The sequence below is a fragment of the Oryctolagus cuniculus genome, chromosome 10 (assembly GCF_964237555.1).
Source record: "Oryctolagus cuniculus chromosome 10, mOryCun1.1, whole genome shotgun sequence".
Lineage (NCBI taxonomy): Eukaryota > Metazoa > Chordata > Mammalia > Lagomorpha > Leporidae > Oryctolagus > Oryctolagus cuniculus.
The window spans coordinates 53,352,068-53,424,156 of record NC_091441.1 but is presented as its reverse complement, the minus strand read 5'-3'; the positions used below and the strand labels follow the sequence as shown (position 1 = coordinate 53,424,156).

General features: G+C 42.5%; 2 protein-coding genes across 11 annotated transcripts in view; one reads left to right on the top strand and one right to left on the bottom strand.

The window, feature by feature from the left end:
• Positions 1-24,619, bottom strand: part of OSBPL1A (oxysterol binding protein like 1A) — a 231,010-nt gene extending 206,391 nt beyond the window's left edge. For 7 of the 10 annotated variants that reach the window (XM_051851325.2, XM_070050375.1, XM_070050384.1 and 4 more), the window contains exons 1-4: positions 24,481-24,619; positions 8,866-8,988; positions 2,386-2,471; positions 869-943 (exon numbers count right to left, since the gene is read on the bottom strand). In XM_051851325.2, coding sequence (XP_051707285.2) covers positions 869-943; positions 2,386-2,471; positions 8,866-8,986 — 282 coding nt within the window. In that variant the 5' untranslated portion in view covers positions 8,987-8,988; positions 24,481-24,619. Of the gene's footprint in view, positions 1-868; positions 1,011-2,385; positions 2,472-8,865; positions 8,989-24,480 lie in introns of all 10 variants that reach the window. The other 3 variants (XM_070050376.1, XM_070050378.1, XM_070050377.1) reach the window with 2 other exon arrangements.
• A 19,020-nt stretch (positions 24,620-43,639) lies between these two features.
• On the top strand, positions 43,640-71,460 carry IMPACT (impact RWD domain protein). Its single transcript, NM_001082640.1, is given in 11 exon segments — positions 43,640-43,716; positions 44,784-44,912; positions 45,821-45,873; positions 47,686-47,748; positions 52,877-52,962; positions 55,962-56,084; positions 58,436-58,533; positions 61,525-61,598; positions 65,862-65,952; positions 67,262-67,396; positions 68,351-71,460. Coding segments are annotated over 11 exon segments (954 nt in total). The 5' UTR covers positions 43,640-43,680; the 3' UTR covers positions 68,417-71,460.
• Positions 71,461-72,089: the final 629 nt, after the last annotated feature.

The following is a 72,089-nucleotide window of genomic DNA, read 5'->3' as shown; positions in this document are numbered from 1 at the left end:
CAAAAAATAAAATAAATCTTAAAAAAAAAAACCTTAATTATAAAACTACTGTAATAAAGTGGTGTAAGGATAGAGACGCAGATCAATGGGAAAAAAAAAAAAAAACAGAAAATCTAGAAATAAACCCTTACATTTATCATTAACTGATTTTCAACAAAGATGCCTAGGCAATGCAATGCCAAAAGATGTCTTTCCAATAAATGGTGCCTGGATAACAAAACGTGGTGGATCTGTTCACTGGAATATCATTCTTTCATAAAGAGGAACAACCAACCAAACATGCCATGGCACATATGAACCTCTACAGCATTATGCTGAACCAAAGAAGCCAGACACAGAAGTCTGTATGATGTCATTTCTAAGAAATGATGCAGAAGGGCAAATGTTTAGAGACAGAAGACAAACCAGTGGTAGTCTGAGGCTGGAGATGGGGGCAGGGAATGAATGTAAACAGGCAGCAGGAAACTTTCCGAGATGAAAGGAATGTTCTCAAACTAGATTGTGATGACGGTTTCACCACTTTGTGAAAGTATTAAGAGTAAGAAGAGCTTCACATAATGTGAATTGCACCTCACTGAAGCCATCTTTAAAAAGGAATAGAAAGTCAGGAGTGCCCCACCGCTGAGGTCCACAAGCACAGATGAGTGACCTCCTACCAGGTGTATGAGAAAGCGGGCGGCTCACGACACTGGTGCTTGACCTCTCAGTCCAGCTCCAAGATGTTGTGCCCTTTTGACCCAAAGTGCTGGCATATACAAGTTTGTAATGGCTTATTCCAGTTGCCAGACAGATGGTTATAACACAGAAAACATTCACAACTGCTCTTCCAAATATTTCATTTGCAAACACTGAACAACAATGTTTTCACCTTTCGTCCCGTAAAGGCAGCTCGATGAAGTGGCGTGTCTCCCATGTCGTTCAACACATTCACTTCTGCACCAGCCTGGCAAACATGAAAATGTTAAGTATCTTCCACATGCCAAAAAATACACAAAGGTGAAAATAATTCCCTAAAAAAATGTTAAATATTTCAGAAATTAAAATGATTAACATTGCTTGGTTGTCAATGAAAATAAATCAACTCAAAGTGAAAGTTAATATTTGGTTTCCTGAAAAGTAAAAATGTACCTGATAGGATAAAAAGCTTCTTTAAAAAATCTATACACTTGTGCTTCTTCTTTAGATGCAATCCCATGGGAGGAAAAAAAACAAAATGTGTCTGAATGAAATAATACCCTGTTTCCTTCTCAAGCAATTTAACATGCTTTCGGGTTTAATAATAATAATAAAAAAAAGCCATCACACATAAATATATAGATGAGCTGTAAAATAAGCCCAGTTTCAGAAATATCAGAGGTAGGTGTTTAGCAAAAGCACTTAGTCACTGCTTGACATGCACATATCCCGTTATCAGAATGCCTGGTCTGAATCAGTTACTCTGCTTCTAATTCAGCTTCCTGCTAATGTGCATCCTGGGAGGCAGAAGATGATGGCTCAAGTATGTGGTTCCCTGCCATTCACACAGGAGACCCAAATAATATTCTAAGTTCCTGACTTCAGCCTGACCCAACCCTCACTATTATAGGTATCTTGGAAGTGAACTAGTGATGGAAGATTTCTTCTGTCTCTGTTTCTCCCTTTGCCTTCCAAATAAAAGGAAAATAAATAAAAAGAAACATCAATATGAAAATTTATTCATCAGAATTGAGAAATATAAGCTCAATTCTTATTAAGTACAATGTGTACTATGAAATTCTGACATTTTTCAATTTATAAATGCATTTTTTCAACTATCATGCTCAAAAACTGAAAATAGTATCTTCATTAATATGCACATTTTTGCAATTTTAAAGTCAATAATATAAAATTCATGATTAAAGATTGACAATTTAATTAAACTAGAACAATTAAGTATCTTTAGTAATGAGCTTTTTTTGTTTTAATGATTTATTTATTTTACTTGAAAGGCAGAGTTAAAGAGAGAGGGGAGAGAAAGAGAGAAGATAAACACAGAGTGCCCAACCTTCCATCTGCTGGTTAACTTCCCAATGGCCAGGGCTGTGCCAGGCTGAAGCCAGGAGTTTCTTCCGGGTCTCCCACTTGGATGGTAGGGGGCCAAGCACTTGGGCCATCTTCCACTGCTTTCCCAATTGCACTATCAGGGAGCTGGATCAGAAGTAGAGCAGCCAGAATTCAAACTGGCACCTATATGTGGTGCCAGGGTTGTAGGAAGCAGCTTAACCCACTACACTACAACACTGGACCCCAATACATTGCTTTAAATAAACCATTATGACTCAGTGATTTTTCTTAGGCGTGCATTTTACAATGTCCACACTAATGGTATTTATTAGAGTAGTTAAAAAAAAAAAGTTATAAAAAGACCTTCAACAAGTCCTGGACCACTTGTCTATGTCCAAAATAGCATGCCAGATGAAGAGGTGTCCAGCCCAAATTAGACTTACTTCTTCCTAAAAATGGAAAAAGATAAGGTAGTTTTAGATAATATTTAGGTAATTTTACAATAAGTTGAATTTCTCCTTAACAGACAACTTTCATTCCTGGGCGATGGCTCTCCTTCCCTCACACCACACTGCTGAACAAAGAGACATGACAACACGAGATGTGTAAGGAGCATAATGGGTCAGAACCCACAAGACCCAGCTCTGCTGCCACCTTTCTAACTCAATGTCCTCATCCCTGGAGGATAGAGGGGGACATGATGAGGCTCTAGTAGGCTGTCAGCCCTAAGGTTCTAAGCCTGTGACCACCTTGCCATTAGCTAGCAAAAACGTGGTTCTTTTGGTATAATGGCTCATGAGAACAACTCTCTGAAAAGCTGCACCACAAAAGAAATCACTAAAGAGTATTCTCTGAAGTGTTTGGTAATTTGTTAGCTCTGCATCTAATGACTGAATAGAGTCTTTGGCGTCAGATAAAATCCCAGCTATTAAGGATATTGGGTTACCAGAGTGATAGAGAGTCAACTAGATAACCAGAATCAAAGTTAAAAGTTAAAAGCAATGAAATCAGATCCTAGCAGTAGGCATGAGGAGAGGTATAAAACAACTGAGTGCTACAAAAACTAACCTACATCATTTAATTCAATTAAAAAAGAGGGCATCATAGCTTTAGAGCCGAGACAGCTCCAAAAGCTTGCCAAGAAACAAATCAGGTTGGAGAGAACACAGCCTACTCCAATTCCCAAAGCCCACACCCTGGAGGTCCATCACAGCCTAGGAGCATGCTGTCCCAGGCACTGTGAGGGAGAGGCTCTTGGCTTAGTGGCTCAAGTGGACAGTAGTACTTTATCCAACCCACCTGTCACCCTCAGCTCCTGGATTTCAGGTTCCAAACCAACAAAAATCCCAGCCCAGCTACCAGTTTGTACATACCCACAACAGGCCTCTTACCGCCCCTGTTCTCACCACAAGTGACTGTGGCTGCCACAGTTCCTGCATGTCATCTACCCAAACTCCTACATCTGCTTCCCCTTAAGTGAGTGCTGTCTAGAACCTCTAATTACATAGTAAGAGCCTCTGTCTGTTTCACTGAACATATCTTTTGTCTTCCGTTCTTTAATGAAACCTAATTCTTTAGATAATGGACCTTCTTGGGGAACAGCATTGTGGCATAGCAGGCAAAGCTACTGCCTGTGACTCTGGCATCCCATATGGGCACCAGTTCATGTCCTGGTATTCCACCTCCCATCTACCTCCCTGCTAATGCCCTGGGAAAAGCAGCTAGAGATGGCCCAAGTGTGTGGATCACTGCTATCCATTTGGGACACCAAGATGAAGTTACTGGCTTTGACCTGGCCCAGCCCTAGCTGTTGCAGCCATTTGGAGAGTGAACCAGTGGATGGAAGACCTCTCTGTCTCTCCCTCTCTCTGTGTTCTCCCTCTCTCTGTGTAACTCTGCTTTTCAAATTAAAAAATGAATCTTAAGATAATGGTTCCTCCTTGTTCCTCAGTTGTAGACACTATTGTCACATCCCCACTGTACCTCACTGAGCAGAGGTATGTGAATCTGACAAAACCTGCTGCTGTCCTTGGTCAATGACATCTCCACTCACATCCTAACCCCTCCTTTGAGCCATAGCTCCTTCCAATGCCTGCTCCGCTGCCATCTGCCAGCCTCCCAATGACTCATCCCTCGTCAAATAACTTTGGGCAACACAGACTCTCCCCATAGCAAATCTTGCCACTATTCCAGGGAGATTGACTACTAAATCAATTATCTGCTATCTCAGTTTCTCAGCCTCCCTGCTTTTTCACCAACTGTGCCCATGTTCAATATCAGAGCAAGAGTGCCGTCAGGAAGATAGATGCACCAGACCCTGCACCAGACCCCCAACATTCCAGCTTTTCAGGCAGCAATAGCCTGACCTGTTGTCTAACTTGATCAGCCCCTCAGCTCCTTAATCACCACCACACATGTAAATACTTCCCATCTTCACTGCCTTCAGTTAATCCAGGGCACATTTCTTCATGCCTCACGTCAACCTATCTTTATCAACATCCCCAATGTTCTTACTCCACTACTTTTATCAGAGCAGCCTAAAAAAATCACCAAAGCCTGGTAACACAACAGCTCACTTCTTAACCACACCTAGGTTGCTAACTTATGGAGAAGAGCCAAATGGAACCCTGCTGACTTTAGCACCATCAAGTTACAATGCCACACCTCAGCCAGAGAGTGCTACCACCTCACTCTATCACTGCCCAGCATAATCCACAGCTCTCCCTAGCTGCCACAGTCTTGCTCTCTCCTGTCACTGTTACTTCCTCCCAAGTATCATCTGGAAGCTCTGTTTTCTGACTGCTTCATTATCAGTAACCACAAAACTGTTCTTTTCAGGTCCTCTCCCATTGCTTTGTTTGCATGCTGACTACTTTAAAAACTGTCTCCAAAATACCTCTGTTTGGATGACACAGGGTACCACATGTTCACAAGGTATGGAGCTGAACTCATCCTGCACATTACACACATACACACACGCACACACAAAAACTACCCACACCTCCATGTGTGTTGTGTGTGTTCATTACTGATTGTCCTGCTATTCACCTATTTCTATTTTTTTTTTTTTGAAGATTTACTTATTTATTTGAAAGTCAGAGTTACACACAGAGAGGAGAGGCAGAGAGGCAGAGGTTGGAGGGGAAGAGGTCTTCCATTCGATGATTCACACTTCAATCGGCTGCAACGGCCGGAGCTGCGCCAATCTGAAGCCAGGAGCCAGGAGCCTCCTCTGGGTCTCCCACATGGGTGCAGGGGTCCAAGGACCTGGGCCATCTTCTACTGCTTTCCCAGGCCATGCAGAGAGCTGGATCGGAAGTGAAGCAGCTGGGTCTCACACCAGTGCCCATATGGGATGCTGGTGCTTCAGGACAGGGTGTTAACCCACTGCACCACAGCGCCGGCCCCACACCCTATCTCTCATACCACACAGCTTCACCTTTGCCACTTTCTCCTTTTGAGTCCCACTCCAAGTGAGTTCTATTGATTCTAGCACCAAATACTAATTACATCTACTTTTCCCCACTCCCATTGCTTCCAAAACCATCTAACCCATAATAGTCCAACTTATACCAACTTCTGAACTGTTTCATAACATTTCATGTTTCGAAATGGAAATCTGGATCAAGAAATTAAAATTCTCAAAATCCTAAATTACTTTTATAGTACTTCAAACACCTTTTACTCTACTTTATCCTTTCAGGTATCTTTAAAAAAAAAAAAAAGATTTATTGAGTAATTTGAAAGTCAGAGTTATACAGAGAGAGAAGAGGCAGAGAAAGAGAGAGGGAGGGAGGTCTTCCATCCGACAGGTCACTCCCCAATTGACCACAACGGCCACAGCTGCGCCAATCCAAAGCCAGGAGCCTCCTCTGAGTCTCCCATGTGGGTGCAGGGGCCCAAGGACCTGAGCCATCTTCCACTGCTTTCCCAGGCCATAGCAGAGAGCTGGATTGGAAATGGAGCAGCTGTGACTCAGCCGATATGGGAGCCAACGCCACTGGCCCCAGCCCAGGTATTTTTTTTAAAAAACTGTGTTCCATGACTCTGGCTCCTGACTCCAGCTCCGTGCTCGCCACACCAACAAGGAGATGCAGACACCAGAAGGCAGCAGTGATGGTTCAAGTGACTGAGTCTCGGCAACCCACAGGGAGACCTGGACTACTATGTTCCTGGCTCACAGCTTCATCCCAGCCAGTATAAGCTTTTGTGGGAGAGAACCAGCTAATGAGAGCCTGCTGTCTGTGTCACTCACTCTCTAATAAGTAAATTGTGTCCAATGAATAAGAAATGTTAAGTTATAAAAAGAACAGTGCCCTAAACTGATGAAATCTTTACTTAATATATACTGAATCGATCTTCTGTATATAAAGATAATTGAAAATGAATCTTGATGTGAATGGAATGGGAGAGGGTGCGGGAGATGGGAGGGGTGCAAGTGGGAGGGAAATTATTGGGGGGTAGCCAATGTAATCCATAAACTGTACTTTGGAAATTTATATTTACTAAATAAAAAAAAGAACAGTGCCCTAAATTAGAATATTAAAACAATGAAGCCCTCTCTCTGCAACCCCTACCCCGCCACAGTTGTGGCACAGCAGGTTAAGCCACAGCTTGTGATGCCAGCAACCCATACTAGAGTACTGGTTCAAGTCCTGGCTGCTTCACTTCTGATGCAGTTCCCTGCTAATGAACCTGGGAAAGCAACAGATGATGGTCCCAAGTACTAGGGCCCCTGCCATCTGTACAGAATACATGGATGAAGTTCCTCGCTCCTGGCTTCAGCCTGGCACAGGCCTGGCTGTTGTGGCCATTTGGGGGAATGAACCAGTGAATCAAAGATTTCTGTCTCTCCCTGTCATGCTGCCTTTCAAATAAATAAATCTATAAAAAGAAAATAAAAGAAAACAAATACTGGAAAACACTAACAGACATTACTGAGTAATATCTGAATAACTATGGACTTCCCAGTAAAGTAATAATATTCCATAGAATGAGCTATTGAGACTACCAACATAAACACTTACTCTGCTGAAACTCATTATTTCTTGGAACGTCACTCATAAGTATGTTATGCATACATATTTATTTTATTTGCAAGAATGACTCACGTGAGCAAGATAGGACACTAAGCCCATACTTAGAACACAGCAACTGTTGCAAGAACACTTAACAGTACTTGCCATAGTCTCAGGATTTTGAAAGGAAAAAAAAAAAAAAGAAAACCCAGAAATACCAGGAAAGAACCTGCACACATGGAAACAGTGCTCACATCCAGTCTTGCCTACCCCTCACTCTTCCCTTCGGTCAGATACCACATGATGTCTTTCCTCTGCATAAACCCTTCAAATCACCCATAAGACAAAATCTGACAAGTTATGAGGTGAAATTTTGAAAATGCATTAACATGCTTCTCACTTTTACATTTACAAGTAGATGACTTTGCACTAATTAGCTTGAGGCAACTGCGTGGGGGGCATGTAGACAGAAAAGAGTCATGGAGGATTTTCAAATATTTTTGGCATTCAAAATAGACCCCTGAGGTCAACATTAGGAGCTTGTGTCTACGGAAGGATGAGGAGAGACTTTTAAATCCTTTTAACAAACTCAGACTTTACTTGTTTCCAGGCAACTTAGATCAGTTTTTTCCCATACTGCTATATAATACTCCTTCCCCACTGAGGGGGAAGTCATGAAGTTTGCTGGTTTGCTGCTCTAGGATAGGAAGAAAAGGTGACAAAATATGCCTACCTTAAGCCTGCAATTCCTGGAGTAGAGGGATTGTGGGAGAGAAAAAGACAGAAGATCAGCATATGGCTCCTAATCTTAAGCCCAGAAAGTGAGATAAATTGAAAGGACACCGAGAACAGGCAAGATACATCTGGGATACTAGGAAAAAATCCCCTAGCCAGCCTCCCACCCTAGAGCCCACCTGCAAAGTGGATCCTTCACAATCAAGTCCATAGTGCAGTCAGCGGGAAGGATAACTTGGCTAACCAGAGCTGTTCCAGGCTCCCATGTGTCACTGAGTTCCCACACACTACCCTCCCAAGACAGCAACAGGAATGTGGCCAAATGGAGCTTGCAAACCTAGGCCAAGGGCCAGAGGCACCTGTGTCACAGAGGCTCAGGGTGACACCAAGCCAAAAAGAGCTAAGATCAGTCTTTTGAGATAGCCAAGGAACAACATCTGTATCACAGGACAAACCAAGAGAAAAACCAGGGTCAACTTTGAACCTTAGTTTTGCCTTAGCTGCAAATGCTTTTGAAACGCTAAGAAACCAAGGATCAATGACCAAATGAAGGCTTCTTCACAGACTAGAGGTCACCTTTGCCTGCACTGAGCACACCGTAAAGCTCACTTCAAACCTGAATGTCAATTTAGAGGAGATGGGGCCGGCGCCGCGGCTCACTAGGCTAATCCTCTGCCTTGCGGCGCCGGCACACCAGGTTCTAATCCTTGTTGGGGCGCCGGATTCTCTCCCGGTTGCCCCTCTTCCAGGCCAGCTCTCTGCTGTGGCCCGGGAGTGCAGAGGAGGATGGCCCAAGTGCTTGGGCCCTGAACCCCATGGGAGACCAGGATAAGTACCTGGCTCCTGCCATCGGATCAGCGTGGTGCGCCGGCCACAGCGAGTACTGAGGTCCCTGCCACCCACATGGAAGATCTGAATAGAGTTCCAGGTTCCTGGCTTCTTGTAGCCATTTGGGGAGCAAATCAGTGAATGGAAGATCTCTGTCTCTCCCTCTCTTCTGAAACTCTGCCTTTCATATAAATAATTAATCTTTAAGGAAAAAAAACCATCATTTAAAAATGTTATATACATATATATTTTAAAAGCTCACCTTTGCAATTAATGTCAGCAATTGCTGCATTCCTCTCCATGCTTTGCAACAGTTGTCTTACTTCTTCAGTGTTGCCATTTCTGGCATGATGAAGAAGCTGTTGTTCCACTTCGGTATTCATTTCTGGATTAAAAAAATAATAGCATAATTAGCTTTTAGATATTACCTAGATAGTAGATAGAAAGAAGAAAACCATCTTCACTTTACAGCTAACTAGATAAACACATGAACTAACTAAAAGAGGGCCAGAACTCAACCCTAAGACTCCTTAACCTTATTACCAAGGAAGTACTCTAGATCAAGTTTCTTAACTTCTCAAAGCCTAGTTTCCTCATTTACAAAATACAACTAACCTCATGAGCTGCTATAAGACTCTATATGTGGCTGGTGCTGTGGCTCAATAGGTTAATCCTCCACCTAGCAGCGTTGGCAAACCGGGTTCTAGTCCCGGTCGGGGCGCCGGACTCTCTCCCGGTTGCCCCTCTTCCAGGCCAGCTCTCTGCTGTGGCCAGGGAGTGCAGTGGAGGATGGCCCAGGTGCTTGGGCCCTGCACCCCATGGGAGACCAGGATAAGTACCTGGCTCCTGCCATCGGATCAGCACGGTGCACCGGCCACAGCGTGCCAGCCATGGTGGCCATTGGAGGGTGAACCAACAGCAAAAGGAAGACCTTTCTCTCTGTCTCTCTATCTACTCTGCCTGTCAAAAAAAAAAAAAAAAAAAGATTCTGTATGTGAAACACTCACCAAATATGTAAATATTTATCATTGTGTTAATAACTAGACAAGTTAAAACATAGCATTCTCATAGAAATACTTTAAGACTAAAATGTGCATTAATACATTAATACCAAAAAACCTACTCTGAATAGAAAAAAAAATAAATTCTAACTAAGGACTCTAGAGTGACTATACTTAAATAGTTTTCTCTCATATTATCTTACCAAGCCCAAATTAAATAGATAAAGTTTCAAATTCAGGGGCCGGCACCATGGTGTAGCAGGTTAAGCCACTGTCTCCAGTGCCCACAGCTCATATGGGTTTGGGTCTCAGCTGCTCTGCTTCTGATCCAGCTCCCTGCTAATGTTCCCAGGAAAATAGTGGAGGAAGGCCCAAACCTTGGGCCACTGCTCCCACATGGGAGATCTGAAAGAAGCTCCTGGCTTCAGACCAACCCAGTCCTTGTTGCCATTTGGGGAGTGAACCAGCAGATGGAAAATCTCTAACTCTTTCAAATAAATAAATCTTTTTTAAAAAAGGTGCAAATTTAAAGTATTTACATCAAAATGGGCAAATATTTTTTATAGCTTATTTATTTGAAAGGCAGATACAGGGAGGCAGGGAGGCAGGGAGGCAGGGAGGGAGAGAGGGATAGAGGGGGAGAGGGGGAGAGGGGGACAGGGGGACAGGGGGACAGGGGGACAGAGGGAGGTTTCCATCCACTGATTCACTTCCTAAAGGCCACAATGGCTGGAGCTGGGCCAATCCAAAGCCAGGAGCTTCTTCCACATCTCCCATAGGGGTACAGAGGCCCAAACACTTGGGCCAACCTCTACTGCTTTCCCAGGCCATAGCAGAGAGCTAGTTTGAAAGTGGAGCAGCGGGGGCTGGCGTTGCATCTTACTAGGCTAATCCTCTGCCTTGCGGCGCCGGCACACCAGGTTCTAGTCCCGGTTGGGGCGCCGGATTCTCTCCCGGTTGCCCCTCTTCCAGGCCAGCTCTCTGCTGTGGCCCGGGAGTGCAGAGGAGGATGGCCCAGGTGCTTGGGCCCTGAACCCCATGGGAGACCAGAATAAGCACCTGGTTCCTGCCATCGGATCAGCGGCCATTGGAGGGTGAACCAACGGCAAAAAGGAAGACCTTTCTCTCTGTCTCTCTCTCTCACTGTCCACTCTGCCTGTCAAAAAAATTTTTTAAAAATTAAAAAAAAAAAGTGGATCAGCGGGTCTCGAATCGGCGCCCATATGGGATGCTGACACTGCAGGCGGCGGCTTTACCTGCTATATTACAGTGCCAGCCCCAAAATGGGCAAATATTATGAAAAGCAATTATCAGGCAAAATGCAATTTCTTATTAATAGTCAAATGAATGCAATTAAATCAAATGCAAATGGTATCTATTTTGCATACCAAATTAGCAAAAAATGTCTTAAAAAATAAAACCAAATGCTGAAATAGACAGGAAATATTCACTCCTATAAGCTGCTAATATGAATATAAACACATATAATCCATTGCATGTCGCCGGGGACAGGCAACAATCTGGCAATACCAAAATATATACACACCATTTACTTCATCCAGGCAGCTCTACATCCAAGAGTCTATCCTATAGAAACCTCTACACAAGATTATCAGCATGTTCATGAAAATTACATTTGCAATAACAGAAAAGCTAGGAACAACTCCATCAACACTGAACAAGTTAAATACATCTTCTAGAGAGGCCAAGAGAGTTGTCTACAGGTTGGAGAATGGATGGCAGAGTTGAAGGCACAGTTTCAAAAAATTGCAGATCATTTAGAGTAAACTCCAGGATCCCCTGATCAATATTCATTATGCTGGAAAGCTAGACTCTATCTACTCCTTAGGAGGAGGCTTAGCTAGTTATATTCCCTAAAGGAGAATATATTTCACAAAGATACCAGAATATATTCCACAAGCAAATGGCCAAACCAGATAAATTTTTTAAAGATTTTTTTATTTGAAAGTCAGAGTTACACAAAGAGAGAAGAGAGAGGTCTTTCATCTGCTGGTTCACTACCCAATTGACCACAACAGCCAGAGCTGCGCCGATCTGAAGCCAGGAGCTTCTTCTGGTCTCCCACATGGGTGCAGGGGCCCAAGGACTTGGGCCATCTTCCACTGCTTTCCCAGGCCATAGCAGAGAGCTGGATTGGAAATGGAGCAGCTGTGACTCAGCCCATATGGGATGCCAGCTCTGCAGGTGGCGGCTTCACCCGCTACGCCACAGCCCTGGCCCCAAACCAGATGAATCTTAACATTGAAGTTTGTAGTCAATAGAGCTACCTACTTTCCAAGATTCCATTTCCTCCTGCTCTTCAAGGGCCAGTAGCACAGGACAACAAGGCACCTGAATAAAGCCTCTAAAACATGAAAGGCAAATCAAAAACAATGTCAGGCTGGCGACATGGCTCACTAGGCTAATCCTCGGCCTTGCGGCACCGGCACACCAGTTCTAGTCCCGGTCGGGGCGTCGGATTCTGTCCCGGTTGCCCCTCTTCCAGGCCAGCTCTCTGCTGTGGCCAGGGAGTGCAGTGGAGGATGGCCCAAGTCCTTGGGCCCTGCACCCCATGCGAGACCAGGAGAAGCACTTGGCTCCTGCCATAAGATCAGCGCGGTGCGCCGGCCACAGCGCGCCAGCCGCAGCGCGCCGGCTGTGGTGGCCATTGGAGGGTGAACCAACAGCAAAGGAAGACCTTTCTCTCTGTCTCTCTCTCTCACTGTCCACTCTCCCTGTCAAAAAATAAAAAAAAAAAAAAAAAGAGGACTAGTCCAGGGGATCAAACATCCAAACAACATAAATTATAGAACAAGAAAATACAGAAATCAGACAGGAAACACAAATAATTCAATAAAACTTCATAAAATTGAAATGTCTAATGAGAACCCAACAACTGGGGAAATTTTCCAGTTGCAGACAAGAGATCCCACCAAAACACATCATGAAATTTTAGAACTCTGGAGACAAAGAAGATTCTATAAGCTTCCAGAAAAAAAAAACCAAAAGAACAAATGTTAAACAAGTAAGCAGGAATCAGAAAGATTGATTTCTCATTGACAATTGTGGTAGCTAAAACATAATAAGGCAGCCGGCGCCATGGCTCACTTGGCTAATCCTCCGCCTACGGCGCCAGCACCCTGGGTTCTAGTCCCAGTCGGGGCGCTGGATTCTGTCCCAGTTGCTCCTCTTCCAGTCCAGCTCTCTGCTGTGGCCCAGGAAGGCAGTGGACGATGGCCCAAGTGCTTGGGCCCTGCACCCGCATGGGAGACCAGGAAGAAGCACCTGTCTCCTGGCTTCAGATTGGTGCAGCGCGCCAGCTGTAGCAGCCATTTGGGGGGTGAACCAACGGCAAAAGGAAGACCTTTCTCTCTGTCTCTCTCTCACTATCTAACTCTGCCTGTCAAAACACACACACACACACAATAACGCAGTAATCGAAAGTTCTGGTGAGAAATAATTTTCAGCCCAAAGTTCAATAACTAGCCAACCAAAAGCAGGGGGTAAAGACATTTCTAGATATGTCAGAATGAAAATTTACTTCCCAAACATTATTTCACAGAAAAACACCAAAGGATATGGCTGCAAATTCAGAGACCAAGAAAGGGGAAGATACGGGAAACAGGAAAGAAAGGGAATCCCCAGAGCAAAGGGAACTACCTGAAGTGCAGCTCTGTGCCTGGTCTGTATCTTGTCCTACGCGGTGTGTCTGGCCTACACATAGTCAGGTTTCTGCCCTCTGTGCTTTTGCTTCCTCATGAGCTAAAAGTGCTCATTTCAGCCCAAACAAGTATCCTGCTCCTACCTACACTGCAGCACGAGAGGTTGTGAGCCTCTGTGAGCTAGAAGCACAAAATAAAGACCAGCCTAGTCTCCTGACAGATGCCTGCCACTGAGCAGCCCAGACCTGGGCTCTGTCACAGCCTCTTCAAACAACTACACTGGGTCAAGCCTGTTCCCAGTGCTAACTCAAGGCCTTGCTCACCGACTTCCCCCTGGAAAGGGCTCTCAAAAGTCTGAGGGCAGCCAAACCCAGACTCTCAGCCACAGACTCCTTTTCAGAGGAAATTTTTCTAGAAGACTTCATCTAACTGTGACCACAATGCCCTTTCCCCACAGGGCTTGCTGATGAGCTTTTCTATGAATCACCTCTCCATTCATTCACATGTACACTTACTAAAGTAATAAAACATTTGACTAATCATTTAAACAATCTGACAATACTTACAATCATTGTATTAATCATGAAGCAAAAAAAAAAAAAATCAAAGGTCCATAATGAAAGTTTGTTCACATAACTGGATCCTATAAAACCATTACCAATACCACAGAAGAATTTCTCAAAGTATGAAATTACAATACAGAGTTAGCTCGGATGGTTTCCATATAATATAATCTCTATATAATCACAAATAAAGAGTGGAAAAAATCATCAGATGATAACAGTGGTTACTCCTTATAATAAAATTATGAATGGGTTTAATGTGTGATGATAGGGGCCAGTGTTGTGGTGCAGTGGGTTAAGCTGCTGCTTGCAACACCAGCATCCCATATTGGAATGCTGGTTCGAGTCCTACCTGCTTGGCTTCTCATCCAGCTCACAGATAATGTGCCTGGGAAGGCAGCAGATAATGACCCAAGAACTTAGGCCCCTGCCACCCACATGCAAATCTGGTTGGGGTTCCAAGATCCCAGGTGCAGCCTGATTTAACCCACCATTGTGGCCATTTGGGGAGTTAATCAGTGGATAGAATATTTCTGTCTATCACTCAGCCTTTCAAATAAGTAAATCTTAAATAACATTCATTACTATTTCTTCTCTCATTTAAGAACCATCATAACAGAAGTCCCCTGCTGTATATGCAGACCTGAGTATTTAAAATTGCCATTAGTACCTGAAGCTTTATTCCTTGGAGGAGCATTCCGGTAGCTGTGCAACCAGCAAGGGCTGGGCAGGTGTTCAACATGACATTCACAGGAAGGGATAGTTTCCTGCCCACTACCAAGGCCAGCATCACCCTCCCCTTCTCTAATATCACACAAGGAGATGAACCCATAGACACTTAAAGGCCAGCCAAAATGTAGGCTTTGTTCTGAACTTTAATGACAAGTAATAAAACAAACCATGCCTTACACTAGGAGAACTTACAAATATTGTGGGGCACTGAACACATAATTTATTATACATACTTATAGAAAGAAATCTGACTGGCCCTCTCCAATCTCAGTACAAACTAAAGCTCCTTGGTAAACCCTCATGGCACTGGACACAGTATGTCAGTCTGCAAGTACTCGGGTAGTCATTTCTTTGTTCCTAGACCATATTGTAAACTCACTTAGAACTAGGGCCCCATATCAAATACATCCCCCTTAGATTCCTAGTGCCTAGCAAGCTGCCTAGAACACAGGAGGCAATTAGTTATCAGTTAACAGGACAGACGGATGGGAACTCAATTCTTTGAGATCAAAGCAATAGAATCTCCCTATAGGAAGACCTATAGGCACTGCCTTACAAAAGGTGCACCTCTACCAAGTGACATATAAGTAATATTTCCAATATGCCATGGGAAACAAAATACCAAAGAAGGGAGAACTGTTCAAAACTACACAAAGATTTAGGATTACAACAGTTTTGATTAACTTGATGCCTCTCTATAAGTAATTTCCATGAGTAAAGGCTACTTTTAGGAAGAAAAATACAAAAGACTTTTCCAAATTCCCATGTTGAACAAATTTTTTAAAAACATCTTTTTGAGGGGTCAGTGTTGCAGGGCAATGGGATGCCAGCATCCCATATGAGCACCAGTGAAAATCCTGGCTGTTCCAGTTCTGATCCAGCTCTCTGCCAATGCACCTGGGAAGGCAGCTGAAGATGGCTCAAGTACTTGGTCCCCTGACACCACGTGGGAGACCCAGATAGAGATCCAGGCTCTTGGCTTCATCCTGGTCCAGCCTAGCAGCCATTTGGGGAGTGAACCAGAGTATTCCAATCAATCAATCAAATGATGGATCAATTAATCAATCTCTCACATGTGTTTGTATAATTCTGTTTTTGAAGTAAATAATCAAATAAATCTTTAAAAATATATATCCTTTCAACTCACGAATGCTTATTACAGAATAGGACTTTGTCTCTTATGTTGAACGCCAAAGAAAGGCAAACCATCATTAAGACAACCAGTCAGAATGGACTTGAGCCATATTCTACCAGTGAACATCCTATTGTTAATGATTTCTTTTGTGGACAGTTTTCAGCATCTCTACAAATTCATATAACTCCAGTTTCTGCTTTTGAAATAAAAAGATTTTAGTGGCCATGAAAACTTTGAAGGAGCTAATAATATTTTGAGCTTAAAACACTGGGAGATTAGAATCCATTTTTGCTTAATGTTTCCTTTTCTCCAAGGTCCACTTGGGAAAGCTAAGCTTCTAATTTCTTTTGTGGAAAGCAAATCTACATTTTGTTTTCCTATAAACATCGATTTATATAAACTGGTGTCAAGGGGTGGCACCACCTCAGTCTGTGCCATCAAGTCCTAATTTAATGTAGCAGGTAAGTTTAATAGGAAGTCCTGTGGTCTCAGCAATTCTTAGATCTTAACACAAACTTTAAAATTTGTAACTAAAGGGTAATCATGATTTGTTAATTTGTTCAGGGATCTATTATTTTATAATTTGAACTACTACTTTTCTTTAAAGAGAACCTATAGAATCAAAGCAGAAAGTTCATAGGGAAATCAAAACTAATTCACCAGAGTACCAGCAACTCAAAATATTTAGTGATCTACCTTCTTTTAGGAATGAAAAGCTAAAATTCAAAGACATTTGGGCTACATCTACCTAGTCTTACATGTATCACATTCCTATACATTGTAAATACCAAGACAGTATGGTAGGTGGGACAGGCATTAGGCACAATAAGATGCTGCTTGGGACATCCACATATCATCTCAGATTCCTGGGCTCAAATCATGGCTGTGTTCCTTACTAACAAACCATGAGAGGCAGCTGATGGTGGCTCTAGTATTTGGGCCCCCGACACTCATGTAGAAGACCCAGACTGAGTTCTGAGTTCCTGACTTTGGCCTGCCCAGCTGCAGGTATCTGGGAAGTGAACCAGTGGACAGAAGATATCTTTCTTTCTCTTTCAAATAAAATGAAAACAAACAAAACTATGTAAGAACCAGCTGTTTTAAAGAAATATGATAGTTCCACACACACGAAAGTCCAACATAGAATTACCACACAAACCAGCAATTCTACATCTGGGCATAGACCCAAAAGAATTGAAAGCAAGGAGTCAAACAGATATTTGTACATCCATGTTCACAGCAGTATTAATCAGAATACCTAAGGAAGAGGCAACCCAAATGTCCACTGACAAATGAACAGAAACAAAACGCTTTATTCACATATACATACATCAGAATATCACAGCATCTTTAAAAAGAAAGGCAATTCTGACACATGCTAGAACAGGGATGAGCCCTGAACACATGCTGAATGAAACAGACCAGACACAAAAGGACAGCTATCGTATTCAAGAAGTTAAGGATCTGCCACCTCAAGATATCTTGAATTGGTATAGGATTTCAAGCTGCAATCACCTTGGGACCTATAACTGTAGAGAGGGCCATTTGGCCTTTTATATCATCAAGCCACCCAATAGTAAAGCAAGAAAACAGCCTTCATCACCAGACTGGTAACTGATGCTTTAACAAACTGAATAAGCAAACTCCTCATGTGACTCTTATCTAGCTTTTACAGCACCCCCCCCCCCACCGTAAATATCTTCAGGACATCCAACTTACTACTCTAGCACAGAGAGCCATGTGTCCTGTCATTCCTTCACCAACTTATTTTTGCCTAAAAAAAAGCATCTTGTTTTAGTCATTTCCTCAACCTTCAGTCTCCTGTGAAAACTCCCAAAGTTAATAAAACTTCGATGTTCTTCTCTTCTTTAATCAGCACTGTATTCATTTGGCTTTTCAATCCAGTCAAAGTGAAGACCTTGAGAGCAGAGGGGATGGCTCAAGTAACTGGATTCCTGCCACCCATGCAGGAGACCTGGAGTGGACTGCAGGTTTCTGGTGTCACCCTTGGCAATGGCAGGTATCTGGGGAGTGAACCAGTGGATGGGAGCATGAATGCACACACCATCTCAAAAAACAATTTTTTAAGGTCATATTCTTTCTCCACTTCTCAACTGAAATGCTTTTAAAGAGATTAACTAAAACAAAACTGTAAAACCACAACAATGGGAAGAAAAATTTATCTTATTATTTGAGAGGAAGAGAGACAACAACAGTTGAGGTTGAGTCAGGCTGAAGCTGAGCACTCAAGCAGAAGGATTCAATCACTTGAGCTGTCACCCTCTGCTTCCCAGGATGTATCTTAGCTGGAAGCTAGAATCCAGGGTGGAGCCAGGATTTAAACTCAGATATGGAATGTAGGCACCCTGACCAATGTCTTAGCCACTAGGCCAAACACCCATCCCAAGAAAATTAATTTTTGAAGCAAATCTCATTAGCTCACAGCAATCAGTAAAATTTTTTTTCTTTTTGACAGGCAGAGTGGACAGAGACAGACAGACAGAAAGGTCTTCCTTTTGCAGTTGCCTCCAATGGCCGCCACGGCCGGTGCCTTGCAGCCCGCGCATCGAGCTGATCCGAAGCCAGGAGCCAGGTGTTTCTCCTGGTCTCCCATGGGATGCAGGGCCCAAGCACTTGGGCCATCCTCCACTGCACTCCCGGGCCACAGCAGAGAGCTGGCCTGGAAGAGGGGCAACGGGGACAGAATCCAGCGCAGAACCGGTGTGCTGGCGCCGCAGGCGGAGGATTAGCCTGTTAAGCCGCGGCACCAGCCAGTAAATTCTTTAATATAACATACATGTCTATATACACACACACATGTATACAGCAGAGGTCTTGAAAAAGTTGATGGAAAGTATGTATTAAAAAAGATGCATGAATTTCAAAAATTTTTTTGCACCAAAATAAACGTTTAATTCCATTTCCCATGAATATTTAAAAATTCTCATTTATATATAACATTTATGAAAACACAAGTAAATTTCTTTGCTTTAGAAATTCAACACTGGGGCCAGCGCTGTGGCACAGCAGGTTAATGCCCTGGCCTGAAGTGCTGGCATCCTATATGGGTGCCGATTCTAGTCTCAGCTGCTCCTCTCCTGATCCAGCTCTCTGCTATGGCCTGGGAAAGCAGTAGAAGATGGCCCAAGTCCTTGGGCCCCTGCACCCATGTGGGAGACCCGGAAGAAGCTCCTGGTTCCTGGCTTCGGATAAGCACAGCTCTGGGTGTTGCGGCCAATCGGAGAGTGAATCATTGGATGGAAGACTTCTCTCTCTCTGCCTCTCCTCTCTCTAACTCTGACTTTAAAATAAATTGGGCCGGCACCGTGGCTCAATAGGCTAATCCTCCGCCTTGCGGCGCCGGCACACCAGGTTCTAGTCCCGGTCGGGGCGCCGGATTCTGTCCCAGCTGCCCCTCTTCCAGGCCAGCTCTCTGCTGTGGCCAGGGAAGTGCAGTGGAGGATGGCCCAAGTCCTTGGGCCCTGCACCCCATGCGAGACCAGGAGAAGCACTTGGCTCCTGCCATAAGATCAGCGCGGTGCGCCGGCCACAGCGCTCTCTGCTGTGGCCCGGGAGTACACAGGAGGATGGCCCAAGTGCTTGGGCCCTGCACCCCATGGGAAACCAGGAGAAGCACCTGGCTCCTGCCGCGGCAGCCATTGGAGGGTGAACCAGCGGCAAAGGAAGACCTTCTCTCTGTCTCTCTCTCTCTCACTATCCACTCTGCCTGCCAAAAAATAAAAAAATAATAAAATAAAATAAAAGGAAAGAAAGAAAAGAAATTCAACACTGCCAGGCCAGCACTCTGGCACAGTAGGTGAAGTTGTTGCCTGTGAAGCTGGTTCATGTCCCAGCTGCTCTGCTTCCAATCCAGCTCCCTGCTGACCGGTTCTGGGAAGAGCGGCAATAAAGGGCCCAAGTGCTTGGGCCACTGCCATTCACGGGGAAGACCCAGAAGAAGCTCCAGCCTCCTGGTTTCCACCTGGCGCAGCCCTGGCTATTGCGGCCATCTGGGAAGTGAACCAGTAGATCAAAGATCTCCCTCGCTCACTCAAATAATTTAAATCTTTTTTAAAAATTCAATATTGGTAGACAAATCCATATTTAACCCAGATCAGGAAAAACTGAAGAGCACTAAAGTAACGTTATTTGCCAAGTGTATGACAATACAGCCACACCCAGAATGTAGAACTTCTAATCAAAGGGTAAAATAAAATTCCATTCAGCTTCTAAAATGCAGGACAACCGTTTCTGGTTATTGATCCTTCATGAGCGCTGAGGATGTTGAATCTAAATTATGGTTTGATCACCTCACCTTAAGAAACTTTTCTAGGGCCTGCATTGTGGCACAGCAGGTTGAGCCACCACCTGAGACTTCAACAACCCATATGAGCACTGGAGTCTAGTACTGGGTACTCCAATTCCAATCCAGCTCCCTGCTAATGCACCTGGAAAAGCAGCAAAGGATGTTCTAAATCCTTGGGTCCCTGAACCACGTGGCAGACCCGGATGCAGTTCCAGGCTCATGGCTTCAGCCTGGCCCAGCACCACTGCAGCCATTTGGGAAGTGAACCAGCAGATGACGCTAAGTCTCTATCACTCTACCTTTCAAATAAATAATACAAATAATTTTTAAAGATTTATTTATTTGGGCCAGCGCCGCGGCTCAATAGGCTAATCCTCCACCTGCGGAGCCAGTACCCTGGGTTCTAGTCCCAGTCGGGGCACCGGATTCTGTCCCGGTTGCCCCTCTTCCTGTCTAGCTCTTTGCTGTGGCCCAGGAGTGCAGTGGAGGATGGCCCAAGTGCTTGGGCCCTGCACCCGCATGGGAGACCAGGAGAAGCACCTGGCTCCTGGCTTCAGATCACTGCGGTGCGCTGGCTGCAGCGGCCATTGTGGGGTGAACCAACGGAAAAAGGAAGACCTTTCTCTCTGTCTCTCTCTGTCCACTCTGCCTGTCAAAAAAAAAAAAAAAAAAAAAAAAAGATTTATTTGAAAGTCAGAATTAGAGAAAGAGAGACCTTCCATCTGCCGGTTCACTCCCTAAATGCCTGCCAACAGTCAGGGCTGGGCCAGGCTGAAGCCAGGAGCTTCATCCAGGTCTCCCACGTGGGTGCAGGGGCCCAAGGACTTGGTCCATCCTCTGCTGCTTTCCCAGGCGCATTAGCAGGTAGCTGGATTGAAAGTGGTACAGCCAGGACACGAACCATATGAGATACCAGTGCTGCAGACAGCAGTTTAACCCACCACACCATATCACTAGTTCCATAACGTAAACCTTAAAAAAAAAAAAAAAAAAAAACTAACTGAAGAGAGAGATCCAACATGGCAAACTGGAGCTGGCATTGTGGTTTGCGGTGGTAGCAGGAAAAGCTGCAGCCTGAAATGTCAGCATCACGATGGCCTAAGAGCTTGCTCCTCTGCTACCCAGGTGGGAGACCTGGATGAAGCTGCTGGCTCTTTGTTTCAGCCTGGCTCAGCCCCAGCCGTTGTTGCCATTTAGGGTGTGAAACAGCAAATGGAAGATCTCTCTCTGCACTCCATGTATTAAATAAGTAAATCTAAAAAAAAAAAAAAAAAAAAAAAAAAAAAAAAAAAAAAACTCAGCAAATTATAAAATCTTCTTTAGCAAACACTCACCTGTGTCATTTTCAGTTATAAAAATATTTAAAATTGCTTCGCTCTCAATTCAGTGAAACTTTCCATTAACTTTCCATTTGTGCACTGCTCTCCTCTGGAGGAGATAGAATATGGCTAAAACTGTTATCATTGCACAGCCTGTAAACCACTGAAGCTGCTGCAAAATGCCCATCTCATATTATTGCTCAGATATGGTTATATCTGACCCATTTACACTGCCTTCTGCTACTCATATGTGTCACACACCCACACTGATGGGATGCCAAACAGACTTAACAAAGTAGGCCTTTCACCGAGTATTTATCATTTTATCTTCCAATGTTTGTTAAAACTGGTGCAAGTTAAATAAGCTTCATGGCTTTGTCTTATGAATTATTTAAGTGCTAGAATTTTATCTGATTCAATACTCAAGAAAGAACCATTACATGCACTGGATTTCAGTTTCCACTAGATCTATTCTAAAAATTTAACTACTGCTTCAAAACAGGGCAGGTATAAGGAAAGAGAAGTCTACAACTTGATAGACAAGCTTTAGTAACTAAAACACTAAAAAAGCAGGTTGTCACCTTTTAATGATAAAAATCCTTAAATTTTAGAAAAAATGAATTTTAAATTTTCCCCTTTTGATTACTTCATGTGAAAATTATCTTTCAAACTGAATTAAAACAATGTATAATACTGACCAGTTAGGATTACAGACATTTCTCTTGAATGGGAAAGTTTAAAAACAAAAGGAAAATCATGTGGTTACTTTCCATTGTAACATGGTAGGAAAATGTACAGAACAGTTAATTCACTAAACGTAATTTTCTACTTGCAGGCTAATGAATAATAAAAAAAGAAAGATAAATTCAGTAAACTAGTCATCCTCTTCCTAAGAGCACTGGGACTATTTCTCATCCTTGCCCATGTCACACAGTCCTTGAATGCTGACAGTACCCATAGAGTAGTAGAGGGAGAGGTCATGTGAGAAAAAAATCCCTCACTTCTAGGGCTCAAGGTCATATAAGCTACTTAGAATATCACAATCATGAATACACACTGTACAGAATGCATGCCCATCTCTTCTCAAACTTCACCACTGAACTGTTGATAAAAGCTAGAACTTACACTGTTAAGCCCTGTCCTCTTTCTAGGAACTGCAAAGAATTTGTTAGGTTGTTAATAAAGTTGGTTGCCATCAGGCCCAGCTTTAAAGAACTGCCAAGGCCCCCCAAAATTCCCAGATGCTCACACTTGCTATCTTACTCTCTCCTCACCTTATTAAGATGACTTTCACTAGTTTTCTCTGTGAAAATATACATTAAAAGCTCAGCTTCTGAAAATGCTGAGGTAAGAATTTGCCACCTTTAAAGTATCACAATCAAATATACAGATATATCTCGAAGTAAAATACAGCCACAAGTGAAAATCTACTTTATGCTGTTAAAAAGAACATTCCTTAGAACAATTATATTTAGAAGACTTTATTAAAGCAATGCAAAACCAAAATGATTTGAAAATTGGGCAGCTCCCAGGACAAGAAGAGTTCTGAAAAAACCAACCAACAAAAGCAAGCCACTGAGACAGTGCAACTTACTGCCTGCAGCCCAGTCAGGCAGTTTGTTACAGTGTAAAGAGTGGTTTACAGCCTAATCAGTCAATGGGCTACAAGGCCTTCTGCAACCAACTTCAGTTTATTGTGATTAAATTCTATACTGTTCTGGTCTGTTAGGCCCAGCAAAGGCACCTGGTCCAAATCCATGGTCTCCCACAAAAATACTAACAATACGTTGCACCACGTTATTACTCAAAAGAAACTGGCTGTATTCTTCTGCTCAGTTGTTGGTTCTTAAACAGCACATTTCCCTTTGTTTTAGGGAAACAAAACATGGTGGGGAAGGAACATTTTTATAGAAATAATACCCCTGGCTGTTCTGAGTCACCGGTCTTAAGTACTGCGAGAATTGCACCTGCAAAAATGAACAGCCTCCACAAAGCTCAGCCACCCACAACAAATCTCTGATTTACAAGGAGACATTTAGCAAGTGTCCTAGGAAAAAGGATGCTCACAAAATCCTATGCTGAGCTACAACAGTTTTAAGTTGATCTACTCAACTTGAGGCAGTTAACTAACTGAATACCAATGGCTCAATGCTGCGCAAAAGTTGCTCTGCCTGGAAGAAATTAAAAAGTTAAATTTTAAAAAAATGTTACTGAACTTTCTCCAGTTTTTTCCCTCCGTAGATTGTAGCTAGAGCCCACCTAGCAGTTCAGAATTAAGTGGATTTTGTGAGATTTACAATCTTGGCTGAAGAATTCCAAATTTACACCTACTACCGTGCCGCAAAAAATAATATCACAATACGAACACCCATAGCCCTCAAAACAATAAAAGTATTTTTCCGTAACACTGAGTAAACAAGAGATGCTCCAAACTCGATATTCATAATGCATCTTCTAAGGTGCAAATACTGAAGTTTTCCCTTGTTTTAAAGTCGACTTTATTATCCACTAGAGACAGAAACTTAATCGCTTCACTTGCAACATCCAGGCAGCCTTGTAGAACTTCACGCCACCCTGCCAACAGTTCATCCTTGCAACCTTCTGCCTCATAAAGACAAGTCTGACCCCTGCAAACTAAGCCTAACTGAATCACGACACCCCCTGGTGCTCATCAGCGCCGCGAGGTAAGCGAACCGCTCCCGTCCCTACAGTGCATCTGGCTCGGCTATGGTTTCTGAATCCCCCTCCCTACTCTTCCACGCTCACTGAGCCGACCACACGATGCACAGTGAACCCGGTCACATGAGCGACGCGTGACTCCCATCGTGCATCAGCCCTCCTCTTGTCACAAAGAAGCTAAAAGTTAGGACGCGCACACCAGAAGTACTGCGAGCCCGCGGCGGCAGCCTCGGCAGGTGCGGCGTGCGGCGCGGGAAGTCGCGGCACCCCGAGTGCGAGCGAGAGACGCCGTCGTTCTGCGGCTTCCCGCGACCTGCCACGGCGCTGCGGCGGCCCGCGGCCACCGAGAAGCCCAGCGTGGCGGAGCCGCCCGGGAGGCGGGCGCCCACCCCCCAGCGGGCGCGGAGGACCTCCCCGAGCACCACGCGGGCCCGAGTCCTGGCCCGGGACTCCGGCGGACGTCCGCCGCGGGAAACTGACCTACGCGGCCACTCGGGCTCCCGGGGCTCCTGAGGCGGGGGCCACGAGCTCACGCTTCACTTCTACCCGCCCCACGCCGAGGAAGCGGCCGTCGCCGACTCTCGCTGGCACTCCCCCGAATACCCAGGGGCCCTGCGCAACGACGGTCTCCAGCGTCCGGGTGCCCAGAACCGGGTGGCGTGAGGTGGCCCGCTCAGCGAGGCGTCACCGCCCCTCCCCAGCCGCTGGCTCCAGCAGCGCGCGCGCGCGTCCGCCTTCCGAGTTTGTTGGCGCCCGGCCCGACACGTGACTGGCGCGCGGGGCCACACCCCCGGCCAGGCACGCCCCGCCCTTGCGCCGCTCCTATTGGTCCTGGGCCGGCCACGCCCGTTTCAGTTTTCGGCCGCAGCTACTTTGATGAGCCTAAACCTCTGGGCTTCTCCAACCTCATCCCGAGAGGAAGAAGTCGCCGACCCTACTTGGAGCGCACCGAAGAGCTGCGCTTGTTGGGGAGAGGAACGACCTTCCTGTCCCTCCCCCTCCCCCCAGCTGAAGCAAATGAAAATACTGGCTTAATATTCTGGAAATTCGTTATTAAACAAATATATAATCCAGCTACCCAGATTTTTTTCTGTTTTGCATTGATGCCCCTTGTTCAGCTTGGATGCACAGTAGGTGGAGAAGTTAGCACAGTGTCCCTGTGTAAAGATTCGATTTTTACAGCTTTTTAAAGATTTCTGCCTAACAAGAAAGGAGGAATAACAAGCACATGGATTTTTTCTCATTTCTTGAGTTGTCCAAATGTACTCAATATGTACAATTAACTTTCAGTGGAAAGCTAATAGGTATCATTTTTAAAAGCACTGTAGTTTTTTTTTCTTGTTAATTCAAGTTCTTTTTTTAGTTGAGAAACAGAGAACTTAAAATAGGCCAATTGGCCATTGCACTACCTGTGACACGTCACGTGGCAGGTATTTTAGATTGATGTCTTTGGAAAATAAAAGCAGTCTCGCTTGTGTATCCCAGGCTAGCATCATCTTTTATTCATAAATCATCTTTTATTCATAAATTAGGCACTTAACTAACAATACTTGAGCTCCAAAACATGTGGTAATTACAGTAGCTGTGTTTGCCTTGGAAAGAAGAACCCTCAGGCTTGTTTTGTCTAAAGGTTGCTGCGCCATCTTCACAGCTGAAATAAATGATTTTCTCCGTGGTCCCATGGCAGTCTTCATCCTCACTCTGATGACTGAATTAGCGAAATTCATGGCTTTTACTTTGCCACTCCCTTTTTCAATTAGTAAACGAAAAACAGGTTCCCCAATAGGAAGCTGCAGTATTAATTGTTACAATTACTAATGAGACAGGTTCCAATCCCAGTAGGATGATTGTGCTATATTTTAACAGGGTTTTCTTTGATATGTACATAACGAATATCAAGGAAAAAATAGCCCCTTGGCACTTTTGGCTAGTACACAATAAAAGTGTAAAAGAACTCAACTATTTTAGAACATCACTGCCCTATAGAACTTACTGCAATGCTGGAAGTATTTTGTTTTGTTTAATATGTATTTATTTATTTGAAAGGCAGAGTTACAGAAAGAGAGAGAAAGAAGGGAGAGATCTTCTATCCACTGGGCCATCCTCAAATAGCTACAACTGCCAAGACTGGGCCAGGCTGAAGCCAGGAGCTAGAAACTTCATCAGTGTCTTCCACGCAGGTAGTAAAGGGCCCAAGCACTTGGGCCATCTGCTACTTTCCCAGGCACATTAGTAGGGAACGGGCGCAGAAGCAGAGCAAGCAGGACCTGAACCGTCACTTGTATGGGATGTCTGCATTGCAGGGGGTGGCTTAAACCACAGTGTCACAGCACCAGCCTCAGATGGAAATTTTCTATAATTCTATCTTGTCTGGTGCAGTAGCCATTAGTCACATGTGGCTATTGAGCACTTGAAATGTGGCTTGGATGACTCAACAATTTGAATTTGTTTCATTTTGGTTAATTTTTAAAATTTTCAATATATCTAAAAGGCATGGGGTTATGTGGGTGGGTGGGGGGCGGTGTTCCAGTGTTCCATCTGCTGGTTTACTTCCCCAAATGCCCACAACAGCTGAGACCCAGTCAGGCCAAAACCAAGGGCAAGGAACTCCATCTGGGTCTCCTACATGTAGCAGCAACCTGATGAACAGCCATCACCTTGCTGCCACATAGGGTGTGCACTAACAGGGAGCTAGAATCAGAATCAGAGTTGGGACTTAAACTCAGGCACTCCAGTGTGGGATACAGGCATCCCAAGTGGAGTCTTAACTATAGAACCAAATGCCTGCCCCTTAAACAGCCACATATGGCAAGCAGTTACCATATTGGTCATTTTTGTTCTAGAATAACAAAGTGATCACTGTATTGTCCTCAGTTGTGCCAGGCTCCATTCTGAGAGATGCTTAACAGAAATAGGACCTCTGGAATCAATAAATGTTTTCCTTCATAGTACAGTAGATATTTTAACTTTGCAAATGAAGCATGTTACAGTAGGAATGCCTATCTTCAATGTATGTAAGGAGGAGTCGAAAAGGAGGCTATAGAAGGGCGGGAAGGGGATTTAGAAGTAACTCACCCTTGTCCTGCCCTTCCCATGCCTGCTAGACTCCAGCCAGGTTGCTGCAGACCAGGAAGGACTTTATCACAATTGCCCATGGCCTGGATCAGGCTGGATTCAGCCTAGGTTCTTCTGGTTGTCTCAGGAATTTGGGGAGCCCACACCACTCTACCACTCTTCCCTCCCAACATCCCAGTGGTCCCTCCCAAACATGATTCTGCTCACATGACAGTACGTGATGTTTGTGTCCCTGCAGTTTTGCCTCCAGCCTGAGACACCCCAGGATGCCGTTGGCACGTTGCATGTTTTAAAAGCACGCCCTGGTGCCAATGAGACTGTGAAGTGGTGCAGGAAGGCTTGTTAAGTCTTATTAAGAGAAGGATTTTATGGACTGAGACATTGGGGAGAGCTTTGGGTAATTACTGCATGGAATGCTGAAAAGTAGGTCAAATGTCATCAGGCAAACCCAGATAAATTGTTGACTTGGGGGAAATTAACCAGACCCTATACCTGTATATTATGTACTTTGCGGTCATTATTAACTCCAGACCATCAAACTGTAGATCAGTGAGAAATTTTCTCTTAAAAGCTTTCTAAAATTTTGTGTCATCTGTGCCATTATACCCAGTTTATTTAATAACAGAAATGAGTTGGTACATTTTAAGATATTAAATTCTTTTGATCTAGGTGCTGGCACTGTGGCACAGCAGGTTAAGCCACCATCACCAACATCCCACATCAGAGCAACTGTGTGAGTCCTGGCTGCTCTGCTTCCAATCTGGCTCTCAGATAACGTGCCTAGGAAAGTGTGAAAGATAGCCCAAGTGCTTGGGCCCCTGTCACACACATGGGAGACCTGGTAGAGTTCCAGTCTCCTGGCTCCAGCCTGGCCAAGCCCTGGCTGTTGAGGCCATTTGAGAAGTGAACTAGTAGTTGGAAGATCTCTTTTTCCTCCTCTCTCTGTCTATCTGCCTTTCAAATAAATAAGTCTTTAAAAGGAAATTCATTTGATCTATATTTAATTCTGTACCTGCCTCTCCTCCTAGGAGGTAACACACAGTTATCTAAGCAACTGCTTTCCACCACTGATTGCTTTTGTTGGCTCCCCACATGAACAGTTGAGAAAGAACCCCTATGTGGAGTTTCTTAGTTTCAAGCAACAAGCATTAACACTGGCTAACTTAAACAAACAGGGAATGTGTTGCACAGACACCAAACAGCTGGCAATTGACTGGCACAGGCTGCAGTAAGGCTCTTCCTGGGAGCTGGGCAGGAGAAACCAGCCTACAGCATCTCCAGGGTGCCCCTGCGGAGAAACAATATGCTCCATGATTTTTGTTTTCCTATCCTTTTTTATTTATTTATTTATTTATTTTTTTATTTTTTTTGACAGGCAGAGTGGACAGTGAGAGAGAGAGACAGAGAGAAAGGTCTTCCTTTGCCGTTGGTTCACCCTCCAATGGCCACCGCGGCCGGCGCGCTGCGGCCGGCGCACCGCGCTGATCCGATGGCAGGAGCCAGGAGCCAGGTGCTTTTCCTGGTCTCCCATGGGGTGCAGGGCCCAAGCACCTGGGCCATCCTCCACTGCACTCCCTGGCCACAGCAGAGGGCTAGCCTGGAAGAGGGGCAACCGGGACAGAATCCGGCGCCCCGACCGGGGCTAGAACCCGGTGTGCCGGCGCCGCTAGGCGGAGGATTAGCCTAGTGAGCTGCGGCGCCGGCCCTATCCTTTTGTCTTTCTTCAGAAGAGGCAAAGTTGAGAGACAAAGATTCATACTTTTCCCGTGAGGCATGGGTTCCTTGGGTGACATTTCTAGCTCAGCCTATAGCTCCTAGCTCTATTCATCATGAACATTCCTTAATTTTCCATCTGTAATTGATCAGACAGAGTTCCGGACAGCTACCCCAACCCTTCTTGGAAGCCTCAGCCAATCTCTTTTGCCCTTCTCTTTCTCTGTGAGAGAGAGAGACAGAGAGACAGAGAGAAAGGTCTTCCTTTATTGGTTCAACCCCCCAAAATGGCTGCTGCAGCCAAGCTACACTCATCCGAAGCCAGGAGCCAGGTGCTTCTTTGTGGTCTCCCATACGGGTGCAGGGGCCCAAGCACCTGGACCATCTTCCACTGCCTTCCCGGGCCACAGCAGAGAGCTAGACTGGAAGAGGAGCAACCAGGACTGGAACCCAGCACCCATATGGGATGCCAGCGCCGCAGGCGGAGGATTAACCAAGTGAGCCACAGCGCTGGCCCCCTCTTTCTTTCTCTATTTATTTGAAAGGCAGAGTTATGGGGGGGGGGTGAGAGGGAGAAAGAGGGGAAGAGAGAGGGGGAGAGGGAGGGAGGGGGAGACATTTTCCTTCTGCTGGCTCACTCCCCAAATGGCCAGGGGGAGAGAGGGAGGGGCGAGAGGGAGAGGGAGGGGGAGAGGGTGCATTAGCAGGGAGCTAGATTGAAAATGGAGCAGCCAGGTCTTGAACCAGTGCCCATATGGAATGCTGGCACCACAGGCTGTGGTTTAATCTGTTGTGCCACAATGCCAGCCCCCAACATAGTAAATTTAAGTGATTCAGTGAGAATCTAAAACTATGAGAGTATACTTCAGGCAAGAGCTCAGGGTTAGGAAAAGGTTTCTGAATCATCCATAAATGTCTGCTGTTGTACAGGATTATCAATGGAAAGAAGACCAGACATATAAAGTTGTACCAGGGCATAGAATTTGTTATTCCTTGTTAATACATCACTTCATTGATCAATAAATGGATGTTAACTGAGTAATGACATTATTATGTGAGTGGATACACCTGTAAGAGGCAATGTTTTAGGCCTAGTGAAAGATGAAAGGTAAATCTAATAACACTCATTGTCTTCAAGGACTTAATCTGCTGTAGTGCAGGTAAGACAATATAAAACATGTAGTTTAGGTGGCAGGCATTTGGCTTAGCAGTTAAGATGGTGCTTGCAACACTGCATCCCGTGTTGGAGAGGCAAAGGTCAAGAACCAGCTCCACTTCTTTTCTTTTTTAAAGAGAGAGAGAGAGAGAGAGAGAGAGATCTTCTGTCTGCTGGTTCACTCCCCAAATGGTTGCAAAAGCCAGGCTTGGGGCAAGCCAAAGCCAGGAGCATCATCAATGTATCCCATGTGAGTGGCAGAGGCCCAAGCACTTGGGCTATCTTCTGCTTTCCCAGGCACATTAGCAGGCAGCTGCATCAGAACTGGATCAGTCAGGGGGCCGGCACTGTGGCTTAGCGGGTAAAGCCACCGCCTGCAGTGCCTGCATCCCATATGGGGGCCGGTTTGAGTCCTGGCTGCTCCACTTCCAATCCAGCTCTCTGCTATGGCCTGGTTAGGTACACTACCTTTTGGCCTTTGATTAATCCTGCTCTTCAGTTCACCCCTACCTACATCTCCCACTTGGATTCTTATGTGCGGGAAGACAAGACTCAGTCTAGCTGGGGGTCTCTCTGAGCCCAGTCAGGGCTCTGGATCCCTACAACATAACTAGGGGTCCCCTCCCATACAACACTTCCTCCCAGTATGGGGCAAGGCCCCTCCTGGAGCAAGGCTGTCTCAGAAAAGGTGGGTCTGAGAACTCCTTCATCACCAGCTTTGACACAGAAAAGAGGGGAAAGAATAGGGTAGTATTTCTAGGCTTTACGCCTGGCTTTGGGGGAGAGGGCTTCTTGTTTCTGAGACCTGCCTTGGGGAGAAGAAAGAAGGACAGAGAAAGGAACATCTTTCTTCTGAGCCCCTTTCATTCAGTTGAAAGCACTCAGCCTGCCATGGTGCCATACTTTGGGGTGTCAGGTGGTGACCAAGCAGGTGGGCAGGGCAAGGGCCCTTGCTCCTACGGGATCACACCACAGCTGCATGACCAAGCACTGGCTGGATTCTCTGGAGGGCACAACAGTCTCTGTCCTTCCCTCTTGAGTCCTGGGCCGATGCTGCAGAAACAGGTAACTGAAGGGGCCTGTGTGATCCCCGAGTGTGGAGAACAGCTTCAGGGTGCAGACGTGAGGTCCAGCAAGGAGATACCATCGTACACTCCTCCCTTTAGCGGTGATTTGAAGCTGGGAGGCTTGTGGGAAGTGGCCTAGGGAGAAGGAAGAGCAGTGTAAACAAAGGGGCCGGGCCTTTGTGTCCTGCCCTCCCCGAAGCTCCCCTCCACCCTGTCAACAGATGACCCCACCTCAACAAACCTGGCCGATGAGAGCCCCCCGCCTGTCTTACCGCCACCCAACAAACTCACCTACCCCCATATGCTTTCTTCCTTTTCCTCTCTGCTCAAACGCAGGCGGGACCCCTGCTGTCTAGAGCTGGAGCCACCACCACCATTCCTGATACCTCCTTCAACCTCCTCAATCGTCTCACCCCAACAACTCTCTCTCTCCTCTAGATCTTCAAGAGTTCTCAAAATGGACCTGCTGTGTGAATGCCCTCTCATCTCTGCCATCCTTTTAAGAACCCTCCTGGGGACCGCATTGTGACGTACTAGGCTAAACCTCCGCCTGCAGTGCCGGCATCCCATATGGGTACTGGTTCGAGTCCCGGTTGCTCCACTTCTGATCCAGCTCTCTGCTAATGGCCTGGGAAAGCAGTGGACGATGGCACAAGTCCTTGGGCCTCTGCACCCACATGGGAGACCCAGAAGAAGCTCCTGGCTCCTGGCTCCGGATTGGCCCAGCTCTGGCTGTTGCGACCATTTGGGGAGTGAAACAGCAGATGGAAGACCTCTCAGTCTCTTCCTCTCTCTAACTGTAACTCCGCCTCTCAAAAAATAATAAAATAAAATAACCCTCCTGCCAAATAGTGCCCCTTCTCTTTCCTCCTCCAGGGTGAAGCCACGTGAAAGCGATCTTTACTGGCTCACTCTATTTCCTCTCCACACTCTCTTATTCTCTGTCCACTCTGGCTTCTGTTACCACTGACTCATTGAAACCCCTTCGGCGGAGCACACCAAAAAAGGCTTCCTTATTGCAAAACCCAATGCTGTCACGTTGTTTGACCTTTCAGCAGCATTTCACACCACCCTCGCCTTCCCTCCTGAGAAAGCGCTTCCTTTGGTTTCCCTGTGATCCTTGTCCTTGGCCCTTCCCTCGAATGTCGCAAGTTCTGCCGTAAGCCCTGCTCATGCTCATCACTCCTTAGGCGAGCTCAGGTGCTCCCTTGGCTGTAGTAGCTCTTCCTGCTCATGTCTCCAAAATCCGTATCAGGTCCCACCACCACTCCTGAGATCTGACCCACACATCTGTTCATCAAACAATACATCCAGAGGGCTATCTGCACCCCCCACATTCTTTTCTCTATAAATTCTTTAAAAACATATTTTATCATTTTATTATCAATTTTTTTTTGCTAACAAACATGTAATACTTGTACATTTTTATGGAGTAAAATGCAATTTTTCAACACATACCCACAGCATAAACAGATCCAGCCAGGCAACTAGTCTTTCATTTCCTTACATTTCTTTGTGTTTGGAGCCTACCAGCTCCTCTTTCAACAGCTTGGAATAATCATTCTTTATACAGCTTGGAATACATCATTGTGACCTATAGCTGCCCTACTGAGCTGTGCAACACTTGAACTTGTTACTCAGATGCGATTGTGTTTTGTTACTAGTTATCCAACCTTGCTCAACCCCTTCCCCCATCCTACTCAGTCTATTAATCACTAACCAAGGGGCCTATAAAGTGGCACAGCAAATAAAGCCTCTACCTGCTGTGCTGGTATCCTGTATAGGCTCTCATTCGAGCCCCGGCTGCTCCATTTTCTATCCAGCTCCCTGCTAATGTGCCTAGGAAAGTAGTGGAAGATGGCCCAAGTCCTTGGGCCCCTGCACCCAGGTGAGAGACCTGAAAGAAGCTCCTGGCTCCTGATCAGCCCAGCTCTGGCCATTGTGGCCACTTGGGGAGTGAACCAGCAGATGGAAGCTCACTCGCTCTCTCTCTCTCTCTCCCTCTCTCCCCTTGCCTCTGCCTCTGTAACTCTGCCTTTCAAATAAATAAAGCTTTAAAAAAATCACTAATTTTTTTTGACTTTCATATATGGGAGAGAATATGTAGTGTTTGTCTTTTCGTGTCTGGCTTATTTAACAATAAATTCTCTGGTTTTATAAATTTTGCTGCAAATGACATAATTTCATTGTTTTATGACTGAATAACATTCCACTGTGTATATAGAGCACATTTTCTTTATCCACTCATCCACTGTTGGACACCTATGTCTATTCTGTTTTGGTTACTGGGAATAATGCTGCAATGAACGTGGGAGTGCAGATCTCTCTTTCATATGCTGATTTCACATCTGTTGGCTGTAAACCCAGAAATGGGAAAGATGGGGCACAGGGTGGTCCTATTTTAAGTTTATTGAGAAACTTCAACACTGTTTTCCATAACAGCTATACTAATTTGCTGTCCTACCAACAGCATATACAGGTTCCATTTTCTCTACCTCTTCACCAGCATTTGTTGTTGTTGTTGTTGTTGTTGTTGTTTTAATTTTCATCTTCCTGAAAGCAACATCAGAGACAGAGACATTTTCTATCTGCTGGTTTACTTCTTAAATGCCCTCAACAGCCAGGAGCCAGGACTCTATCCAGGTCTCTCACATAGGTGGCAGGGGCACAAGCACTTCAGTCATTATTTGCTGCATCCCAGGTTGCATTAGCAGAAAGCTGGATCAGAAGCAGAGTTGCTGGGATTCCACCGGACTCTCCCATATGAGATGGATGTCGCAAGTGGTTGCTTAACCTGCTTTCGCCACCATATCATGCCAGCCCCATTTGTCTTTTTGATAATAACCGTTCTAACTGGATTGAGATACTAATATATTGTAGTTTTGCTTTGCATTGCCCTGATTATGATATTGAGCATTTTTTCAAGTTTTTTTTTTTTTTTTTTTTGCCAGTTGTATTTCTTTCGCTCTCTCTCTTTTAAAGATTTTGCTTATTTATTTGAGAGGTAGGGTCACAGAAAGTAAGAGGGAGAGACAGAGAGAAAGGTCTTCCATTCATTGGTTCACTCCCTCCCCAACTGGCCACAACAGCTGGAGCTGCGCCAATCCAAAGCCAGGAGCTTCTTCTGGGTCTCCCACATGCGTGCAGGGGCCCAAGCACTTGGGCTGTCTTCTACTGCTTTTCCAGGCCATAACAGAGAGCTAGATTAGAAGGGGAGCAGCTGGGACTAGAATAGCCATCCATATGGATGCTGGTGCCACAGGTGGAGGATTAACCTACTGTGCCACAGCATTGATTGACCCCTGTATTTCTTTTCTTTTTTTTTTTTTTTTTGAAACATTTCTATTTAGATCCTTTGCCCATTTCTTAACTGGATTATTTGTTTTCTTGTTGCTGTTAACTTTTTTGATTCCTTATCTATTCCACATATTAATCCTTCGTTGGCTAAATAGCTTGCAGATGTATATTCTTTTTCCTGAAATTAAGCACTTTTTTAAGAGTAAAAAAGTTTAATAGAGATTTGTTTTATTTATTTAAAAAGCAGAGTGAGAGAGAGATAGAGCTCTCCATCCGCTGATTCACTTCCCAAATAGCCAACAGTTAGGGCTGGGACAGGCCGAAGCCTGGAGCCAGGAACTCCATGTGAGTTTCCCTCGTGGGTGGCAGGGGCCCAAGTACTTGGGCCATCTTTTGCTGCTTCCCCAGGAGCATTAGCAGGGCACTGGATTGCAAGTGGAGCAGCTGGAACTTGAAATGCGATTCTGATATACCTTCCTAGCCTCTTTGGAAATGAATCCTATAGTGTGTTGTACATAACACAAAAGAAGCACTCAATAATTATTGAATTCAACCAAACTAGAAACTTTTCAGTATCCTTGTAAGAAAAAGCACCAGGAAGCATTAAAAACAAACAGCAGTAGTGGTATGGTGTCACTAGGCAGTTAAAGTTTAGGTGGGCTGCGAGTCTTTTTATGAAGATTTATTTGAAAGGCACAGACAGAGACAGAATCTTCTATCTCCTGGTTCCCAAATGGTTGCTCTCCACCCAGGTCTCCCACATGGGTGGCAGGAGCGCAAGCACTTCAACCATCTGCTGCTGCTTTCCTAGGCGCTTTAGCTGGATCGGAAGTGGATGATGTCTCTTTAACTGTAGACTTGGTAGGCCCACCTTCCCAGGATGCAACGTATCCTATCCCAGGACCAAGGTGCTTGTGAAGACCCCACCCTGGCAGTATATCTGCTGGGGTACCACCCCCTTCCTTATAAAAAGAGGTGGAAGGCTGGAAGAACTACAGGGAACCCACTCGAATGGCTTGCTCTCATTTTCTTGACCAGACAGTCCTCCTGCTCTTGCTTAGAGGTACGTTTCCTGGTTTGTTCCCTCTCTTGTTTATGGGCATCAATTTGGCCCACTTGTGTTAGGTATTTCTCTGTGTAGGCCCCCACGCATGAATGTGTTTTTATTCTCTCAATGTTAAATAAATTCTGTTTCTATTTACGCACAATACTCATCTCTGTTTAGTGTTTCTACCTCTGCCAGAGACAAGAAACTGGGTTGGAAATGAATATATTCATTGCCTACTTCAGTAGTAAACTATACAAAAAGTAAATCTATACACATTGCTTTTTAGAAGATTCGTTTTATTTATTATTTGGAAGACAGAGAGGAGGAGACAGAACTTTCATCTACTGGTTCCCTCCCCAAATGGCCACAACAGCTAGGGCTGAGCCAGACTGAAATCAGGATCCTAGAACTCCATCCGGGTCTCCGGATGGCAGGAAAAGTTTTCAGGGTGGCAGGGGCCAAAGCGCTTGAGCGATCTTCTGCTGCCTTCCCAGGCATATTAGCAGGCAGCTGGATTGGAAGTGGAGCAGCTGAGATTCAAACATGGTGCTTGTATGGTTTGCTGGCCTGTGTCACAGGTGGAGGCTTTACCCACCGCACCACAGCGCTGGCCCCTAAACATTAATTGGTATTACATCCTAGATACACGGTTCAATGAATATTTTTAAGAATATTATTTAAAACAGTCTTAAAATTGTTTTTAATTTGAGAGAGAAAAAATGAACCAGATAGATTGTTCCCATTTGCTAGTTCACTCCCCAAATACCCAGAAAGGCTGGGCATGAGCTGGACTGAAGCCAGGTGCTGGAAACTCAATCCAGATCTTCCATTTGGGTGGCAGGGGCCCAATTACTTGAGCCATCATTGCTGTATCCCTGGGTCTGCATTAGCAGAAAGCTGAAACCAGGAGCTGGGTATTAAACTCAGGTGCTCTGATGTGGGCTACAGGTGTCTTAATCAGCATTTAAGCAGATAGGCTAAAGGCCTATGTTTTCAACTCTTTAAGTGCCATTGGAACTTACTTGGAATGCTTTCCTTGAAAGCTTCAGATTGATTTCAAGACATACCAAAGCAATTTAATGAGGATAGAGTGATACTCACTGATATTCTTTTCAGATGTAGGGAAATCTCAAGCTTGGAAATTCAAACAAAATCTTTGAGAGGTCATTTTATGATGGCAAATTCATGATGGTGAATTGAAATACCTTGTTCAAGTTCTGTTTTCTGAAGGTAGTCATCCAAAGTGGCAAACATATGGATACCTTCTGTATTGTTATAGTAAATTACATATTAACATTTCAGTCTCATAAGACACTTCGGTTATAATTCAAAAGGCCATTCATTCTAAGGTTAGAAGACTGCTACCTAACCAAATCAGGTTATTTATCACAGGGTGATATGGCAACCCAACACATGATTTAAGAAAAAAAAAAGGTTTATTTATTGGGGCCAGCGCTGTGGTGCAGCAGGTTAACACCCTGGCCTGAAGCACCGGAATCCCATATGGGTGCGGGTTCGAGACCTGGCTGCTCCACTTCCAATCCAGCTCTCTTCTATGGCCTGAAAAAGCAGTAGAAGAAGCCCAAGTCCTTGGGCCCCTGCACCCGCATAGGAGACCCAGAGAAAGCTCCTGGCTCCTGGCTTCGGATTGGTGGATGGAAGACTCTCTCTCTACCTCTCCTCCTCTCTGTTTAACTCTTTCAAATAAGTAAATAAATCTTTTTAAAAAAAGACTTATTTATCTGAAAGGCAGAGAGAGAGAGAAGAAGAGAGAGAGCTATTCCATCCACTGGTTTATTTCCCAATAGCCAGGGCTAGGCCGGGCCAAAGCAGGGAGCCAGGACCTCCACCCTAGTCTCCCACAAGGGTGACAGAGACACGAGTATTTGGGCCATCTTCTTCTGCACATTAGCAGGGAGCTAGAAAAGGATCAGGGTAGGTGGGACTCCAACCAGCATTCCAGTATGGGATTAATGGCTTAACCTGCTGTGTTACAACACTGCCTCCCAAGCCTAGAGGTGATCTGAAATGGCTGCACCATCAGGGTATGTGCTTAGATCCTTCTCACAACCCGTCATGAACTTCTCTCCCACCTCAGGTAAGCTCCTTTCCCAGCCAGGTAATTCATGCATCCATTCAACAATGAGTGCCTGCCTTCTGCCAGGGCTGCTTTTGGTGTTGGGGGCACAGCAATCATGAGTTAGACCATGCCCATGCCTTCACAGAGCTTATATGTACTTGAAGACAGACCACAAACATATTAAACATGCACAAATTAGGTAATTGTTGGATATTGATTCATGCTATGAAGAAAATTATACAGGATAATGTGGGAAAGAAAACAAATCACACTTAAAAGTTGGGAGGGGACTTGGCACTCACAGCTAGACTTTGATGTGATCCTATTAAATATACAGTCTCAGGGACCTCATGTCCACTGGCTCAATCACTGATTGTGAAGAAGCAAAAGAAAAAAAGCTGTACAGTAATTATGTCTTAGCATAGACAAACCCAGGGACACTGCCCAAACCACTAAAGTGATGCAACATCCCCTCTCCCAGCTAAGACGAATGAAGGCTGCTGGCTTGCCTGTTGGCAGCGGTAGCCCCACTCTGTTCTTTCCATCTTGCTGAGGTTAGTTACCACAGCCAGTCACACAAGGAATCCATTTCTTGATGGCCCCCAATCCAGAGCAAATCCCTTTCCTTGAACCCAAACCCTCTAACAAGTCCCTGGTAAGCCATTCTTACTGAGCTATCCCATGTGGAACCCAGGTGTTCATTTGCATTTCCTCCCTGGAGCGCTGACAAGTCCAGTGTTATTGGGTGACACTGGTGGTCTTTGGCCAATGAGCACCAACAAAGGGAAGGAGAGAACTTCACTTAGTAGAGGTAATTGTGCTGAGAACTGAAAGGTAGAATCAGCTGTTTGAAGATTTAGGGGAAGAACATTCAGCTCAAAGAGAAACAAAAAAACTTGTATTTCTTAATCAACTGTTCACTTCACATGTCATCTCTGAACACTGATTTTGAGGTAAAGCAGAACCTAATCCTATCCTCATTTTTCTGCTTTTAGTTCAGAAAACTTTTTAGAGAAAGAGAAACTTGAGATGTCATGTGGAGAGGTGAGACAGTCAAGTATGGAAGAGAGTGCAAATGAGTACAAAGCTGGTGAAGGTTTATCCCCTTCCTCTTTTATCCAGCCTGGATCCTGTTCTCCTGTTAAGTGCAGTGATTAAGAAGCCATTGGGGAAGCCTGCATCCCCTATCTGAGTGTCTGGTTTGAATATTTGTTCCTCTACTTGCAATCCAGTATCATGCTGAAGCACACCCTGGGAGACAGGAGATGGCTTAAATGCCAGGGTCTCTGTCAACCATGCAGAAGACCCAGACTTCCAGGCTCCTGCCTTTGGTGTGGCACAGCTCTGGCTGGTGTGGCCATTTGGGGAGTGAATAATCAGATAAAAGAGCTCTTGCTCTCTCAGCAAGGTCTAGAGCCCAAGTCTCCCATCAGAGGAGTCAAGTCTCCCTAGAATCTTGCAGATTCAGGTCCAAGGTAGGACCCAACTTTCTAATAGGTCTTAGATAATGTGATGCTATTATGGTTTGAATCCCAAGGGTCCGTGTGTAAAAGTCTTGTTCCCCAGGGTGACGGTGCTGGGAGGTGCTGTGGAACTTGCAAGGAGTGGGATCTGATGGGAAGTCCTTTGGTCATTCAGGCATAGGTAAGAGGGGATTGAGGTATTTTTTCCATTGACCTCTTGGTGGTTCTTCTAAGAGAGTTATTATGAAAGGAGCAGGCTGGACCCTCCTCCTCTCTCTGCCTCACTGCCTCACTGTATAATCTTTCCCCCCAGACATGTTCCTGCCATCCACCAAGCATACATTATGCTGTTTGGGTTTTGAATCTCCAAAACCGTGAGTTAAAGAAACCTCTTTTCTTCATCAGTTGCCTGTCTGGGGTATTTCAGCGCAGTGGTGAATAGCTAATTAATACAGATGCTGTTGATCACAGACCTCACTTTGAGTTCCAAGGGCCTGGAGAATATGAAGGCACTTCAAAAAGTTTGTGGAAAAGAAGAATCAAGATATTTATTTTGGTGTATGTAGATCTTTTCATAATTTGCATTTTCATGAATATTTGAAATTATCTTGTATTTGATAGGGACCTGTTCAAACCATCTAAGCAGGTTTGTGGTGAACCCTCCACAGAGGTTAATACCTCTGTGATAGCCAACTCTTTTGCAGTGGGATACACACAGATTCCAGGTTAGGCTTTTTTCCAATCAAATACACACTTCCTGTTGCCTGTAAAATCACAACTGTCAACCCCCTCTTGCCATACAACTTGCATTGTTGTGTTCTGGATTGCCCAGAAAGAAAGAACCAGCAAGACTCACCGAAATGCAAAGAACAAAGGGACTTTATTTGTAGGTCCAGCATGCCGGGGCCCCAGCCTCCCATGCAACACAGTGCTGGGAGACCAAGACCCCTTTCTCTTTGTTCTTGGGGTTTTTGTAGTTCCCAGGCAAACAAGTATTAGGTCCGCATTCCTTCCTTCCCCTGGCCCTGCAGAACTAAGGACGGCCCACCTTATTGGTTGCCTCCACCTAGTCCTGCGGACCTGACCAAGGACTGCCCGGTGTCAGGTGTCATCTTCTCACACCAGGCACATCCTGGGCCTAGTCAGTTTTTTTGTCTTGTGAGAAGTCTGTCATGGCGTGGCTCTGGCCTCTCACAGCATAACTCCTTTTTTAAAAAAAATTATTTTTATTTATTTGGAAGACACAGTTACAGAGAAAGAGAGAGAAGTTGATCTTCCATCTGTTAGTTCACTCCCCGATAGCCACAATGGCCAGGGCTGGGACAGGCTGAAGCCTGAGCTTCTTCCACGTCTCTCACATGGGTGCAGGGGCCTAGGGACTTGGGCCATCCTCTGCTGCTTTCCCACGCATATTAGCAGGGAGCTGGATCAGAAATGGAGCAGCTGGAACATGAACTGATGCCCATATGGGATCCTGGCATCGTAGGCAGTGGCTTTACCGGCTACACCACAACGCCAGACCTGAAAACGCCCTTATTATAATCTGCAATGTGCACTCCTGTTTGTAATTCAGAGAGGGTTTTGGTTCTCTGTAATCTCAGTTATATGCCTTCCCCTTTGCCATTACTTAGTTTATGTTTCTTAATCTTAGGCAAAAAATTTCAAGTCCTTCCCTCCAACAATACTGGGTTTTAAAGCCCACCCTATAAAGAACTGACGCAGGTAGTCGTCATATTTCCCCTCCTCGTGGGAGTCTTGAGGGGTCAGGCCACAGGCATCTGCCTATTCTCTGAAGACTTCTGCAGTTTCCACCCTAACCAGGTGGCTGTCCAGCTATTGTTAAAAAATCTGTTTCCTTCCTTCACTCTTTGCATTCTTGTGCCTATTGTGTAAAATAATGGTCTTCTCTTCATATTTTTCTGAAGCCATGCAATTTCTTCTCTAAGAAAGCTTAAGCAAAATGAAGCTGGTTTGGATGAAAGCAGTGAGAGATGAAATTAAGACAACCAGGAACACACCTTGTGAGTTCAGGTGTTTAAGTGTTACTGTAAACGCTAGGGAGAGAGAGTGAAAGATTTCAAGTAAAGGAAGACCAGACCAGACTTGCCCATCTTGTATTGTTGCCTCTCACAGGGTGAGAAGAGTAACTGAAAGGCCAGAGGGCTTCAATGGTCAGAGGGCAAGAGGAATATATGGAATATTAAAGCATCAGATATGCCTACTAAGTTTCAAACTTGGGTAATTACTGAGTTGGAAAAGATAGGAAGAGAAATAAATTCAGGAGAAAACTATTTAAAGGACTTGTGGCACTTTTCCCCTCCTCCCGTTCTTCCTCCTTCCCCTTCCCACAATCCGCCCTTTTGTGGAGATCCTTGGTAACTAACCAGACCCTTTTCAACTCCTTGCAATGCAAATGGCAAAACAGATAAGCTGCACAGGACAGCTATGAAACAGGTAAGAGGGAAAATCATAGAGACTCAAACAGCCCCCTACTCTTCAACCAGCTGCCTTCTACACCCCGCGCCCACCCCCCGGCCCCAATTCCCTCTTAACCAGATAAAACTTGAGTCCCAAATGTGCCCAGTGTGCAGTCTCTTCGCAAGAACAGACTGTTGCCAACCTCTTCACTTCTAATAAAGCAACCTGTCTCTGTTGAGGTCCATCTCTGTCTCATTTTTCTGTCTCTTCTTTCTGGAGGTATGAAAGACCAGAACCCTGAGCTATTCCAGACCTAATATTAGCGAGCTCAGCTTTCAGCACAAAGAGTTTGAGTAAATGGATGTGGATTCAGCAGAATCTGGTCTACAGACCTCTTTTACATCTAGGACTATGTTACTGGCAGAACATTCCCAGCCTCCTTTTAGGCAACTGCTCCAAGTTCTCACTAAACAGTCTTGCTCAGATGTCTTCTCTACAAAATCTTGCTTTCTTTCAACATGGCAAAGGATTGGTTGCCTGCTACATGTGCTACTTCAGTAATTATTTCTCTCTGCTTTCCAAAGTGCTTTTGTGTATCTAAGCTTGGGGCTTTATTTAGGGTTCTCAGTATGAGCCACATGCTTAAAAATGGCTTCTTTTTCCCTTTGGAATTAAGGATAAATTCCATTTAGCATCTGAGCTCAAGAGAAGATTTAAAGCCTGTAGCTATGAGGAAATAGGCGTTAATGGAAAAATCACAGGCATACTCTGCGGAAGGTAAAATGAACTCATCTGGGATGCGAGATGGTAAGAAAAGAGGGGATATGTGTAATACATTGGCTATATTGTGCTTTGTTCTGAAGGTTAAGTTTTAATGTGGTGCTTTTCAAACTTGAGATTTATTCTCCAGGCACCACCTGGAAGGATGGAGGGCTGAGGATGAGCAGTTCAGACTTGAGCTCCATCATCCTGCTTCAACTGGAATAGTTTGTTTTACATAAGCGTTCATTGTAGAAAGAATTCATAGTCTTATTTTTTGAGAATTATTTCAAATGTGAAAAGCACTAGGCAATAGAAGCTGTAAGATATGAAGACATCAGAGAAGGAAGGAATGCTGTCTAACAGTGTATAACTGCTGAAGGTTCCAGAGCCATCCCGTGCTATGCACTCAACAGGACATAGTGGTCCATGTTACTGTTGGCTTAGTTTTGTTCCCTCCTTTTAGCTCCTTAAAAGCCAGGCACAGTATTGAGTTTTACAGGTTCGCTGTTTAGCACAGTAAGGGCTTAATAATTGTTGAATTAATAGAGTAAAAGGTTTAAACTCAGACCAATGCAGGTAAAATTCTTTCCTAGTGTACCCCTGAGATTATGCATTTTAAAGGAATTTAGATAAACACCTGTGATTAAGGAAGACAGGAGAAAAGAAAAATGTAGTATTTTAAGTTTTTGTGTATGTGTTTGAAAAAAAGTAAGGTGGAGAGAATAAAGTGCATCTTAAACAAGAGAATAACTCTCATCTAAAGTGTCATGAATGAGGCGACCAATACAATTCATAACTAATGTACTATATAATCTGTCTCTGGATCTACCGGTTGGAGACTTGGTAATTGGATTCAAATCTGATTTGAATCTCATTCAAATCCTTTGGATAATGAAACAATAACCCTTGTGTTGATTGGCATAACTAGTGACTTGATTAGCAAAAGTTGTCCCTAGCTGGTATGGCTAAGTGCATTAAAGAAAACTGTGTCACTCCACAGCGAGTGGGAAAATACGAGTTTTCCTAATGCTTTCAAAATTGCATAGGCTAACGTGTTTCGTTTTTTTGGTACACAAATCTATTTTTACTAAAAAAAAAAAATTAAATAAAACATGTTAAAGCAAACAAAAACCCTGCTTTGAAATAAAACGCGAGTCTGGGACGCTGGACTGCCGCTAAGTCCCTTTCAGGGACGTGGCTGTAAACATGATTTCACTAACATCTCCTGGGGGTTCCTCCGGTGCTGACGTCGCAGTGGGGGGGAGCAGAGTGTCCCCCGGCCCAAAGAGTTTCCAGATGACAGAACCAAGAAGACCTCCGAAAGATCCTGGGGCAGCCTGGCTTCCCCCATGCCCCTGCCATGCCGGAGAAGAAAGGCTGGCGCGAGACCTGGCTGCAGGACGCCACGCGAAGTCCCGGAACCCAGCGCCCCCGATACCCACCGGCCCGCAACCCGGAAGCAGATGCGTACTGCGCAGCGCGGCAGCGTTGCGGTTCCGGGTCGTGCCGCGCTGCAGCCTGCGTTTCTCTTGCCGCAGTGCCACACCCTCGCTCTCCGGACCTGGGCTGGCGGTGGCTGCAGGGCAGCTCCTGGTGCCCAAATGGCTGAGGGGGACGCAGGGAGCGACCAGAGGCAGGTGAGGCCCCGGCGGGGCGCTGTCCCTCCAGGCTCAGCTCGGCCTCGCCTCATCGTCCCGGGTCTCCTGTGCCCGGGGCTGCGTCGTTGGCTCCATCGCGGTCCATTCCATCCTCCCCACCCCCAAAGGCGCTTTCGTTCGGCCGAGGGCTCGGTCTGGCAGTGCCTCTGTGGCTTCGAGCCACGACCGTGTCCTCTCGCACCGTTGGCACGCGACTGAGCAGTAGTGGGCTGCAGGCAGAGACCCAGGTTCCGCGCCTGGTCCTGTCGCCGCTGAGTCACCTTGAACAAGGCACTTAAGAACCCTGATTTCCGCCTTTGCAAACGTGGGCAATAACACAGACCCTGGAGTTCCCTGACATCCCCCCGAATCATCTATTCCTCTCGGTTTGAGTCTTCCCTCTGTGCCTGGGTAACGTGGCAGCTCGCAGGGTTTTCCCACAGGGCTGCGAGGACAAAATGAGATGATGTAACGTGAACAGTGCATACTCTGCTTCCCATTTTCCACTCTTAGATTTTCTGTTTTAACCCCAAAGCAAAAAAATAATTTTTGCTGAAATATTTTGATTACCAAAAAGACAAAACAGTCACCGAGCCCTGTGCCCGAATGTAAAAGCAAAAACCTGAAGACCGAAATACTAAGAGACCAGGGATGCTCAGCGGGAGTACAGGGATAATATGCAGCCGCGGGAATGGGATGGGGGTGGAGGAGGGATGGGGATTTCTTGACGACAGAGAAGATGGAAGATGTGTTCTGTATTTTCACGTGTGGCTTAGCTACAGGCTATAGAAGTGTGTGTGTATTTTTGCTCGGTGGTGGTCGTCAGTGATGGGGTAGCAAGATGGGTTCCGATCACTCAGTCGTGCCTGGCAGCTACCCAGATGTGGAACATGGTGGATTCTGCTGCTGCTAAGAGTGCTTGGACTGCACTCTGGATCTCGAGCTTATCCAAAAGCCCTCATGCAGGCTAATGGTGTTGAATGTAAATGCCTTGTAAAACAGTAAGAATAGCTTCTTAAAAAATATGCACGTTTGTTGATTTTCTTAAAAAAATCCATTTCTTTCAGAATGAGGAAATTGAAGCAATGGCAGCCATTTATGGGGAGGAATGGTGTGTCATTGATGACTGTGCCAAAATATTTTGTATTAGGATTAGCGACGATATAGATGACCCCAAATGGACCCTTTGCTTGCAGGTATATATATATTTTCCCCTTCTCTACAGCTGTTTTCCGATTACCATATTGACTGTATGACAATGATTGTATTCAAAGGATTATTTTTGTATGTTGTGTTCCAAATTGTCTTTGCTGGCTTTTGTCACAGTTGATTATCTAATTGATTATCTAATAATCAGTGGGTAGTTCAATCTTTGATCACTCTGAAGTGATGCTTGGATAGTTTCAATCGTTTTCATACCAATTCTTTTAATTATTTAAAGTTTTAATGTGCCATTGTCAGGCTTGAGCTTCATTTCATTGTCCTAAGGCTGGAAAGATGGGTAACGTTTAACAGGAAGAATGGGTTAGTAGTACACATAATTCATAGAGTAGTAGATAAAATAAGTGAAAAAGATGAGCTAATGCTTTCTGTCTTAGTGCTTAGTCTTTGCCTGCCTATACTTTTGACATAAAAGATGCTACATTAAGTTTGTGTCAGTATTTGTTTTTACAGCATGGTTTTTAAAAGAAATGTATATGGTTCTTTATTATTTGCTAGCTATTTCATTTACAGCATTCTGTGGCATTTCATAGGTTTTTAATATTCTTGAAAATATTGTAATGCAGTCCTATCCATTTGGGTTTGGGGTAGAATGTCCTTATTTCGGATTAGATTTTCCTTTGTGTTCTCTAATTTGTTCTTTGGATGCTTTTATATTTTCTCTGTAAATAAAGAGCTCCTGTAGAAATTGGCAACATGGGAAACAAGAAGTTTAGCATATAAGCACAGGTAGGAGGGGATCCCCTCCTGAGGCAGAACAAAAACTGTGGTTTGTTTTTTGGTTTGGTGAGTGAGTCATTTATCCAGTGACTAATCTTATAAATACAGTTATGTTTGTACCATGATTAAGTTTAAATTGATTTGTTTTTAAACTTCATTTTAGGTGATGCTACCGAATGAATACCCAGGTACAGCTCCACCTATTTACCAACTGAAGTAAGCTATATTTCTATACTTATATTTGTACAAAAGATTTATATTTTTAAAGATTGTTCTCCGTATTGCACATTGTGTTTATATAAAATACCTCTGATGTTGAAGTGTATATAGAAAATACATCTCAATTTGGGATGAAGTATTTAAATAAAATATTATATAAAAACACATTGATGGCCGGCGCCGTGGCTCAATAGGCTAATCCTCCACCTTGCGGCGCCGGCACACCGGGTTCTAGTCCCGGTCGGGGCGCCTGATTCTGTCCCGGTTGCCCCTCTTCCAGGCCAGCTCTCTGCTATGGCCCGGGAGTGCAGTGGAGGATGGCCCAGGTGCTTGGGCCCTGCACCCCATGGGAGACCAGGAAAAAGCACCTGGATCCTGGCTCCTGCCATCGGATCAGCGCGGTGCGCCGGCTGCAGCGGCGGCCATTGGAGGGTGAACCAACGGCAAAGGAAGACCTTTCTCTCTCTGTCTCTCTCTCTCACTGTCCACTCTGCCTGTCAAAAAAAAAAAAAAAAAAAAATTAAAAAAAAAAAAAAAAACACATTGAAATGTGCCATTGGGATAAGAGAGAATCTCTGGGTTCATAGGGTGAAATAGCTATAGAATGGTCTTTGGACTTGGGAAGGAAACCTTCCCCTGTATTGAACGTAGTAATCTAGAAACCCAGGCCCAGAGAGTTTGTCCTAGCTGTCTGCTCACAGTTCCTCGATGTACCTCTGCCTAAGACCACCTGCTTTCCAGCAGTTATCATGGTGCTTCTGGAGTTTCTTCCTACCCTCTTCCCCCTTGTGCCTGAAGAATCATCTTCTTGGCAGCCCAGGCTTAATCTTTATGAGTCATGACCTGTCGATACAAGTCACCTTTGATCTACCTTATCCCTATGACCTAATAGTGTGCATAAACCCCTGGGAACAGAATTACATAAAAATAGTTTTTATGGACTAGTGGAATTATGTTTGTATGTGAGTATTTCACAACTAAAGCAGTAAAGCTTATTAATAATAATTTCTATAATTGTAAGTTTTTATGTATTGCAAATGATAGATACAGAATGCTTCTAAATGTAAATGTCCTTTTCAAGAAATGATTTTTGTTTTTTATAATCCTGTGACAACTAGCTTATTTGTTAAGTGTTTCTGAAGCACCAGTTAGAAAAAACTAGGAATTCCTGGTATTCTGGTAAATATTGTGAATCTGAAAATTTAGAATCTGGAACCTGTTCTGCCATTTATATAAATTTGGTTTATGATACTCAATAAACCCATTCCCAGTTTTTAAACCATTAAAATTGAATAATATTGGTGTTGGTTTTATCATTTTTGGGGGGAAAGAATAAATGAGTTAATGCTAACAAAAGTGTTTTGGAACTCTATAGATTTATGCAAATGACAGGTAACATTTTAATGAAAACATACTTTTTCAGTGTTAAATAAAATCAATTTGTGGGGCTGGCATTGTGATGCAGTGAGTTAAGCTGCTGCCTGTGATGTTGGCATCTGATATGAGCACCAGTTCCGTTATCAGCTGCTCTGCTTCCAATCCACCACCCTGCTAGTGCGCCTGGTAAAGCAGCAGCAGATGAAATGTGGGAGACCTGGATGAAGCTCTTGCCTTTGGCCTGGCCCAGACCCAGCCATTGTGGCCATTGGAGGAGTGAACCAGCGGATAGAAGATTGGTTTTTTCTCTCTCTCTAATTCTGCCTTTCAAATAAAAAACTTAAAAAAATTGTGACTTAATCAGTGGTGTCTGTTTGATATATAATTGCAGTCTTCAAATAATCTTTTTTATTGTGTTTTATTTAACCTCAGTGCTCCTTGGCTTAAAGGGCAAGAACGTGCAGACTTATCGAACAGCCTTGAGGAAATATATATGTAAGTGCCAAGTGAAAAAGTTCTGTTAGTGACAATATTGTGTGCTTTTGTTGAAACTGTGGTATGTTAGAACCTTCTCTTTTTGTTAAGCTGCATTGCTGTTAACAAAAAATAAATTCACTTGCAGAGATCCTGAAAGGTTAATTAAATGATTTGGATCCAGAAATATCGTAATATTTAGAATCAGTAGCTATAAGAACAGTTAGCCAGCTTGTGAAAGTAAATCCAGAGATAGTATCCTTTTGACACTCTGAAAAGCTATGTGGAATGAAATTGAAATGGGAGAATGCTATGCATAAATATTTCTTAAACTCCTAAGTAGTTTGAATGGCAATTTCACATACTACTCCCAAGAATGAGAGTCTAATGACACACTGTATCTCATTCCTTTCTTGTTTCATTCATTTTCATTCAACAGAAGGCAGACGTTGCAGTGGATCCTGTATACACATGGTCAGCAAAAACAGAAATGGTCCTTTTTTTCCTGACATCTAGAATTTAGTGTGGGGAGAGATGCTCCTTTTGACTTCATAAAAATGAATATAAGACTGCAGCTGTGATAAGTCCTGTAACTGCTCTGCAGTGCTAATTTCATCAGAGACAAGACATGCCCTGGTCTGGGAGGGCCGGGATGACTTGTTTGACTTAAGATCCGAGGCGAGCAGGTGAGGACAGCTGCACTGAGCGGCCAGGGTGTGCAGAGGCTCTGCGTCAGGGAGCTTAGCACCTTTCAGAACACATCAGGTGGGAGGATGACCTGGTGATATAGGCACGAGATGTCCTGGGGAGCTTTGCATGCTGGGTGAAGGATTTTTTTTTTTAATTTTTAAAATTTATTTGAGAGGCAGTGAGACAGAGGGAGCTTCCATCTACTGGTTTCTTTCCCAGATTGCCCAAATGCCTGCAGTAGTCCCTGGCTTGGGTGGAAACCGGGAGCCAGGAATACAATCCAGATTTCCCATGTCGGTGACAGAAGCCCAATTGCTTGAGCCATTATCACTGTCTCCCAGGGTCTGCGTTGGCGGGAAACTGGAATCAGGAGCCAGAGAGGGCTTTTGAACCTACCACACTCGGACATGGGATGTGGGCATCTTAACTGCCAGGCCAGACACGTTACCCTGTTAAGAATTGTTATCTTTATCTTAAGAACAGTGGGAAGCACAGAAGGGTTATGTAAGTAGTGGGGCACCATGGTAAGATTTTTGAGAAGATGTTATTTCCATTTGAAGAACTGAAGGGAAGGTAGCAAAAATATATGTGGGACATCAGTCAGAACTGGAGCTAATGCAGTTCAGAGAAGATATGACTGGTTTGGGCTTATTTTAATGAGATAATATTTAGTAAAACCTAATATTTTAGAATACTTTTAATTTTTTTCTAATTTAGGCATTAGTAAAGGTTGTATTATATGTTCTAGGTGGCCACCCCATTTGGTACAGTGAGAGTTTCCCCTTTGTGTCCCTGGAATCCTGGCCAGGTTTCTTTTTCCTCCCAAAATATTTAATTAGGAAATGGTAAGTCATTGTGAAGTCTGTTCTTGTTCCTACTTAGGGGAAGTATGGTTCTCCTTGGGTCCCCATTAAGTGATTCTGTCTTCCTTAGCATTCAACTATTATTTATTTCCTCCACTAAATGTTTTTGGTATCTGTCCCTAACCTTTCCCACTTGTCCCGCTTTTGAGCTCCAAAGAAACCTCTTCCTGTAATCTGTTGTTTACTCTTGTTTGGCAGCTTATCCTGTTCCTTAGAATAGAATAACAGAAGTGTGCTGTTCACTGTTGCTCAGTGGAACTGTCACTATACATCTGATGATCATTTTCTAGCTCTTATCTTGACCTCTAATATGGTGATACTGACTGCTTCCTTTTTTCTTGAAAGCGTGACCACACTTGATTTCCATCATGTTAATCATATTCATTAGGCAGATTTTTCTTCTACTCATGCATGATGTGATAGCTTCTGAAATACCTCCCCACCTACCTGTTTCCAATCAAAAAAATCCTCTGTTTACTACCTTCCCACAGGACATAGCTTGTTTCTTCTCCATAACTAATTCAGTTGAGTTATTTGGGATTTTGGGAAGGGTCAGAAATTACAAAGCAACTTGTTCAAAATATGAGATATGGGTCATATTATTTATTAAAAGTGCTTGAATAACCCTAGTCCAGTGATATTTTTCCACACATGTGACTTAAATAGAATTACACATTCTCAAAAGTTGTGTGTGACAACTTATAATCATATTTTTAATATAATTCCAGCAGGGGGCAGCAAATGAAAATTAGCCTTCAAAAATTAAAACATGTTGTAGATGTACTAATGTAGGTCTTAATGTTTATAGTTTTAGTATGATTACAAATATTATAACACTATTGAGGTTTATATATTTACCATTATTTTGAATTCTCGGTTTGATTTTTGTCTAGATAAGAAGCTGAACTATGACTAGTAACCACTGAGATAGGGAAATAAGTCAGAAAACTAACAGTTTTTCCAGTAAATATTTATTGAGAATATATTGCTTGCTAGCATTCTGTTAGGAGTTGGAGATTTTAAAATTAAGATTTAGGATGAGCATTTAGCCCAGCTTTTAAGATACCCACAAACCATATCAGAGTGCCTGGGTTTTACCTGGCTCTGGCTCTGGCCTCTAGCTCCCTGTTAATGCAGACCTTCAGAGGCAGTGGTGATGGCTCAACTACTTGAGTCCCTGCCATCCACGTGAGAGACCTGGATTGGGTTCCTGGCTCTTGGTTTTTGCCTGACCCAGCCCCAACCATAGTGAGCAACAGGGGAGTACAATGGATGGGAGATCTCTCTCCCCAGCCTTGTGCCTCTCAAGAGAGAAGAGAGGGCTTGAGGAGGAGTGGGTAGAAAGGCCATGAAGAATTTGAATAAAGGGACCCTGTAGGAAGAGCAGTCAGTAGGTAGCTTAGGAGGAATGTGGTGGAAGGCTTTATTAAGGCAGTCAGGCACACCAGAAACAAAGATCAGAAAATGGATGAGTCACCACTTTGAGTGATAGACTTTTGAGGTCCAGGGAAAGAATGATTGCCACTTTGCTCAGGAAACCTGTTATACCCACGGTGACTTCCTTGCACTGCGTTTCAGTGACTGTTATTCAGTGCTGGATGATGCCCAGCAAAATGCATGGCAGGAAGCCATGGCCAGGAGAGAGGAAATATGGAATAGAGATTTCATTTCTTCTTTTATTCCCATGGAGAAATAATATGCTAGTTGTACTAATTCTTCTAAGGTGTGACTCCAAAAACAAATGTGGATGTATATTCCCAGAGGGGTGATTTTCCTTTCTTGAAGGATGGTTATAAGGAGTAACTGAGCATTTTTTACAGAATGTAGTCAGTGTTCAAGTTAGGGGGAAGAATGATGTGAAGAATTCAAATAAGAAGAGGAGATGGGGAAAATTGCATACAAAGCCAGAGATTTGTTAGGATAGTGATGACAAGTGCTGAGACAAGGGACCCCATTATCTCACTCACTGTGTGCCTTCGGGGCTGCAGGTAGACGTGCATGACCCATAGGAGAGGCCCTTTAACATTTCTGAAATGAGCTGAGGTAGGTCCACTGGAAAAGAAACATTCTTGTAAATTTGTGTTTTCAAATTTTGAGAACTTGCTTTGGCAGTGTTAATTTGTCAAAAGCAGGATTGTAGACTTAGAGGCAAAATGTTAGATTTACTTTATAGATGAGGAAATTGAGGCTTACTTGCCTAAAGTATTAGCTATTTGGGAAGAGAGAAAAATGTAGTTGATTTCAGCTTTGAACCTCAGCTCTGGGTTCATATTTCCGCTTTGAGCTTCTTACCGCTTGTAAGACTGTCTTGGACAAGTCAATTGGTCTGTTTTTTTTTTTTTTTTTACCCCTCTCATTTGTAGAATAGGGGAATGATAATTCATTGGACAATTATGAGGATTAAATGTGTTGATGTATATACTGTACTTAGGGCTTTTGTAAAGAGGAAAGGAATAGGAATTGTTTCAAAGAAATTCACTAACATTCTCAAATTTTAAAGCCTCTCCAGTTGATTTTTTCTGTCTCTAAAATGAAAGGTTGCAAAGATAGAGTGTTTGCTAGGAGTTATGGAAGAAATAAGAGGATTTTAGGGTTCAGAATTATTTGAAAACAGTGTTTTCTTCCGTGTGTTTTGAAAGTTTCCTTTGGTGGGTGCTGATGCATGGTGATAAAAATAATGGTTTCAAGGGGAACTTTTAGAGGAGGGGGTAAGGTTTTGTTATGAAATAGCTAGGTGATTTATTTAAACACATGCCAAAACTTCTCTACAATTGGTGTCATGCCCTAAAGCAGAGGTGGGGAATGTCCCACCCACAGACCTAACTTTTTAGTTGAAAATTGTATAGTCCCAAGTGATATTCTAAATATTCAAGTGGCCCTTGGCAGAAAAAAACTTTCCCCACCCTTGCCCTAAAGAGTAAATGTTTAGATTTTATTCGATTGGTGTTGCCATCTGTAATATAAGTTATGGACATGAAGTTAGAACCAGTGACACATTCTTCATTCTCAATGATCCTTTGATGAATTTAATTATCTGAGACAGCCAAAAACACTATTTGGAACCAAAATTCGTTTAGTAAATAATGTTTTGTCAAAAGCAGGGAATGACTATAAAATTATTGAATTGCTTATATTTAAGTCTTGTAAATTGAGTTTCTTGTATTTGTTGCTTCCTTTGTTGAAAGAAGTATGCAAAAAATGTACGCCAAATAAATGGTTTAAAATTGTTCAGAAAGTTTAGAAAAGATGCAGTGATTGGACTGGCATACTGGCATTGTGCCCAGTGATAGAAAGTCAATAACATTTACATCTGTCAAGCTCATCCAGGTCAGGGTCATTAATTTTTTTCCCCCTCTTTGGTTACAACTCTTCTTAAGTGTGCTGTGTTAATTTTAAGCCAGTTGGGATTTTTAATGTGGATATAAAAATCTCTTTAGATATTCAGACACAAATGTTGGTAAATCTCATTTTTATAAAATCTTTATAAAATGTTATCATGAGATTGCACATAATGCCTGTGATGTGAATATGTCTCTGTGTTCTTGAAATTGAGAAGGGAATTTTTTGAAATAATTTTTTCCTTGAATTTCATTTAGACAGAATATTGGTGAAAGTATTCTTTACTTGTGGGTGGAGAAAATAAGAGATGTTCTAATAGAAAAATCTCAGATGACAGAACCAGGTAAGACTGAAAAAGATTCATTGCTCTTTTAACTTATAGTGATTACATTTCCATGTAGATACTCTAGGTGAAATTGTATATAAAAATCTGTATTCTAAGTAAAGTTTGTCTCTGATAAAAAAAAATTTCTCTGTAAAGTTAATTTACTGATACAGCTATTTCTGTCCCTAAAGTTTAGCCTTTTTCCTTTCATATTGCACTCATATAACAATGAATTTTATAATTTTATGATGAACAATTTGGGTCCAAAATCTGTTCTATTTGACTGTTAAGATTATAGAAATATTGTAATTTTTCATGAGAAATTGAACTATATAAATTAGATATTAGCTTCAACTGAGCCTAGATTTTTACAGAAAATGGACTTTGGAGTACACAATGATCAATGTTAGAATATTGAATTTAACTTTGAAAATTGATTTTTTACTTATTTAATTCAGATGCTTTAATTATCCTTTTAAGGATACAAATTTTGGTGTTTTAGTACATAATTTCAGAATGTTTGAATGTTGATACCGTGCTTGTTAAGTATATGACTTCATGGAAATTTCCTGCTACTTCACTTTGCTAGTCTTATTCTAGTCATTACAAAGTCCTCTTAAAAAATTACGCAATTTAACCTGGTATTATTTCCAAATAGTTTTATTCTTGCCACGGGTAGAATTGTTTTCAATTTGTAGAGAAAGGGATTAAAAGGGGACCTGGCAGTTTACTTACTAATTGTTTAGAAAATGGTATATGGGGAACCAATTATTTAGGCCTCCTTTAACAAAGTCAGTATACAAGTAAAATTGATCGGTCTACTTTTTTCAGAGCATTTTACCATTTTCTATACAAGGAAATGTCTTTACTGCTTCTATTAAAATCAGAGAAATAAATGGCATGAAGATACTGTATGTAACAATTGAGGTATTTTCCTGAACTTTGTGTGATCTGTGTTCACACAGATCTGTTAGCAGCATTTCAGGGCATCCATGACAAAGGTGATCTTAAAATTCTTAAAACCAAGTCAAATTTTGCCAATTTGCCTTTCTAGAATTGGAACAATTATAGATATGGAATGTATATCAGTAAAAACTTAGGACTTCAAAAAGTTTGAGATTGTTCAACTCTTAGGAAATCTTAAAAGTTGATCTTAAAAATAATCGTTTTCCTTTCCCACCTATATCTATAATATAGTTCAGCTACTCTTCAAATTTTAGAGTTATTGATTTGTTGTATAATTCATAATTTTGAATTTAGAAATTTTGTTTGGATTTTTTCTTTAAAATTTTTTTTTGCAGACTTCATGTTAAAATGGAAGGATTAATATTCTGAAGAACTAATAAGAGTAAGAGCTAGTGATCAGGATATATCATGAGAATTGTCTTCTCCAGCGTACGTCCTTGACAAGTAATTTACTTTGATTTTACTGTTAGTCTTCAGCATAAACTTATTCTTTATATTGTTTTTCCTAGCATAGAAACTTTAAATTTTGAAATAATTATGTACAACTATTGATAGTTTTTTAAACTTCTGAACCAATTTTAGAGAAAAAAGTTGCAAAAGTAGTAGAAAGAGCTCTTACATCTTTCAATCTCATTCCCTATTAATATCTCATATAACCCATTGTCTAATTATCAGGAGTAGGAAATTAACATTGGTGCAATATTAACTAAAACCTTACTCAAATTTCACCAATTTTCACTAATACCCTTTTTGGTGTTAAAGGATTCCATGTTGTATTTAGTTGTCATTTTTCTTTAATGAGTTCCCCAGTCTTTACTTGACTTCTATAACCTTTGGAAGAATACTGACCAGTTCTTTCATAAATATCCTTCAGGTGGAGTTTGTCCAGTGTTTTCTCATGATATGAGTGAAATCAGCCAGTTTTGGCAAGAATACCATAAAAATGATACTAAGTACACTGATACAGTACATCGTATCAAGGAGTTCAGGATATCACTATGCCTTTTATTGGTGATGTTTAATCTTGATCCTTGGTTAAGGTAGTGTCTGCCAGATGTCCTTACTGTGAAGTTACTGTACCCGTGAGGGATTTCCAGAGAAACAAAATGTATGTGTGTGTGTGTGTATCTGAGTGAGAGAGAGAGAGGAAGAAAAAAAAGCTGGCAAGTCCAAAATCTGCAGGGTGGGAGCAGCAGGTGGGAGACCAGGGAAGAGTTGATGTTACAGTGCAAGTCCACAGTTTGTCTGCTGGAAGAATTCCTTCTGGGGAAGCCTTTTTCCTTTTAAGCCTTCAGCTTCTTGGATGATGCCCATCCACATTATGATGAGCAGTCTTCTTTACATAGCATCATCTGATTTAAATGTTCATTATATATATAAAAAAAACTTTCATAGAAACATCTAGAATAGTGTTTACTTAAGTGTCTGAGTATTGTGGCCTCGTCAAGTTGACACATAAAATTAACCATTAGTGTTGCAGTCTTTCCTTTTGTGACTTGGGAGAGACACTTGAGGCTATGCTAATACCCTTTTGCTCCTTAAGCTTTCACCCACTAATTTGGTATCCATCAGTGGATCTTGCCAGCAGTATGTGTTTCTGTGGCATTTGCTTATTGGTAGTTCTCCATTTTCTTCATTTATTCATCAAAATTCCATTGTGAGGAAGTGTTGTCTCTCATTCTCATTCATTTGTTGATGTGTTCATTTATGTTTATCAGTATGGACTTATGTATTATTGCACGTGTTAAAATTCCGCACTAACATTGTTTTGTTGCTCATGTCATGCCAGTTTGGCTTTTAGGAGCGCCTTCAGGTTGGCTCCTGTGGTATTGTTCTAAGTCCCCACATTGTTTTGAGATTTTCCTACTCTCTGGAACCATATGAGGTTCTAGGCTTATCTTGTATCTTCTTTGCTTCAACCCTGAGATCCACCACTTCCAGGAGCCTTGGTTCCTTCTGTTGAAGAATGGTACTTGGAGACCTAATGTTAGTTTTAAAGTGTAGTTCTTTACTTGCTTCGTGGATCAGTCGTAATTCTCATATCTACATAGGCCCTGAAGTAAAGAAGAAGACTGAAGAGGTGGTTGTTGAATGTGAAGATGATCCCATCGTACCACCTCAGCCAGAAAATTCAGCTAAAGCAGTGGATGTTCGTGTCAGAGAAAAGCCAAGAGGTACAATGTTACTAACTAGTTTCTTTTGAGGACTGTCCAGTGGTAGTGTTGTGTACTGCTCTTTGGGATAGTATAGAAGTTTAATAAACTCTCCAGAGTTGCATATTAGATGTTAAGTTGCAAATAATTGAGTTTCACTTTTCTCATGCTTGTTGGTCCTTTTGGTATTTGCCAACTGGTGAAGGAAAACTCAAATCTACGACCTCCTCCCATCCCCTGACCTGCTATTCTGTATTTTTGATTCAGTTATGGAATTAAAACTAAGAAAAGCTGTTAATGTTTCCAATTCACTTCCTGTTTTTGTATTTATGTTTTGAAGTTCTTAGCTGTATCCTGATACCTTAGGGTTAAATTTTAGTCTATGCTTACAAATATAAATGTACAACTGGAAGTGTAGCCAGTGAAATTTAAGCTAGTAAAGCTACTTTTAGCATTTAATTTTTGCTAAACAAAAGTCATCATCAGGGGCGGGCACTGTGGCGTATTGGATAAGGTGGCTGCCTGCATTGCCGGCATCCCATATGGGCGTCGGTTCTGGTCCTGGCTGTTCCACTTCCAATCCAGCTCTCTGCTGTAGCCTGGGAAAGCAGTGGAGGATGGCCTTAGGTCCCTGCACCCACATGGGAGACCCAGGAGAAGCTTCTGGCTCCTGGCTTCGGATTGGTGCTGCTCTGGCCATTGCAGCTAACTGGGGAGTGAACCACCGGAGGGAAGACCTCTCTCTCTCTCTGCCTCTCCTTCTCTGTATGTATAACTTTGACTTTCAAATGAATGAATAAGTAAATCTTTAAAAAAAATAAGTCATCATCAAGTAGAACTCAATTTCTAAATAGGTTGATGATATAAGATCAGTTCCATGTTTCTATGTTTCATTTTAGTTTTTAAAAATTTTTGAATGTTACCAGTTTCCTGAAAATCTTAGAAAACCACGATAGACCTAGAGGGAACATTCATTCTACTTGATTTTAAGCAGTATTCCGAAAGTTTTTTTTTTTTTTTTTTTTTTAAGATTTAGTTGAAAGGCAGAGTTGGAGAGAGAGCGAGCGAGTGAGCGAGCGAGCGAGCGAGCAAGTGAGATCTCCCATCTGCTTATTCATTCCCCAACTGGCCACAGAGCCCAGAGATGGGCAGATCTGAAGCCACAAGCCAGGAGCTTCTTCTGGGTCTGCCACATGGGTGCAGGGGCCCAAGCACCTGGGACATCTTTTGCTGCATTCCCAGGTGCGTTAGCGGGGAGCTGGATTATATGGATTTTAAGTGGAACAGCTGGGACTCAAACCGGTGCCCATATGGGATGCTGGTGATGCAGACAAAGCTTTACTCACCACATGCAGCACCTGCCCGAATTCTCAGTTTTAATGTTTCCAAATGGTGTCCCAGGAGTAGTAGAAAGGATAAAAAGAAAATAAAGTTGGGCAGAGGATCCAAGGCTCTTGCTTGTGCTCCAACCTAAGTAGCTCCCATTGTAATAATTTATCTATTTGTGGATTTCATATAAGATTTATTTTGGGAGCTGGACTCCACCGTTGAAAGAAAAGGGGTAAAAATCACAGGTCATAATAAATAGCTTCAATAGATTGGTTCTCATATTGACCTTAATACTGTATTTGACTTATTAATATACTAGGACAGTGGTCATAATTAATTTGAGAAGAGGGCTATATCAGAGGGAAAGTGAATTATCCTACATAAACCTGGCTTCTTGTCTTGAGTAGCTCTTTATCCTAAGTGAGACAGGTAGTGGCAGCCAGGATATCTAAGTTTCTCCAATAGAGTTAAGGGTAAATGAGTGATTATTGAAGTTGTTTAAGAAGCAGAATAACTGGAAATCCTGAGACTCTTTATGGAGTGTCAATTGGATATATTTATTACTGCTGTATTTATTTCCATCATAAGAAGTAGGAAGAGTTTTGTTAACAGAAAGTGGTATTATAGCTATATGACATAAAGTCATAGGTTTTCTAACTTAGAGTTCTGTCAACGGTAGTGGTGATATAAATTGTGGTAAATTAGCAGCTGTCAATCTTTGGTGTAGAGTCCCCTGACACTCTTAAGTATTAGACATTGTGTTAAATACTGTATCAGTTTGTACTGTTGGCAACAGTCCAGGATTTTAATCCCAGTCTACCATTTCACTGGGAGAACTTGGCAGGTAGAAATCATTTGTAAGTATTTTTATCTTGTGTAAGATATATTTGGAAACTTGTATACTTATTTTTGATCCACAACTATTAATATATATTTTAGTTTATTTGATTGATTTACATTTCTTTCTCAGTCCTCCCCAGCCCAATACCAATTTTTCAATATTTGGATGTGAGAATTAAAAAAAAATTTCTTTAAATTTTTAGAAGTAGAAGAAATACCTCCAATTGATCATGGCGTTCCCATTACAGACCGAAGAAGTACTTTTCAGGCACACTTGGCTCCGGTGGTTTGCCCCGAACAGGTAAAGTTACTGTGTCTAGTTGACTTAGATGTTGTTTGGACAGAATAATTTTTTAAGTGACTTTGCAGTATTGTCCTTATTTTCACTCTTCTCATGTAAGACAAAAGTTATTTGCTTATTTTCACACTCTCAAATTACTGTGAATTGTGGAAAATTTGTTTCGGTTAGTCAGTGCTTTCAAAATTGTTTCTAAATTTAAGTTAGAGTTTAACCCTCTAGTAAATCTTGACATGGAGAAATCCACTGTGTATGTAGAAAATTCTGTTTACTAGAGCTACTTAGAAAGAATTCTTTGTCTTACTGAGTGGAAATTCTGTGAATCTAAGTCCATTCCATTGTTGCTCATTGAGGGGGACAGTGGACAGACTGGCTGTGTCCAGTCTTCTTACATCCTGACTTACCTGAGTGGGAATAATAAGGTACTTATTCCCGCTTCAAGGAGGTAACTGGGAGACCTTTTCTTTTCTTCTTTAAAGACTATATTCCTAGCTCTTTGCCATTCTCAGAGTCCTTTTCTTCTTTGTCTCTAATAATCTACCTGGGCATAAACTTTATTGATGTTTAAGGCAATTTCAGTACTCTGAAAATGGTTTTTTTTAAAGGGTCTTATTATTTATCACAGTTTTTAAGCATTAATCTCTTTCCTTTTGTCTCTGTAGCTAACTCTACTCTGAGATCTTTTAAAGCCGTGCTTTTAGGGATTCAGTTCTTTGTACCAGGCTGTTTCACTCTCTTTAGTCTCTGGAAGAGGAAGTTCTTTTGTTGACTTTTGGTGCAACCTTCTAGTCTTTCAGGATTTGTATTTTGTCCTTAGCCCTTGCTCATTATCTTATCTAGATCCTCCTTAGACATTCTTTTTTTTTTTTTTTTTTTTTTAAGATTTATTTTACTTACTTGAAAGAGAGAGAGAGAGACAGAGCGCTCGCGCTTCCATTCGCAGGTTCACTCCCTAAATAGCAGCAATGGTAGGGAATGGAACAGGCTTCTTTTGGGTCTCCCATGGTCGAGGCCAGGACCCAAGGACTTAGGCCATCTTCCTCTGCCTCTCTAGGCACATTAGGAGGGAGCTGGATTGGAAGTGGAACAGTGGGGATTTGAACCGGCAACCATATTGCTGCAGGCTGTGGCTTAACCTACTGTATCACATCATCAGCCCCTAGACCTTCATTCTTTATGAACCTGTTCAACCTGAATTCTCTTTTCTGTTTCTGATGGTAGTCACTTAGTCTTACAGGATCATAGTATGTGAAAGCTGAAAGAAATCTTAGAGGTCCCTGGCTTCTTACTTTTATAATCAGGAATCTGAGACATGAAAGGTTAAAGATCTGTAGACATAAGATGACACAATTTCTAATTCAGTTTGATCTTCCTGACTTCAGCTGTTGTTCCTGTCTCTGATGCTTAGTCTATACTCCTTGCCCGTTATATTTAACCTTCTGAAAAATCTGGCCACGTGTCACTCTTCTATCCTCCATTCCACCTCACACACACAGTCTTTTCTGATTTGCATCATCTGCAAAGGAAAATTTAAGCTCCTTGTATAAGATCATTTGTGGCTGGCGTCACAACTCACTTGGCTAATCCTCCACCTGCGGCACCAGCACCCCGGGTTCTAGTCCCAGTTGGGGTGCCGGATTCTGTCCCAGTTGCTCCTCTTCCAGTCCAACTCTCTGCTATGGCCCGGGAGTGCAGTGGAGGATGGCCCAAGTGCTTGGGCCCTGCACCCGCATGGGAGACCAGGAGGAAGCACCTGGCTCCTGGCTTTGGATAGGCGCAGCACTGGCCGTGGCGGCCATTTTGGGGGTGAACCAACGGAAGGAAGACCTTTCTCTCTGTCTCTCTCTTTCTCACTGTCTAACTCTGCCTGTCAAAAAAAAAATTTGTGATGTAACTCTTGCTTATCATTCCTGACACATGTATCTTCTCATTCATATTTTAAGTCATAGCTGCATCAAACTTCCTGAACCTTTCTTTGTATCTTCCTTTTGGAATTACCAGATAAAATACAGGATACCTAGTTATATTTGAATTTCAGGTAAACATTATTACATGGGATCTAACACTAAAAAATCTGAAGATTCAAATTTAAGTGAGTATCCTTTATTTTTAAAGATTTACTTATTTGAAAGGCAGAGTTAGAGAGAGAGAGAGGTCTTCTATCTACTGGTTCACTCCCCAGATGGCCATATCAGTTGGGGCTGGTCCAGGCAGAAGCCAAGAGGGAACTCCATCAGAGTCACCCATATGGGTGGCAGGGGCCTGAGCACTTGGGCATCTTCCCTGCTTTCCCAGGTGCATTAGCAGGGAGCTGGATCAGAAGTGGAGAGGCCGGGACTTGAACCAGTACCCATATGGGATGCTGGCATCACAGGCATCATCTTACTTAACCTGCTGTGCCTCACTGCTGGCCCAGTGCATCCTCTTTTTATTTGCCAAATCTGATCACTTCAGTCTCTGCACTTGCTGTTTCCTCTGAGTGGAATGCCTTCCTGTGCCCTTCTCTCGTTTTGGTGCAGAACTCTTAGAAGATTTGCCTCACGAGTTTAGGATTCCTCTCTGAACTTCACTTGACTCCCAGAGAAAAGTTTTGGTTTTCTGGAATGTAGAACATGCCCTACCATTGTTGTATACCTGTCACATGGATATGTACGTTTGGCAAATTTCAGAATATTTAGACATTATTATATTTGCATTAAAATTATCTATGAGGAAGAGAAATTTTCAAGTATCTCTGACATAGTTAGTACCCACATATTGATAATTAATGTGCAGGCATGCCAGGTCTGTCATTTTTGTAACAATTGACTGTACTAGCTTCTATCTGTAAAATGAAAAAGCTATAGAATTGTTTTTTTCAATCTAATGGACTCTTTAAATGACTCTTTAATGCAGTGTTCATATTAATATGCTTTGATATATCTTTCTAGCATTTTATTTACAGTGCAAATGCAAAACATATATTAGTTTATTTGTATTACTGCTGTTTTTAAGGTGAAAATGGTTCTTTCCAAATTGTATGAAAATAAGAAAATATCTAGTGCCACTCACAACATCTATGCCTACAGGTGAGTGATTATCACAATTTTTGGAAAATGCAATTTGTGAAAAATGGGAGGGGGGAAAAGATGATACATGATTTTTAAAAATAACTTATAAAAAACTATTATATTTTTTCTTGCTGCAATAGTAATAGACATGAAGAATACTTGGAAAGTGTAGAAAAGACCAAAAAAAAAAAAAAAAAAAACAAAAAACTAGAAGAATTGAAAAATCGGGCCTCTTTGCCATTATATCTGATAACATTTTGGTAACGTTTCTGGCTTTTCTATGGAATTTTTAATGATGCTTTACCTTTGTTCCATTTTTTAAAAATTTACTTGAAAGAGACAGAAACAGAGAGTCATTTACAGATCTCTTGTCCTATGGTTCACTCCCCAAATACCTGCAATAGCCAGGACTGGGTCGGGCTGAAGCCTGGATCTGCAAACTCCATCCAGGTCTCCCATGTGGGTAGCAGGGACCCAACTACTTTGAGTCACCATCTGCTGCCTTCCAGGGTGCACATTAGCAGGAAACTGGAATCAAGAGCAAAGCTGGGACTGGAGCCCAGGCACTTGATCTGAAGCTGTGGTGTCTTGACTGCTGAACATTTCACCATGTTGTTATAACTACTTGATAAACACTGTTTCAATGGATGTGCAACAGTTGAGGCTCATACCACAGTTTATTTGACCGTTTCTGTTTTGATTTTTCACTATTATAAAGAATGGTCCAATGAACGTCTTTGTAAATTTACTAGCTTAATTTTTTTATGATAGGTTCTGGTTACTTCAGATTTTTTTTTTTGAAATGAGGATATAATTAAAAGGAAAAAAAATTCTTACAAGTAGAATTATTAAGAAGTGTGATGTTTGGAACTTTCAGTGTATTGTCAAATTTTTTCTGAAGGTATGTTTTGGACCAGTTTATGCTGCCATCAGTAGTGAATTGAGCATACTTCTTTTACTATGTGCCTTTTTAATGATTTATTTATTTGAAGGAGTAACAGAGGGAGAGACAGAGCAAGATCTTCCATCCACTGGTTCACTCTCCCAGATGGCTACAATAGCCAGGGTTTGGCCAAAGCCAAGAGAGCTTCTTCCATGTCTCCCACGTGGGTGGCGGGGGCACAAGTACTTGGGTCATCTTCCTCTGATTTTCCAGGCCATTAGCAGGGAAGCTGTATCAGAAGTAGAGCACCTGGGATAGGAACTGGTACCCATAGGGGATGCTGGCAGCACAGGCAGAAACTTTACCCACTATGCCACAACATCAGCCCCTGCCTTTTAGTTTTTATAGAAGTCTCTGCTGATTTGTAAGTGAAGCAGTGAAAGGTGTTTTTTTTTTTTAAAAAAAAAAAACATGGACAGTGATAAGACTTTTTTTTTTTTTTTTTGACAGGCAGAATTAGACAGTGAGAGACAGAGAGAAAGGTCTTCCTTTTCCATTGGTTCAGCCCCCAAATGGCCACTACGGCCGGTGTGCTGTGCCGATCCGAAGCCAGGAGCCAGGTGCTTCCTCCTGGTCTTCCATGCGGGTGCAGGGCCCAAGCACTTGGGCCATCGTCCACTGCCTTCCTGGGCCACAGCAGAGATGGACTGGAAGAGGAGCAACTGGGACAGAATCTGGCACCCCAACTGGGACTAGAACCCGGGGTGCTGGTGCCGCAGGGTGGAGGATTAGCCAAGTGAGCCGCGGCGCCGGCCCAGTGGTAAGACTTAAAGAGAACATAATTTAGGCCTAAAATCAGAACACAGACACAGAATTTGGCACAAATTTAATTCATGGTTGAGATTACTTTTATTTATAAAATCCGGGCTATGTGAAACTCAAACCCTATCATCACTTTGGATACGTGAGTTTTTAATATTATTAAGTTCATATCTCTTTGAGTGCCAATATGTTAAAGAAAACTGTTGTATAATTCCTTCCTTAATATAATATTACTGGACAGATATTTAATGTGTTCTTAAGGAGTTAGGGCCTCAGGATGAAGATGAGGGGTTAGACTTTACTGTCATGGATTGTGAAAATAGTTACCATTCATTCATTGATTCCTCAGGCATAGTGAGTACCAGCCCTTTTGTAAGTTAATTCTAATTTTATTTGCAATCCTGTCACTGTAAAAAGTTAACTTTTTCAAAATCCCGTGGTTGTTAAGTGATAGAGCAGAGCAGAATCTGAAAATCTGGTTTAATTTATCTCTTTATTTCACTTCTATGGCGCTGTGTGGCTGCACCTTCAACAATTTTGTATATGATGTTACCACCAAAAATAGTTTGATGTGTCAGTTATCCAGTTTCAGGTTTAGATTTTTGGGCTTTTATATAAAGTTATTATGAGAGTTTTAATTTTCCTCTCATTTCATTTTAGTAAGTGATCAGCTGTCTCTTCCCATGTATGTTGTCAACATGACTGCAAATGGCAGTTCCTCTCCCTGGCCCTCCCTGATGTAGTTGATGCTTTACTTGTCAAAATTGTCTGTCAGATAAGACTGCAAAAGGACACAGAATGGAGCCTTGAGGGACCCCACTGTGAACAAAAGAAATGACTTTATTTGGTGCATGGACACTGGGATGTGTATTTTGAACATGTAGGACCCTTTTGAGGGTACTTCCTGGTATAGGGCTATATTCCCGCTTTGGAGTTTTGGGTTGCCCCTCAGGCACGGGTGCACACAGCTATTGGGTGCTGCATCAATCATCATCTTTCTGGCATGTGGGGACAGCGTTAGTGAAACTTTCCATGGGTTCATCTATTTTTTTTTTTTTTAAGATTTATTTATTTATTTGAAGGAGTTAGAGAGATCTTCTATCTGCTGGTTCACTCCCCAGATGGCCACAACAGCCAGCACTGGGGACAGGCCAAAGCCAGGAACCAGGAGCTTGTTCCAGGTCTTCCATGAGGGTAGCAGGGGCCCAAGCAGTGGTATTCCTCTGCTGCTTTCCTAGGCACAGTAACAGAGAGTTGGATTGGAAGTGGAACAGCAGGGACTTTTCTTTTTAACATTACTGGTTTATATTGTCAAATTTTCTGCATTTGTTCATAAATTATGGTTTTTAGATTACGGTTACAAACCTAATATAAACCAACCCCCGAATGCTTTTAGCCCTAAATTTGTCATACAAAATTTTGTTTGATAGTACTTACTTTTCCATAAGTGAGGTCAACTCTGAATAATAGACCTGCTAATAGTAGGTGGTCAGTTAATGTTTATTGAACAGGTGGATGTATTGAAGGATGAATTTATATATAAAATAGTATAACTGACTTGATGTGTAGATGAGCTTTAAAGGCTCATTTACATACATTTACATACACTGGGAGGAGGGCTTTATCATGTTTGTGCATTGCCACATGCTATCATTGTAGGGGATTGTGAAACCCACTGGATGGCAAATCTAAAGTGGCTTTTTTTTTTTTTTTTTTGGATAGGCAGAGTGGACAGTGAGAGAGACAGAGAGAAAGGTCTTCCTTTTGCCGTTGGTTCACCTTCCAGTGGCCGCTGCGGCCGGCGCACCACGCTGATCCGAAGGCAGGAGCCAGGTACTATTCCTGGTCTCCCATGGGGTGCAGGGCCCAAGCACTTGGGCCATCCTCCACTGCACTCCCGGGCCACAGCAGAGAGCTGGCCTGGAAGAGGGGCAACCGGGACTAGAATCTGGTGTGCCGGTGCCGCAAGGCGGAGGATTAGTCTTGTGAGCTGCGGCGCCGGCTTAAAGTGGTGGTTTTTAAAAAATGTCCAGCACTTATTTCTGAAGCTTATTTTATTACATTGCAGTCATTATTCCAAATGCTAACTTTTTGGGTAAAAAATACCATGATTTGTTTCTAATTTTGATAACCCTCTAGGAGGAAATTTTAAAGAGGAAAAGAAATCTTTTAATTCTCGTAATGAGAAATACTTGATGGCTGGAATAAGATGAAAATAGAAAATATTAGCTTGTATTGGTCTCCATTTTCTTAGTATATGTGCTTTTCAGTGACTGTTCTCTGTAACTGCTAGCTTCAAGGTTAAATGGAGTAAAGGAAGTTCGGATGTGTAAGTCACCTTCCCATAATAGCAGCATTACTGTTACAAAGGAGACCCCTGTGATCACTAGCTTTGCCAAATATGGAAAAGGCAGTAAACCATCCGTGAAAATGTATCTCATATGTGGTTCAAGATAGATTTTTTTTTAAAACAAATATATTGAGTTTAGAAGTAACCAGATTGATTATAACAAGTGTTGAGGAGTAACTTAAGATTTTGGAATCCTAACGTGTAATGCTATTAAATGTATTTCCAGAATATATTGTGAGGATAAGCAGACCTTTCTGCAGGACTCCGAGGATGATGGGGAGACTGCTGCAGGTGGGCGTCTTCTTCACCTCATGGAGGTAAGTGTGAGTTAAACTCTGTGACTCCTATTCTATGTGAGCCATAAAATTTCTCAACGAAACAAAGCTCCATTTAGCAATGAGGTAATCAGTGGAACTATGTAACATAAAATATGTGGTTTAATTAGTGTTTTTTTTTTTTTTTTTTTTTTTTTTTTTTAGCATTAGGTGGAGGGAAATCTTAGCCACTGGATTTGGGTGGAAAGCAAGTGGTTAATATCAAGTTCTATGTTTTTTATGATGTAGATGGTAAAAGATTGCCTTCAACTTTGGGAATATTTCTTCTTTGTTTCTTTGACAATTTCCTCCACCTCTTTTTTCTGTTGTATCTTTGCGGAAATCCTGTTAGTTGGATATTACAACTGCTGGGTAGCTTCAGAATGATTATTAAGTTGTCCATCTCATTGTCTTTATGTTCTGAGACATTTTCTTGGCTGTCTTCCAAATTTCTGTTGAATTTATAATTTTTTTTCGCAGCCAGGTATTTCATTTTTAAGCACTCTTTTTCTCGGTTTTCCCTTTCTCATAGTATCCCATCCTGGATGTATGGTTGCAATATCTTCTAAAATTTCTCCGAGTTTATTAATTAGAGTTTCCTTTTTCAGATGTTCTCACCCTTAAATTTTTCCTGGTCCATTTTAGTTTATCTTGTCCTTTCTCTTTCATGCTGCTGGATTTTCTTCATCTGTCTGGTGATCATTGATTGTCCATTAATTTTAAGAATGGATTATTTTTTTCCTAAGGTAGTTACTATAGTTTCTTCTGCTAATGTCTGTGGAGGTTTGTTTTCTGATGAGGCCTGTCCCTTGAATGGGATCCCTGGATGAGGGTTAGGCCTGTAGACTGGTGGGCCTCACTGGAAGGGCAGCCTTTGCCAAATGTCAAATTGATGAAGACCTTCCGACAGGTAACAGCAGTGACTGCTCACGCAGCCTCTGTTCTCCACCAGTTTGCTCAGAAGCAAGCAGGATGTTGCTGCCATTATTGCACCCAGTGGGAGAAGGCTGCCGAAACTGAACTGTTTTGGTTGGAGTTATCAAGAACTGAAACCCTACCTGCATGAGCTCCCTTTCACTCCCTGGTTGCCCCAAAGTGTAGAATTTGAGGACATTGTGGAACCCAGTGTTGGTGTTCCAAATTCCCTCTAACATCTCATCCCTTAAATTGTTAATAACCTCACCCAGTGCATACTCATGGTTCTGCCATTAAAGTCACTAGGAAATTTTATGTGCTATGGGCTATTTCATTCTACTTTAAAACTCATATTTATATATGCCTATGTATCTAATTGTGCTTCTGAAAATCACAGATTTTAAATGTGAGGAATGTCCTGGTGGTAGTATCCCGCTGGTATGGAGGGATTCTGCTAGGACCGGATCGCTTTAAACATATCAACAACTGTGCCAGAAACATACTAGTGGAGAAGAACTATACCAGTTCACCAGTAAGTGACTGTTGATACTATGTCTGGAGAGTTTATCCTCATTGCCTGTGAAATAGAAATGATAGAAAATTAAGAGTGAAGTAGAACATGAGTGGTCTGGACTAGGAAGCTGGAAATAGGCTCTAGTCAGAACAGTGTGACTGGATAGTTATGTGGCCTTGGACAGATCATTTCATCTCTTCAAACTTTGATGTCATAGATTTAAAATTTACATTAGAAAGACCTTTGAAGACAAACTGACTTCTGCCTCCTAAAATTGAGGCCTAGAGAGATGGCAATTAATGTCACATTAGAAGTTCTTTAAAGATCTATAAAATTTCCTATTGGTGTCAAAGCGTACCCCTTCCCCAGGCATGCATTTAGATACTTCTCCCTTATTCTCTGAGTTCATTTTGTTTTGTATTTTAAGTATATTTGAAAGGCAGAATGAGATAGACAGACATGTTCCATCAGCTAGTTTACTCCCTAGATGTCAGCAAACAATAGCCAGGGTTAGGTCAGGCCAGAGCCATAAGCCAGCATGTTGGTAGCAGGAACCCAACTACTTGGGTCATCTTCCACTGCCTCTTAAGCCCAGTGGCAGAAAGCTGGACTGGAAGTGCAAAGTAGCTGGGACTCAAAGTAGGCACTAGGGTATGAGATGCAGGGGTCACAAGTGACAGCTTAACCTATGCCACAGTGCCCTCCTTGGTTCATATATATTTTAAACATTACTGCTTTGAGAAAATGGAAATAGATAATAGGGAAATTATTGAAATATAAATGTGTTAGGTATTTTCCTTGATGATCTTTCACTGTCTTGAAAATATAAGTGAAAGTGCCCCGTAAGACAAAGATGATAAAGATGAGAGTGATTATACCCTCATTATTATATACAGTCTATGATTTAAGTTTTCATATTCATATAAATTGAGAGATACTAAATTGAATTGTGTTTTTTTTTTTTTTTTTCAGGAAGAATCATCTAAGGCTTTGGGAAAGAACAAAAAAATGAAAAACAAGAAGAGGAATGAGCATTAATACCTGAAACCATATGAAAGGTTAATTTGCCTACAATTATATACACATTCCATAGTCATCAAGGAGTATGTTGTACGCGAGTATCCTTGACTGTGCTCAAGTCAGCCAATTCACCATGGACACCAGCATTATCTTTCTCCGTTGGTTATACCATCTGCCAAAAATAGACAACTTATGATAAAATCATGTGTGTTTCAGGCTTGCTTGAGAGAACTGATTTGACCTTATTGACCACTTCGTCTAATTTTAGAAGGCAACAGTTGCCCAGGGCAGTATTTGGATTACTGTCTTTTTTGGTGTGTGTCAAGTGCCTTTGTTAGGTAGGGGAGAGAGATCTCTAGAGGTTAATGAATACCTGATTTCTTGTCATAGAGATTCTTGTACTGTTAAATGAATGTTGCCTTGTACTGCTCTTTATGGCTTACTGGAACAGGAGCTCATGGAAGACTGATCTTGGAGAGTTTCTTCTTGTGATTTCGGTACATCAGTATGTCACCTTTCATAGTGTTCATCATTGAATAATAGATTAAGTGAAAATTTAGGTGTATCCATCTACGATTATGTGCTGAGGTGATCATCCATCTAACATATTTGTTAGCATAAATGTTATGCCTCAATTTATGTCACAAACTTGTGATTGTGAAGTTTCAAAAAGTGATTTCCTAGTCTCTGCGTTTTTTTGGAGTTAATTCTTGTAATGTGAAGCCGTAGAATATGGAGTGTCAGTAGGTTCCTTCCACCCTTGAAACATGTTGATGTTAATATACAGTTTCTTTTACCAACTTGGAAGTAGTACCCTTCTTGTGAACTTCATCAAGGAATTAGAACCATGCTAGAAGGGAGGCGATGGGTTAATGAAACATTAATGGAATGGGATAGAAGTGGCAGAATGTTGCTGGTATAGGGCAAGAATGGGTAGGATAGTTGATGCACACTTCCCATCTGAGCTCCAGATAGCTTTCTCAGTTCTGTGATTTTGCAGAGAGAAGGAACAAAATTTTTGATTGGAAGAACAAAGACATTCCCTCTTTTTCCACTCCTGTCAAATCTTCCTTTTTTTATCGATGCTTCCAGTTTCTTTCCTCTGAAGTTACCTCTAGGCATTCAGATAATTTATCTTTGAGATAAAACAGTAAGTCCTAAACAGTTCCTTTTCAAATATGTTTGGAACCAATTGTTCTTAAGTTCTTACTTAAGGGCTGGTGTCATGGCGCAGCAGGTTAAGATACCGCCTGCGGTGCCTAGCATCCCATATAAATGTGGGTTCGTTTCCTGGCCACTCTGCTTCTGATCCAGCTCCCTGCTAATGTGCCTAGGAAAGCAGAAGATGGCCCAAGTGCTTGGGCCCCTGACCCACGTGGGAGACCCAGGTGGAGTTCTGAGCTGTTGCTTTCAGCCTGGTCTAACCTCCCTCCCTCCCTCTCTCTCCCCCTTTCTGTAACTATGCCTTTCAAATACATAAAAATTTTTTAAAAGAGTTCTTACTTGATCATAGAAATTAGGAGGCAGCTTGGGGTTGTCCTGAAACATGGGATGCATCAGAGAACTGGACAGAGATTTTTGTTTTCTCTTCAGTGTTTTACCTTTAAAAGATCTAACATCTTTACTTGATATTTTTAATAAAAGTCTATCAGATAGCTTTACACTAGGGTGGGTTCTGAGTCATAAAATCTAAATTATTTTTGCTGTAAGTATATTTAATGATGTGAATGATCAAGGATCAGAGAAGGACCTATTTGGAACATTTACCTCGGATACCATGAAATGTTTAATATATACTATATATTAATTCTTAGAATAATTAAAGGAATTAGAGCCCAGTAATAATAAAATAACTTCACGATTTTGGCATGCCAGACCTTTAAAAGGAAAAAACTAACACTTTGAAAATAAATGAATTAATTTTTCTGCAACACTGAATTTGAATTTTTCTTTTTTTATCTAACATTTATTTAGGTCTTTTTGTTTTGTTTTGTTTCCTTTTAATTGAGTTGAAAGGCAAAGAGACACAAAGGTTTTCTGTCTGCTGGTTCTTTCCCCAAATGCCCACTATGTCTGAGGCTGGGCTGGTGCTGGGCTGATCCAAAGTCGGGAGCCTGGAGCTCTGTCCAGGTCTCGCAGCCAGGTGGCAGGAATCCAGCTAGTCCAGTCATCACTTGCTGCCTCCCAGGAAGTTAAGATCAGAGGTGGAGCCAGGACTGAAACCCAGACACTTTCATAGGGGATGTGGGCATCTCAAGTGGCATTTTAACTGCTCTGTCAACCACCCACCCCTTATTTAGGTCTTTACAGAAAATAAGGCATCCTTATATCCATGATCTTATTTTCCCGTATTTTTAGAAAAAGCTTAATTTTGCCTTTTGCTACAGAGTTGTTAACCCTATTTTGCTGAATAATAATAAAAAGTCTGTTTGCCCAAAGTCAGTTAGCTGTAGGAGGGAGAGGTTCCAGTTTCTCTACTTCTGAACTCTGGGTTATTTCACATTCTACAATTAAGGAAAACCTAATTAATGATAGTATTTTTCTCCCTCTATTTAAAATTTCTCTTGAATAGAGGATTTTCCAATTTTCCAAATACTTTCTATAACCAGATCTATGCTGTGGCATATTTTATATTCGTTAAAATATTTTCCATATGCCAGCATATAAGAACAAGTCGTGTCTACTTTGTAAGTGGGAATAGCAGTTGCTGCATCCAATGTATGCTTTTGAGGTATGTATCATGAAACAGAGCCTATCTGAAGAGAATTATATCGAACAAATCCTAAGACAGAACAGCGTGAAACACATACTGTTTAGAGGGCCGGTGAGATTTATTGCAAAAATTGCATAATCACCTCTAGTTCTCCCATAGAGATAACCATTCTTAACATTTGGTATGTACATTTTATTTTTTTCTTATGCATGATTTTGTATATATGACTATTTTTCTTTCCATAAAAATGGTATTAAACTGTATATACCGTTTTGTATCTTACATATTTCATATAGAAGTATATTGTTAACATTTTCCCATGTCAATAAATATTCTTCTATGGCTTAAATTTCTTATGACTTATTTTTTATCTCCTGGGTATCTCAGATTCATCCATTTTGTTGCAGGTGATCAGATTTCATTTTATTTTCTACTACTGTGCAGTATTCTATAGGATACATATCCCATAATTTCTTTATCCAGTCTTTAGTTGATGGGCATTTAGGTTGATTCCATGTCTTAGCTATTATGAATTGAACTTCAATAAACATGGGTGTGCAGATAACTCTTTTATTTACTAATTTCATTTTCCTTGGGTAAATTCCTGGGAGTGGGATAGCTGGGTTATATGGTAGGTCTATATTCAGATTACTGAGGTATCTCCATACTGTCTTCCATAAGGGGAATTCCCAGTTTACATTCCCACCAACAGTGGATTAGGGTACCTTTTTTTCCGACATCCTTGCTAGCATCTGTTTGTTGATTTCTGTATGAAAGTCATTCTAATTGGGATGAGGCAAAACCTCATGTGGTTTTGATATGCATTTGCCTGATGGCCAGTGATCCTGAACATTTTTTGATGTGCCTGTTGGCCATTTGGATTTCCTCTTGAAAAATGTCTGTTTAAGTCCTTTGCCCATTTCTTTACTGGGTTGTTTATTTTGTTGTTGTGGAGTTTCTTGATCTATTATATTCTGG